This window comes from Ceratosolen solmsi, unplaced genomic scaffold (genome assembly GCF_000503995.2).
Source record: "Ceratosolen solmsi marchali unplaced genomic scaffold, CerSol_1.0 scaffold58, whole genome shotgun sequence".
Taxonomy (NCBI): domain Eukaryota; kingdom Metazoa; phylum Arthropoda; class Insecta; order Hymenoptera; family Agaonidae; genus Ceratosolen; species Ceratosolen solmsi.
Genome location: NW_011948447.1, coordinates 515,776 through 587,864, shown reverse-complemented (window position 1 = coordinate 587,864; position 72,089 = coordinate 515,776). Strand labels below are relative to the sequence as shown.

At 26.9% G+C, this 72,089-nt stretch overlaps 3 protein-coding genes across 5 annotated transcripts in view; 1 reads left to right on the top strand and 2 right to left on the bottom strand.

Annotated features, from left to right (window-relative positions):
- Positions 1–3,320, top strand: part of LOC105366276 (zinc finger CCCH domain-containing protein 28-like) — an 8,257-nt gene extending 4,937 nt beyond the window's left edge. The window contains exons 2-3 of the mRNA XM_011504659.1: positions 2,268–2,352; positions 3,032–3,320. Of these exons, the coding sequence (XP_011502961.1) occupies positions 2,268–2,352; positions 3,032–3,180 (234 nt within the window). The 3' untranslated portion in view covers positions 3,181–3,320. The remainder of the gene's footprint in view (positions 1–2,267; positions 2,353–3,031) is intronic.
- A 13,117-nt stretch (positions 3,321–16,437) lies between these two features.
- LOC105366309 (uncharacterized) lies at positions 16,438–17,994 on the bottom strand (the record flags this gene model as incomplete). The annotated part of the gene is given in 6 exon segments (XM_011504715.1): positions 16,438–16,543; positions 16,677–16,702; positions 16,775–16,806; positions 16,809–16,889; positions 17,519–17,646; positions 17,897–17,994. Coding segments are annotated over 6 exon segments (471 nt in total), but the record flags the coding sequence as incomplete, so codon positions are not given.
- LOC105366273 (calcium/calmodulin-dependent 3',5'-cyclic nucleotide phosphodiesterase 1B) lies at positions 17,902–44,391 on the bottom strand. 3 transcript variants are annotated; one of them, XM_011504656.1, is made up of 6 exons: positions 44,109–44,391; positions 42,757–42,926; positions 41,607–41,852; positions 40,522–40,748; positions 39,247–39,330; positions 17,902–18,056 (listed from the first exon to the last, which is right to left on the bottom strand). In XM_011504656.1, exons 1-6 carry the CDS (start codon positions 44,376–44,378, stop codon positions 18,019–18,021), a joined length of 1,035 nt encoding a protein of 344 aa, XP_011502958.1. In that variant the 5' UTR covers positions 44,379–44,391; the 3' UTR covers positions 17,902–18,018. The 3 variants fall into 3 exon arrangements, with proteins under 3 accessions (XP_011502958.1, XP_011502957.1, XP_011502959.1); XM_011504655.1 differs by lacking the exon at positions 17,902–18,056 and adding an exon at positions 38,913–39,032; XM_011504657.1 differs by lacking the exons at positions 17,902–18,056; positions 44,109–44,391 and adding exons at positions 38,913–39,032; positions 43,676–43,750.
- Positions 44,392–72,089: the final 27,698 nt, after the last annotated feature.

Genomic DNA, 72,089 nt, shown 5'->3' with positions numbered 1-72,089 from the left:
CAGATTGTTAATAGTATTAAAATTTTCAGTCAAGTTAGAGCTTAATGGCCCGTCGAGAATACAATATTCATAAGCATAAATTCACGTAAATCTTGCACAACATATACTTGTGTTTTCAAAATATTTCTTTGTACATCTTTTTCATTTAAATTATATTATAATAATATTTTTAATTCTAAATTTTACAAATTTATTAATATAGATATATTTTTTAAATATTATTGTCTCTCATATCTATAATAGATACATAAATTTTTCTTTTTCAGCTTCTTTATTTATACAAAAATATTTATTTAATAATTTAAAAGTTTTTGAACTTTTATGAATAATTTTAAACATAAAAAATAATTCAAAGCATTTAAAATTATTTTACGTTCTGATATCCCTTTCCCCTTTCATTTCTCTTTTTTCTAATTTTTTATCTTAAAAAAAGAAATTTTTGTCTCCATTTTATTTAATTTGTTTAATTACTTTTTATAACTTCATAACGCCAATAAAATTAGAAATAAGACATTGAATAAATAAAAATGTATATAGAGTAGGCGGTCATCACTCAAGCATTTCGCGGCATGAGAAAAACTGACGCTCACGTATGCGGATTATAACATTTTAACGAAAATGATTTTAATTGAATACAAAAAGCTGCAGGAGTTTCGAGATAACCGTCGGTAATTTATTCCAAGTTTTGAATGACACGTGCTTTTTCAAATTTTTGAACACAGATAACCAAAGTTACGAAACACTAGAATATTTGAAAAATGGAAAATAATCAACTTTTACAACACTATTTCAATTTATCATATAATTTAATTACGATAGAACTATACGGTAGAACTCAAAACAAATTTATTCATATTTTTCATATAAATATCAAGTATAGTTTGCTTTCTCGGGGATTTAACATAATTCTTCTTTTAATGAAATTATTCTTCAATGTATTTATACAATATGAAATACCTGCTAATTTTAACTTAATTTTATATTGTCTGATGAATTAAATTGTAATTATCTTTTTATCAAAATAGTGAAATGTACACAAAATTATAATTTTTTATATTTTCTTTATTTTCTTTATTTTAATTTTAATAAAAACATTATTAAGATATATTTATAAAAATAAAATATTACCATTATCAAAAAAAAATAGAAATTCAAATTTAAATATTTCATTTTTATAGTTATAATATTAATATTTGTATATTGATATTATACATTCGTTAATTATCTCTTCTGTTATTTTAAATTAAATGGATAGAGATATAATTTTTGCAAGTCATAATAATGTTCAAATATTTATGATTTAGTTAATTTATTATTGTATTAAATCATGTATATTTTGTTTTATTAAAAATATATTTTTAAAAATTGTAACAACTGAAAATACAAAAGTTTTAAAAATTTGATAATTAATCATTCTCGTAATTCGGAATTTTGGTTAGTTCTGCCACTTTTGATATAGTATTTGTGTGGGTGTACGTGTGTAACTTATTTCATAAATATTATATATTTTTTATTATAGTACATAATGATGCAGCATAACGCTATCTTATTTGATATTTAAACATCGATTTTTAATAATTTATTTTTCTATTAATTATTTGTATAATTAGAACTGAAGTGTACATTAATTTGTCATAAGTATTGTGATATTGTAAAATTTTGAAAAGACCTTATATCCTTGATCACCTTATTAAAAAAATACAAAAAGATAAATTTCCATAATGAAATTAAAGAAAAAATTTAATAATGAAAACGTTCTACTGCAAATTTTTATCTTGTTAATAAAGAAATGTACGAATATTCATTGATGTTTTTAATTATTGCAGAGCCTAATTATTAATAATAATTAGTAAAAAATAATAATAATAATATTTTCATTTCATTTTAAAATTAAGTTCGTGTTCCAGTACTTTAAATTAATAATTTCTAGTTGAATATTCGTACATATTTAATAATAATTATATGACTTTTCATTCGATGATGCAGATTCGACAGTATACGACTCGTAATTATGCTCTAATAAAATGGACCGCAAGAGATTAAAAGAATGAATGTAATAATATGAAAGATTTCTAGAGTGAACGTGTAAACGATAGAAATTCGAATGAAAGGAATGAAATAAACAGTGGATTGACAAATGTGTGATTGTAAAAGAGCTTATAATTCGTTATAGTTCTACTATTTTAATTTATTTTTAATTTTTTTTTTTTTTTTATTATAGTATATTAACAAATTATTTACTATGTTATTGCGATATTTTCTTACAGTTACTGGACACCCTCCAGGTGTGCCAAGATTTTAATCGACAACTCTGCAACCGTTCCGCCTGCAAGTTCATTCATCTCCACGACGGTGAGTACTAATGGTGATGACAAATGATTCCTTTAGTGTATGCATGATTAGAATAATAAAATTAAGTACTATTAACTCTTTTAATATTTTATATGTATTTCTTTTTAACTATTTTTATAATTGTCTATTATATTATTTCATGTACTATATATATATTCATTCTTGTTATTATTTTTAATCAGTAATTGAATTCCATAAAAGTTATAAGTATTAATACACTTGCCTTAAAAATTAAATACATTTTAGTATTTAAGAATTGAAGCAAATGAAAATTAAAATGTATTTAATATTTGATTAAAATTAAAAAATAATATAAAAATAATTTATCCATAGAGTATAATTTTTTAAATTCTTATTAATTATATTTAAATAATTATTTAAACTATAACCAGTTCTCATAGATAATGGGAAGAATTTTCTTTTACATTTTATATCATATATAATAAATATTAATCTTATGTATTATGTAGTAAAAATGTTATGTATTATAAAATATCTACATCTTATATTATATAAAAAAAATTACGTTATATAAGTACATTAATGAATGTAAGCATTACAGCTATAAAACGTAAAAGTATGGAAGAGTTATATTGTTAACATGAGGAAAACACGAGTTGGTTGTGCCCTAAAATAATACTAAATGTCATTGGATGATTTTGTTTTTTCTTTTTTGCAGGAAACGTAGAGGTGATAGAAAACCGCGTAACTGTATGCAGAGATGCAGTTAAGGGCACATGCACGCGGCCTCAATGTAAATATTATCATATACCGGTGGCATTGCCTCCGGCGCCCCTAATGGCTGTCAACAATTCCGCATCTCCTTAGCCGGTGCTTCCACAATAATGATTATATGATGTGCGATGCACAAAAAACACCTTGCAGAGAATTTCAATCTTTCGAACCTTTTCACAAGTTCGGTTTGGAAGATTAAGGACGAATAGATAGAGAGAAAAAGAGGCATAGAATGAATGAGAGTAAAGGAGAATAATAAATAGATCTTGATTGTAAAAAAGAGAGATAAAAAGAAAGAGAGAGATTATGGTTTTCTCTTTCAATTTTATCAATAATCGTAGTCAATAGCCCTTTTTCTTCCGTATGTACACATTCGAAATTTAAAAAAGAAAAACAAAAAATTCTTCGCCCATTGACGACTCCTTATTAATCACTCTGTTTCTGTAATGGAATGTCATCAATATTCAAGAAGCAGTAGTTTTTCTTTTAAAACTTTAAAAATTGAATGAAGTAAAATTAAAATTAAGTATCTGCAATGTGAGAGAACCGGCAGATTGGAGAACTGATGTATTTGTGATGTTTCTTTTAATTTTTTTTCGTACGTTGTTTTGTTAGTCTATAGGTATCTACTACGTTACAAAATTTTTATTACATTTATTATTAAATTATAATGGTTAAATTGTAAAATGTCATGATTAATACATTAAGTAAGATTATATTATGCTAAGTTTATGTTTCAGTTATTGTAAATCAATTGTTATTAGGGAAGATTAATCGGAATATGTAACTTAAATCATTTATACGATATCGACGGAGAACGAAATGGGGTAATCAAGCCGACAGTGTTTTTAAACGCATTTATCGGCGACCAAGTCGACTGTCGCAAATCTATATTTATATAAAGTTTGTGTCTTGAATTTTTTCCAAATATGTTCTTACATCGTACAATACAGATTTATAAACAATGTAAGAAAACATTTGTACAACTGCGTTGCTTCCCGTCATACTGTGATTATATTTTCCTACGTAAGAAGGAGACTTTGATTTTTTTATTTTTTTTATAACACGTTATTTGAACAATTAATTGCAATATATCGTTATATTATAATGATTCTTATTTGTATTAATATTTTATTTTTATTATTATAAAATAATATTAATATGTTATAACTGATTTCATTAAAGCCTTTCATCAATTTGTACTTCGTTTTCTTTATACATTCGGATCATTTTAAAGTCAATATTTAATAATCATCAGATAACTTTATTTCAAGTTCACTGCGCTAATTTCCGACTCATATTTTTTAATTGTTAACGAAATCATCATATAAAAGCATAAGAGATTTTCAACGATGATAGTCATTTCGAATATTAAATTTTTTAAACTTTTCTAAAGGATTAATTGAAACTAGTATTTATTATTAATTACTTTAAATTTATATTGAACAAACTTATAATATCGCTTGTATATATTTTCCAAACTTTAATTAAGAAAAATCATCGCACGGAGTAATAAGTATAATAATATTCTCTTTCATTTAAGAAATTCTTAACATATTTTAACCAACCTTATGTCTATGTAATGAGTATTTTTAATTGGAGATATATTTATACATGGTGTTACATGTTGATTCTAATTAATGAATGTAAGAGCGTCTGCCTCGATTATAAAATATGTATAGAATCAAATCTTTCGATTGATAAATCAAGTGAATAACAAATATAAAAATACGTATTATATTATATTAGATATAATGAGTTTGTACCAATTTTTGATCGTGCATTAAAATGAATTGATAAAAAAATACAAATGAAAAAGAATAACAATTGGTAAATTATGAAATTTTATTAAACATTGTACTGTATTACATAAGTAGAATAATTAGGGCACGTGGCCAACACGTTGAACGAATAATATTAGATATATATAATGAAATCAACTTGAAGTGTCGGATAAGAGTGAAAAAATTAATGATGAAATTTTTTACTCTTATTAACAAAGATTAAGCATAATTATATTTCGATTTTTATCATATACACGCGTATATGTATATAATGAAAAGGTATATATATAAATATACAAGTATTGGAGGCTTTGTAAGAAAATTAAGACGTATGGTATTTAAAGTTTGAAGATTAAACACTATAAGATAAGAAAAATGAATAAAGAAGGCCATTTATAATTAAATAAAAATAAACTACATATAATAACACCACAATTAGGAATGTAGGTATTTACGAAATATCTCGGAAAGAAATAATACATTTCTTCGAGAGCGTAAAGAACGCGTTTATGATTCTTAGTTTAGAGTTCGATATAAAAATTGGTGCAAGAGTCATGAATGAAGTATATCAAAATAAAAAGTACATAACAATACGAAATAATGTCGAATCTTCGACGGATAACGGTACTATTTAATTAATAATTTTAGTTAACTAAACAAGAAATTGTATATGTAATAAAAATTATATTTAATTAAATATAGATTTTTGAGGGACGATTATGATAAATGACAAATGATAAGAAACAAGAAATAAAGGTAGAAATGAATAATGTCGATATGTATACAGTTTTCATATAAACACAAAAAAACTTTTAAAACATGTATTAACGTGACAAACAAATCAGTATATAAAATCAAATAAAATAAGAGTTTTTTGTATGTAATGATATAAACAGAACACAAAGCTCGGTCAAATCGTGAAATACTCAATATATGTGAATTAAAGAGAAAATAAAGGCTATAAATAAGAGAAGATCCAATTTAAACAAAATAAAAAAATGCAAAAGAAATTATTTAAATGGACCCCACGTGTCCTCGCCACCTCTTTATAATATATGAAATGATTAATTTTTTACATCTTTTCAATAAAACGAGTTATTTTAAAATCAGTATAAAAAAATTATTAATTCTGAGGTGGAAAAAAAGATAGGCCTAAATTTGGAGGAGCAATTTAGAAACAAAGACAACGTTCTTTCTCAGCCACGTGAATTATATTTTGTAATAGATTCTTATGTTATAATGCGGGCACGCAGAAATAGGTGAGTTTAAGGCCATCAATTATAAACAATAAGACTCTCCTGTCTGTTGTATAAAACTGTGATTTGATCGTGATTTTAATTTGCTATAAGAAAATAACATAGAAAGAGAATAACAGTTGATAAAATTATAACAATAGACTCGTCGTTCGATCGCCTGGCGTCGAGAAACATGAAAAACGAAATGCTTGCTTTGCTGTAAAATAAAAAATAAGAATGTCAAATTTGACCTTGTCCTTTTTTCGTTCATGAGTAAAGTAAGCATCGGAGATATGTAAACTTGGACCGTCCACGTTCAAATAAAAAGAATAAAATAAAAGGAACAAATAATAACGAATAATTATTAGAGTAATATAACACGAAGGAAAAGCTTCTTCGGTGAATCCGAATCGTTCTGTGATGATAATTCAAAATTCCTTCACATTAACAAGCTGAAATAATACGAAAATATCGAATAATATCGGAAATGAATAAAAAATGAAAGAACAAATTTTTAACTAGTCATAAAGTGAATGTAAAAGCCTCTCTGTGTTTGACGAGAGGCCTTTATTTAAAACAGTAAATAATTATAAAGTAAAAAATAAAAGAAATAAATCAAGTCTCCTCTTCCTTTCTTGCAGAGAATAATTATTCTATAATAATCATCAATTGAACGAATACACTAAATGTAAGCGAGAGATATTCTAATTAAAGAACAAGATTCAACGAGTGAAGGAAGTAAATGTTCCTCTACAGCATTTAAGAATCAAACAACTCATTTTATTGACCGAACATTAAACACATAACTAACATAAACACACTAATATAAACAGATTTGGTATCGCAACAAAATAAAGCACGCAACTAAACACACAAATAGTCTTTGGTATTACAAGGGAAAGGTTACTGAGGCTGCCATATATTTTGTGACTAGCTGATAGTTGAATATTGTAAATTAAATCTTTGTACATAAAGTAGATAGTTCTATTGTAAGTAAATTAATTAAATTAATCGAATAGTATATATTATAAATTAATGTAAGTTGATTAAAATATTGGATTGTTTTGTTTCATTCATTTGTTTGTGCAAATACTAATATGTGTTTCTCATTAATAAGATTTAATGTTTACGACAGTTATTGCGCAAGATTGTTTTTTGTCTAAAACTAAGTTATCAATTATTCATTTGATGTTTAAATTGTCATTAACGTTCATCTGACATTTGAACTATCGCTAAATGGTTATTCAATGTTTTGATAGTCATGAACTGTTGATTTGACATTGTGATCATTAATTATGGTTTATAATCATAGTATTTCTTTAAGAAACTTAAACTGATCAAACTAGACGGAAAAGGCCATACGGACGAGCTCTTCCATGCTCGTATTAAGTGTATATATTAATTATATAAAATAAAATAATATTATATAAATATCAGAGAAATACTTTACCCACAAAATAATATACTTTTTACATAAGTCAAATTATATACAGTTTATAAAATAGAGATGATTTAAATACAATTGAATATAAATTTTGTTATTATTTATATTCATAATGAAAATTTTATTTAAGAAATAAATTAATAATACGTTAAAAATGATTTTCAATGATTTTATTATAAAATTTGAATAATCGTGAATTAAAAAAATAATTATTATTTTATACTTTAAGATTAAGTGAAATAAGTTCTATATTATTTTTAATTGCTAAAAAATCTATGTCTTTCCCTTTGAATACCAAAACTCTTAAGATTTTAATAAATACTGCGATTGGAGAACTAATATGAAAATGATAATGTTAATAAATAAAAATATTATAATACATCGTAAATATAGTGGAAAAAACAAAAACATTCATTTCAACCACCACATTATAAAATCATAAAATTCAAATACATAAAATACAATAAAAAGTAATAAAAATAAAGTAAAGAAAAGTAAAATTAATAAGAGAGTAAAACATTTACAAATTCACCGAAGATTTGAGCTTCCTCTATATGAACTTGAGTCAAGGGATTTTAGCCGCTATAATAAAGACAATTAATACAATAGGCAGTATTAATTTCTAATGGAATCGTATAATTTTCTACATTCCTATATATTCACCTATACTCTGAAACCTCTAACATTTGATTACATTTTTGCTCGAAAACATTGATCCAAATGCGTTTTCAGTATATCGGATGATCAAAGTGCAACTTTTACTTTATATACAGTCTAATATCGAATCAAAAAATTTGTTTGACTTCTTTTCGGTATAGTTTTGAGCATGTGGTTATCGAATTTACTATAAAACACTGCTCAAAAATTGATTAAAATTTTTACAAATATACTTTGTTTATTCAATGATAAATATTTTAAAATGTCAAAAAATTCCTTTATGGGCCAATTAAATCTTTTAGATGTATATTGTTCTTGTCATTGTTAGTATGGTACAAAGGCAATTATGTAGAAATAAATTTTCTCAACGGTTTGTATGTTTTATTATTAAATTATAGCATATACTTATATAACTCTGCAAAAATTAGTATTAAAAATAAATGAAAATATATTAGAATGAAAACTATAATCTTGCAATATAATAACTAAATATATAACACTCGTTTAAAAACATTTATCCTGAAAATCGATGTTTACCTTGCTTTTTCTCTTTTTATTTTTTCATTTCAATAACTATTTAACGCAATACCATGAAGAATTAAATAAAAAATACTATAAACATTTATAAATTATTTATACGAAAAATTCTATGGTTAAACAAAAGTATTTGAAACTACGATTTAAAAAAATTGTCTTAAAATTTTATTAAACCAAATATGATATACTTGCAATTTTTACAATAATGACTTATTATTGTTTATTATTAATATTTATTATTAAAATACAATTATAAAAATACTCGAAAGAATATTTGTGTACTTTTAATGTTGAATGAATAAGCATTAATTTTTTTAATGCTTTTGATTAACTTTTAATAAGCATGCACATACAATTAAGTAAAATAATATTTTTACTCAAATATGAGAATAGAGTCTAATGCTTAGGTTTAAGTGGTTTTGTGATTTTATTTCTGTATTTAATTATTTAAAAAATGCAACATTTTAACGGGTGTAGTATTTATAAATATATTTATCAATATAAATATTATAAAAAATAAAGAAAAACAAATATTTACTTGTATTAACAATTACTAATATTAGCAATTATTTACTTTTTAATATTAAATATAATAATTTTAAATAAAATGATAAGTTAGAATTTATTTAAGCATAACTTTTTAAAAATAGTTTTAAAGATAAATTTTAAACTTACGAATAAAAACCTAAGAGAAGAGAGAAAGAGAGAGAGATATATGAGATAAAGAAATAGTGATAATATTTTAATTATGTAGTACTGAAATATTTTAAACGATCAATTAAACTATTTAAAGTTTAATTATCCATAAAAAAAATCCTTCAATAAAAACAAGACGTAGATATAATTACAGTATATCAATTTCAATTATTGAAATTACTAAAATGAAATAAATAAATAAGCAAATAAAATGCATGTCAATGTTTTGAAAAATGTATAAACAAAAATTAAGCTCTTTACTGTATAATAAACTGTTAAGATAATTGAAAAAGAAATGTTTGAGGAATTGTTGTCAATTCAGTTATAAATATATTTGATCAGATTCCATATTATTAATTTTGCAGTTTAATGCAAATCGAATTCATAATGAAGTAGCAAACAATTAACGTGTAATTACTATTAAATGTATTAGGAATCCAATGTATTGAAAGTTTGAATAAAATAATTTTTTCGTATTAAAATATATTTAGGTGAAAATACATAAACATATACTTGTAAATTCCAACGCTTAAATATAAAAGTATGCATGCAGATATGCACACATGTATTGACAAAAGTATATGTTCAATTTTAGTTTTTTGTTCACGCTTCCGAAGGGGTATGCAAAAAAGAACATTTATCTTAATATTTTATATGGTTATTGATTAGTAAACAAAACTATGAAGAAGCAAACATAATTTTATTAGTCAAATACAATGTAATCAACATTAAAAATACATATAATATTGTTCCTAATTTGTTCAATCGCAGTGAATTGCAGAAAGTAATAAGTTATATTTATTATTATTACATTTTCTGAAATTAAATATATTATATTTATATTTTTATGGATATGATTATTTATACAAAGTGTGGGCATGAACATTGCTAATTCTCTAACATTTATTATGTGAACTATTGCGCACGCATTTTATGCTAATGTATACTCAAGCTTTGTAGCTTTACTTTTCGAAAAGCGTTTTAATATAAAATATTAGTCTATTTACGTAGTAAATCCATGCAGTGGTTTCTCAGAAAAAAAAATTGTATCACATTTTTTCTTATATACTTTCCAAATTTATTTAAATTTTCAATCCTTTTTGAACAAACGTATAGGATGCTTTAGAATTAGTAAATTGAATTCTTTCTACTAAAATGAGCTGTTTATTGTATTTAAAATTAAATTATCCTGATGAAATCTCAATCCCCTTGACTACAAGTTTTACATTTAAAAAGATAAATTATTGAATGATAAAGTAAAAATAAAAATATTGTAAAGAATATAAAGAAAGAAGCAAAATAGTTATCAGCCATTAAAAAATAAATAATAAAATACAATTAGAGAAAACAAATACAAAAAAGAGATAAATATAGAAATAAGTGGTGTAATTAAGTGGCAAGATTAAGCAAAAAAGTATATAAAATAACAAAAACTTTTTAAATCCTAATGCTATAATTAAGGTTATGAATAATTATTTATTAAGGATATACAAAGGAATTAAATAAAGGAGGAACTATTAATTCCATATTTAAATAAATAATTATATAATCTTACGTCGGTATATCATGCATATTATAAAGTGTATGGCTACCAGGGTATATTTGATTTGATTGACTTTTGACAGTAAAAAAATTAATGAATAGATTACTTATAAAGCTTTGATACCCGTGCAACTCCAAAAATTGCCGGCTTAACCGACAGTGATTTTATTATATTTTTCCGGTGGTAGCTTCGTACTCGACCTGAAATTTTTTTCAGATTATATAATAATAAAAATTATCGACAAGACAAACATAAACAATTACGAATTTTTTATTACATTATTTATTGTAAATATATATGTATAGGAATTCCAATCGAATTTAGATATGCAAGAGTTCATTAATATTAATTGGATCATAATATCTATTTAGAAATCTGTTTTTATAATTTAATTTTTTATTAGATTTCTTATTATAGAACATGTTAAATATAATAAACAGATTTTTTAATTATTAGAGGATACTTCAAATTTGTAAAAATTTTAAAGCATAAATTATGTACTTAATTTGTATCGAAAATTATATTGTGGGACTTAAATAAGTTATTGTTAAAACATCGAAAGATATTTTATATGGTTTATTATTAAAATTGAAAGTGCGATTATCGAACCAATTTAAAAACGAATAGAAATAGTTAAATGTAATATCATGTTTCTTATTTAAATGTAAACAGGATTGAACGTTGAGTTCCAGAAGCTGAAAAATCCACCGGCAGTTTGTGATATATTTAATAAAAAAGAATAAGAAAATGGTTGTGTTCAAATTAAAGAAAAGAAAAAATTTACATCCAAACTTATTTTCAGGCGATAAAGTATATTGTCTAAATTTAGTGGTTTTGAGTAGTTGTAAATGTATAATGATCGAAGGCCTACATATGTATATATAATATATATACATGTGTGAATGTATGCATGCAAGTATGTATTGTTTAAAAAAGAATAATCGAGATATGCAATAATAATTTCAATCTGTGAAGAACTAATGATTTATAATGTATATGTGAAATTTTTGTCTGCCTTCACAAAATATTATATATCTGAAATAGTGCGATAGGGAATTGCGATATCCTTTTCAGGATTAAAGTCAGTGGTTGAAAGCGCTGCTTAAGCGAATATAAAAATGATTGAGTAAGAAAATTGAATAAGAGAATTGAGTAAGAGTAAAAGAAATATTGAAATATTAAAAAGGTCGATAGTATATGAGACACATACATGTGAGAACGCGAATGCAAACAACACCTATATGCATTAAATTTAAATATACATATATATATATATATGTATGTATGTATGTATGTATGTTTGTGTGTATATGTATGTGTATATTATTATTTTTGAACTTAGGATTATAATGTAGAATATTATATATATAAATATTATATATATAATATAATATTGTAAACGATTATTTCATATAATATTGCACTAAAGACATGACGAGAAAGGCGCTTATATTTAAGATATTTATAAAAAAATTTAAGTAGGCGGTAGAAAGAAAAGCAGAAAGAATGGAAATTAAGAATGTTGAAAGAACTAAATGGCACAAGGATATTATATTTTTATTAAATTTGTTTGAGACATGTTCAATAACTTTATAGTATTTTCAAAAGTACATATTTTTAATAACTATGTCTTAAATATTAATTTTATGGAACATGTACTTTCAAAGTAACTTCATGTTTTACGCCCTAATAGCATGAATTTATCATATATTTATAATTGATAAAATAAATATTATATACATAATTCAATTGTTAAAGCGATTATTTTTATGCAATAATAATGGATATATATTTCAATTCACATGTGACTGTCATGTTACTTCACATGAATCAATGACTAAAATTCATAGCATTTGTTTAGAAACACTAAGTATTGCAATGGAATTGAGCAAACATTCAATCCAAAGGATAAATAGGGTTATTAAGAAATGATAATTAGTGTTCTATGAAAGCTATAAATATTTTATATTTATTGATTTTATCTTTGTTTTATGCATTATCATGGTTAGTAAGAATAGATTAACTTTCTAACTATCGCTATTATTTATTTTTAATAGTTTGAACAAAATTATCGTGATATTATATAATAGATTTAAATTCATAAAAAAATCATGAATCTAATGTAAAGATTTCTGACACTCTAGACAAAAAAATGTAAACATATAAAATAAAAGAATTAAATCTATATTTATATGTACACGAAATTAATTGATTAAGGCGGTTAAAGAATTTACATTGAATTATTAGTTTATATATTTTATAATTATATTACACGCTAAGACCTATTATATAATTTATTCTATTACCTTAGACAAATTAGATATACCTAATATATATGGAAGTTTCAGATAATGTATCTTTGGGTGCTTTTATAAATATTTGATCATATTTTTCTCAATTATTTAACTAATTGAATACAATCAGTATAAGTATTTTTCATATTATGAGAAAAATTATACTATCATTAAGATGATCTTAGATAACCTTGTGCCAGTTTTTATTTAATATTAAAAATTGATATTAAATGTTATGCTGCGATTATTCAATTATGACAGAGAAAAAATTTATTAAACGCAAATGACATATTTTCAAGGGAAAACAATGTCATTATAATACAATATATACAATTATACAATGTATATAATATTATTTGTTCTTATTGTGGCCTGTATTTATTTATATTTTGAATTGATCATTATTTTCTTTTTCCTTCTTTTTGTCCTTATGCTTTCTTCAATCATATTGGACTTTTTGACAACGAATATGTATATTAATGTATACATCGAATCAATATGGCTTTTTAAATATTTTTTGGGCGTTCTTTTTTTAATTGTACGTACTTCATGATCTTTAATTTATTTGCCGATTATTATTTTACATTACTTCAAACAAAATTAATCTTGAAACCATATATTTATTAAATTTATAGCTAAAAAACGAGACAAATTTTTGTTTTTATAATTATGAAAAAATATTACTTAATAAAATAAAATTATATATATATATATTATTATATATATATTATATATATATATATATATATATACTGATAAACGATTTAGAAAAATAGAAATAATAGTATGACTGCTTATTTAAAATTAAACTGAAATGGTTCAGTAATTTATTTGATATATTAGTGTTTAATTAATAGATATTTTATTCACAAATAAATTTTTACTAAAATATTAAATACTTTAATAAAATTACTTTTCATTTCTTATAAATTTTAATACAAATTGTTTTTAGTACATAAAACGATTTAAGGAAATTCCAAAAATATGCATAATTTTTATATAAAAATATTGGAATTATATTATATAAATACACATAATAAATTTGATTTTATACAAAAACCAAAATAAAAAGGATAATAATTGAACATACAAATTTGTAAGTAAAAAATTAATGAAACATTATGTACTTACATGATTTCAACATATATTTTTTAGTATCTATGCACTTACATACGTAATTCGTAAATGGCTCAAGATTCAGCAATTTTCAAACTGAATTGACTTATTGTAATAAAATTGTAATAACCTAGCAATTTATTTAATTTATTACACATATATCGTGTATGTCTTTAAATTATTTGAAATACCATATCGAAATACCAGTAAAATACCTGAAATACCAGTCGGTATCAAATTAGTATGATTAAGTTTGAAACCAGAATTGAATAGAATATACCTATTATAAGCTACGATAGTCAGAGGTACTATAATATAAATATGCATGCTGATAATTTTATTCAATTATGAGATTTAAAACTTCATTTCAGCTGAAAAAATATCAAAAATTATTTACGGTACAGTAAAATATTCAAAAATTAGAATATATGTATATATACGGAAAAAGTACGTTTTGACTTTGTATTATTTAATGTTATTTTTAAATACTCCTTCACCTTAACACTTTATAATAATTACAATATAATCAGAAAATTTTTAATATTAAAGCATAGTATCATTCGTCAGCCATTTTTAATGCGTATTTTAAAAAATAAAACTATTTGTTACCATTTTTCATTTGCAATTTTTTCTTTTTGTGTGTTAGGTCTAACGTGAAGGCAACGTTTATGCATGACATGATAACATAGAATGTTTCCATTTGTGGCGAATGATTATCTTTTTCATTTTTAGTTTATATATATAATATAATAAAAAAGGCAACATTACTATGAGATTGTATTTATTAAATATCTTGTTGATCAACATGTTATTAGTGACAATATAAAAAAAAACGTGCAAGTAGATCTATGTGATACATTTACATTATGTGACGCACATTTCCGAAAAGCGAAATATGAGTACTAATAATTGTTTATTTTTATTTCAACCATTATTAAACCTCTATATTATATTTTTAAGTTATAATTTTTATTTCATTGTAAGTGATATAATTTATAGTCGTTTACTGAACTTTCGTAACATCTAGAGTAAATAAAATAAAAAGGTGAAACCTGCATGTGGACTTTAAAAAATTGACGTTGTGACATTAACCAAACATGTTTAATACAGATGGTAAGACCCACTGGTTGAGGTCCCACTTATCTGAGTAAATTATGATTAATATATAGTATGTAAAATTTATACTTATGTACTTTATTCACCTACAATTAATTTTATACTCCTCTACCTGTCGACACTTTTGAATACTTTTATTGATCATAAGGAATATTTATTTTTAGAATCATTAATGTACGAAATTAGTTTTATTTAAGCTTCATAATTTTTCCAAGTAATTATTGATATTTAATACATTCGAATTAAAAAACATAAATATTTAAATTGCCAGCTCGTTTGTAGTATTCTTAGTGTTTCCATTCTAAAAATACAATTACATATCAAATCGCATTATTCTTCAATATACACGTGAAAAGTATTTGCAAATTTCCCCAATATTTTCATATTTTATCTTTTTTCATGGCCATGATATGATATATTACAATTCAATAATTTGTTTATTACAATCTCAACCATCTGCATTACATAAAACGATTTAAGGATATTCCAAAAATATGCATAATTTTTATATAAAAATATTGGAATTATATTATATAAATACACATAATAAATTTGATTTTATACAAAAACCAGAATAAAAAGGATAATAATTGAACATACAAATTTGTAAGTAAAAAATTAATGAAACATTATGTACTTACATGATTTCAACATATATTTTTTAGTATCTATACACTTATATACGTAATTCGCAAATGGCTCAAGGTTCAACAATTTTTAAACTGAATTGACTCATTGCAATAACATTGTAATAGACTTGAAATTTATTTAATTTATTACACATATATCGTGTATGTCTTTAAATTATTTGAAATACCATAAATATGAACTCTAAATACATTAGATTATTATTCTGACGATCATTAGTATCATATTAAAATTATAATTAGATTACGATTTTTTTTGTTAATATATACATACTTAATTATTAATAAATAGCTTTGGTTAAGTTTGCAATAACACATTGTTTTCTTGAAAATTCTAAACAAATATTTTTAGATAATCCAAAAGCATGCATATTACACATAAATATCCTACATATGAAATAGAATAATTATTTATCAATTTATTAATAAGGATTAAACTAATTTATTAATCCTTTTAAGGATTAAACTAATGTTTATTCGTTAGTTTAATTTTATTTTTAATTATTTTTACAACACTTACTCCAATTGCCCAAAAGCAACATTAGCCTGAAAAATTTATTCTCAGCTACAGCAACTTCTTGATTTTTTGACTTTGATCCTGGAGTTATATAGACTTACAGTTCGTTCACATTGTACTGCATCAAAAAATGCATTGATTTCCAAATAGGTTGTACTCGAAGATTCGTATATAAATATTCACGAATCAATCACGGCTCAATTCCAGGTGCTTCAACTGAAAATCAATGTATTTGACAATATAATAATCATGTTTTTTTGTAGAATATATATCATTTACAAAGTATTTAATCTTTACCGGTGTTTTAAAAATTTAATAGAATCTTATTAAATTAGATACATAAGTTTAAAATTTTTATTTTATTTTATTTTATTCAAATATTTATGTTCGATACAATTTGCTATAAGCAATAAATTATATATATTATGTTAATTGTATGAATTAACATCAAATTAATTGTGTACTTTAAATATCTACCATTTCTGTCATTTCATACAAAATAATGCGAGGAAAAAGTTTATCTAAAAAACGAGATTTAATAAACTCTCGATATTAGGAATTTGAAGGAGGAAAAATGACATAAGATAATATTAATATACTTTTTTTACGATATATAATAATTGAAAAGTAAATGTCTTTTTTCTGTCGAAGTATTGTGTATTTCCAATACAATCTGTAGGTATTAAATTATAGATATTAAAAAAGAATACTTCAACCATCATTTTAACTTTTGAATTGTATAAAATGATTTGTATTATATAATATTTCTATTTTGATTTTTAGAATACTTATTGATTTAGAATGAAATGTATAAAAAATTATACCTTAGTTATAAAAAGTTAAACACATTTTCATTAAAAAAAGTGTCACTGCTAAGTGTTGTGCCACTGAATAAAATATTTTTTTCGTAACACATGACCATACCCTTCTTGCATCTACAGATCTAGGAAACCATATTCTTCCCGATTATGTTTAAAAGGTATTATTGTAATTAGTTCGATGTAGAGTTAAAAAGGATAGTTTTAATTTTTTAATTTTTAATTTTATATGTAATAATTTTAATAATTTTGCAATAAATACTAAACAAATGGTAAATATTCGCTAATGAAACATAATTTACATTAATAAAAAATTAACACTCTATTGAAGTATATATAATTATTACTATAATTCACAATCAAAAGATCAAAAAAATTATGCACATACAATATTATTAACTTACCAGAACTATTTTACCAAAACTTGCTTTTTGCTCTTATTCTATTCTGCTAGGACATTCCAACAACATGGGCAGAAATATTTTCATATACTCTATAGCAGATTTTTTAAATTAAATGTTATTTGATTAACTAGATATAATTGTCAGTCTAGGAATTGATGAATCTATAAAATTTAAATGATATAATATAATATATAAAACTACGTAAATTAAAATTTATTTTATATGCCAGTATCAATCATCAAATTATAAAATAGTAGTTGTATACTAAATATTTAGTTCTTATGTATTTAAAGTAGATTAAAAATTATTTTTACGTTTCATAATAATTCATAATTTGATGCTCATAGAAGTAATAATAAGGTACATGATTCAATTATAGAGCCATACAAATAGTTTTAATATTACTAAAAAATCAGAAAATGTTTACTTTGTAGAAATTTATGCATTAAAAATATTCTTTCATAATATTAAAATAATGACTTTCGAGGTTAAAAATTATTATTTAAAAAAGGTCTTTTATGTTATTCAATTGCTAAGTATTTATTTTTAAATTAGATTTAATATATATTAATGTTTAAGAACGGTTGATACGTTGTTAACAATAATATATAATATGAAAAATACCGGATGGTTGCCAGTCCTTGCAGCTATCTATCAAAGTAGTGGGTATTCTGTAATCCACATTATCGGTCGGTATATCTAGAAAATAATTTTTTATTAAAAAATATGTCCTTTTTTCAATTTCACAAATTATTATTTAATAAATATGTAGAAACTATTGATGAAAATGAACGAATAAGGATAGACAATAGATTATATATAAGTTTGATGATGATCGGGATGAAATAGAATATGTAATAGTAAAATCACGCTATCGAAATATCAAATATGTTTTTGGGAACGTATCGTATTGTAAAATGTTGGCACACTTTTTTTATATTTTCTTCAGTATACGCTGTCGAAAACAATGTGGACGATCAAAAAATTTTTCCATTGATTATAAGCATTCACTTTCTTTTTTTTTACAAAGTAGTATTAGCTATGTTTCATACATTTTGAGTGGGTTTGTTCTTCTATTTGTTCTACTTCTATCCAGATAAATTACTATTTACCGATTTTCATAAAAAATAAATTTGTTTAATTTCTAAAGTTAATTATAAAGGTAATTATTTCTAAAGGTAATTATATCCTGTTTGTACTTTATATAATATTTACAATTATGTTTTATTATATTTATTTACTTACTACAAACTTATTTTTTATAATCTTATTGGATTTATTTTAAGATTTTTTTATATTATATATAAGTAAATTGTAAATAATTATTTAAAGGAAAATTTTTATATTGTATAACTTGTTCTGTTAAATTTTTTTATTGCCTTTATAAAAAATATATTCAGATAAATCAGATTTTAAAATCCAATAACGAAATAAAAGTTTTATAAATATTAAAGCGTATATTTAATCAAATCAAATGTAATTTAGAAGAATTTATTTATAATTACAATAATCATGAATTTAAGTAATATTATTATCAAATATTTTATATAGTTAGAACAATAGGTTAAACTTATCAACGAAATAAAAATGTTGATTAGAATGATTAGACAATACCATTATAATAATATAGACATCACTAAGTTTAAAAGACTGAAAGTACTAAAAGCTATTATATAAAATATTTTATTAAAAAAATATTTTTATAAAATTTTTTATAAATTATTTTAAGAATATAATAATAATTAATTATTTTATGGTATTATTATTGTACGAAATCTCCAAATATTTCTCTTATATCTATACAAGGTAAAAAAGAAAAATGTGTAACTAAAATATATTAATAAATTTTCTAGTTATGTAATTGTTGTTTAATATTAATATAAATGTTAATTTACTTATTACATAATTTCCATGCATTTTAATAATAAATTAGGTAATATATAAGATTTAAAATTAAATAATCTAAAACAAATATTTTATATTTCAGAATGAATATTCACATAAGAATGAATAAACACAAATAATAACTACGCGACTACATGAAACGTAAATAAGTCCAAGCTTATTAATGTTAATTTTCCTAAGTGAAAAAGTTAATTCGGTGCTGTCCATATCGGAAGTTATAATTTTTTTTAACTTTCTTTTAATATGGAAATAACATTATCTTGCTCAAATCAAATGTCAAGATGACAAAAATAATCAACAAAGTATTTTTATAGAAAAACTAAAGGTTGAATTGAATATGAAGTGGACAATTGGACTTGGATTTAAATACATTATTATACTTAATATTGTTATTCTTTTAAATGATTTTTTTCTTTAATTCTTAATGTTTTTAATAAGAAAATAATATAATAAAATCTTAGGAAGTACGAGATATGAAACATTGAAATTCATTAAATACAGCTTAGGCTCTTGGAGATGTATAAGTGTTCTAGCTCTCTAATTTTGTAGACATTTGACTCCGAGAATTCTCGAATATTCCAAAGCTAGACCTTCGAGTGTCCTATAATGTTTATCTGGTTTCAGCATAGCAATCGGTTAGAATTCTCCTACCTTCTAAAGCTTTGCTGCCCCAGAATTCTCGAAACTTTTAAAGCGTTAGACTCGAACGTTCTGCAATATTTTCCGCATAGCAACACAACGCAACAAGAGGTATCGAGAGATTTACGACCTCTCACATCTCTATAGTGCAAGCCAATAACAACAGAGAAATCTAGGAAAACATTCAGGAAAAAGACACAAGAATCCAGAAAAATCCGTACTCAGGAGTGCCGAACTAACATACTTTCTCTTTGACCTTGAGATTATGGCTAAAAATCAATGGACTCGCATATCAGTATTAAAGAACCTGGCTTAAGAATATAAGTTATCATTGCGCGACGACACTCCAGATGAAATTTCAGATGCAACTTCGCAACCCTCTAAGAGAGAAAACCACTAGATGTTGTGTGGAAGAATGCGTGAGCAAGTGGTAAGGTTAATGCACTGATTCAATCATTAACATATGTATTTCTTCTTGCTGTTGAATCCATTTACTTTCCAATTTAGGGATTATTATTCTTGAGGAGATTATGAATGAACCTTTATTATTCTCAATAATGAATGTGGCGTTGCGATATATTTCTATTGGAGAACGAGAAGGTCATAAATTCCTTATTCCCTGGACGTAACGGGTGAAATAGTGATTTACTGTGAAAAGAGATAGGTCATTGACACTTATTGAATATTGCCACTTGAGAGGTTATGATCGTTTGTTGTGCTCTGAACGAACGCTACAGTTCTTGTCTGCGTTGTGATATTGGCACATGTTGCTGTTGCCTCTAAATAGTGAGCCGTGTGAGTGAAAACGAGCCTGAGATAGAGGTTAGAGGGAGCCACTCAATGGCGCGTATTGCTGGTTTTGGGAAGTGAGCATGCGCGGAAAGCTTCTGGACACTAACTGCCTGTAGGTCCGTTTTCTGAATGGGCCGTGAAGCGAAGAATTAACACTAATGTAGACTTACTTGAAGTTGTGTGATATTTTCAGTTTCTCCTCACGGCTTGATGGGAAACTTCCATCCACGAACTGCTTGCACTTGAACTTTCCTTGACTCTCCTTCTTGGGATGACGGTAATCTCATTCCTTGGACTTTACTTGCTTGGCGAGATTATATGTATCTATGGTCAAGAATCACAGAATGAAAGCTATTTTTACAAGACTCAGCTGAACGACTTTTACCCTGTTCCTCCTTCTCGGGAATAGTTGTAACTTTTCGTTAGAATAAGTGGTGGTACATGGTAATTGTCCTTCTTAAATAGTTCACTGACCCGGTTCCACTCAGAGTGCGACTTTGATCTCCACTTCCATCCGTGTTTAGCCTTGAATATGCTAAAATCGGGAAAGTGTCAAAGGGTGGGGGGAGCGTCTTCAACTGGTCGTCTTGCTCTTTCTCTTGGACTTAGCGATATGGGAGGTCTCCTCAGAGGGCCGTCGATTGGCTAATGCAAGAGGCATCATTCGGTGTATTATAGAACAATGTGTGTATGTCTTATGTGAATGCCCGCGCGTACCGGTTATGATACGGCAGCTTACTTAGCTGGCAACAAAGCATCGTTGTTGCTGCAATGGAATATTACATGAGGCGCACAAAGAAAAATCTAGATGTTTCAAAAGTTCTAAGAAAAAACAAGGTGTAAGAAGTTTGGAGAATTCCAAGCGACATTACTGCTCGAAGACCATAAACATTGTAGGCCATTTGAAACCAAAACATATCAAGTACACGATAATTCGTCCAAAGTCTTTCCAGAAACCTGAGAACTAGAGAAACTGGCGATGTCGACAATCGATGGTCTTGGAAATTGCTTCAATCCCGAACAAAATGTCAATTAATATAATTATAAAATACTTATAGTTAATAGTTTATAGTTAAGAAGTAATAACTCATAATATATAGTTTAGATTTTATTGTGGGAATAAAAGAAGAAAATTTCATTAAGATCTGTATTATAACTAAAATCGAATATCTAGATGATTTAAATAATTTTTTTATGAAGTATTTCAATTATTTATTTCTTATTATAAAATTATTTATAATATACTACATGAGGTCTCTTTATTTTTTAACAATATAGACTCATGAAAACAACTTATATTAGTTAGTGTGCACTTCGTTTGGAGGTAGGAGGTTGCAAGGTTCCTGACCCTCGTGACGTCCTTGATGGGAGGTTACCCTGAGAAAGGGGAGAGGTTGTAAAGCTCTCTCCACTTCTTCGAGTAGTGCCACGTCGGGAAACTGTGACTGCGTCGTGCTCTTAGGTACACGCTGCAGTTCCTTGACTGTGAGTTGTACGCTTTGGCACAAGCTGCAAGTTCCTCTAAATAAGTGAGTCGTGTGAGTGAACACGAGCCTTAAAATATAAGTAAAAATGATGCAGTGTTATACTGAATGGCACGAAGATAATCATCATGCGAAAGCGCATGAGCGGAATATCTAAAAACAAGTGAGTCGTTCACGTGGACACGAGCCTTGAAATAGAGCGAAGATCTCCATAGGCACAGGCTGTGGGAATAACAGGAAATTGCAGCTTTTACCTTGAATTGGCCTTGAACTTTGAAGTATGCTGTGGAGTCTGGCATCTGGATATACCGTGAGAGATTGGTGGCGAAGCACCTTAATTGAGAAGATTCCTGACGAACTTCTCAAGCGGGAATTCTTAAATAATGAGTAGTGCGCTTTGGCGCGGATTATAAATTCGTCTAAATAAGTGAGTCGTGTGAGGGAACACGTGCGTTGAAATAAAGAAAGGATCCACACCGTAAATACACTAAGTGATACGAACTAGGCTTCATGCATGATGAGCATGAGCGAAAATCTCCTTGGGCACAAACTGGCGACTGGAGAGGCCGTGTGGGACTGGTAGCGCGAAACACCGTTAATTGAAAATACAAGCAATGAGACTATACTTCAAACTCAGCTGATTGACTCTTCTTTTTCTTTCTCCATGATAATGAGACACTTATGGCCTGACTGACGCGATGACAGGCATCGTGCGCGTGGGGCACGAGCGAGTTCTTCCTTTGGGTACAAGCATTAAAAATTAATTAGAATAATGTTGCGTTTACCTTTGAAACGGCTTTGGCCCTGACGTATGTTCACTGAACTGACTCCTGGAGACACATGGCACAGAGTTGACGAGATTACAAACGAAGACATGGCTTCGGACTGAGCTGAGGGGACTCCCCGCTCTTGGTGACTTCAATATGAATGAGTGACTGACTGACTGAGTGAGTGACTGAGTGACCGAGTGAGTTATTGAATATTGTGTTTTTCCCTCTTGAATAGTTCATTGACCCTGGTGTCCACTTGGGACCCCTTACCATTTCTTGTATCCAATCGGAAAGCTTACCGGTTCATGGGCAAGAGCAGTGCCTCTCGTAGCATAGTCTTCAGTCACAAAACTTATTCTTTTCGTTGCTCTCGAACTAAGAGCTCCTGATTCCATTGCTATCAGCGGCTCTGGCAGCCGCAAGGCAGACTCGAATAAAGGGTGAGGAGCAATACGTGCCGAAAAAGTCTTAATGTTGGGTGACACGACCGTCTCGGACATTACTCCAGTTGCTCATTGGGGATATGTTCTTGGCACATCAAACCCAGCGGATTGTGCTTCACGAGGCATAAATGCATCCCAACTCCAAGAACATCCACTATGATGGACTGGACTTCCATGGATAAAGTCACCTGAGTCATGGCAAACCGAGTCTACATTGAACGAAAGACAATGTGAACAGGAAGCACGTCCGGACACTGTACTATTAGCCACAGTACCTAAGCTGCAATATCAATGGAAGATGATCCACAGATACTCAATATTAAAAAAATTGTTGACAGCACTCTATCTCGTCTTTATTGCATGATTAAGGAAAGGATTTGGGATATCCTCCACTGTCCAGATTAATATAGAAACCTTGTAGAAAGCAAGGATATTCTCAATAAAGACAACTCAATCAGCACACTTTTCGAAAAACTTGAGAGTTCTCAATTCCAAGGTTCAGTTACTAGAGAATCAGGAATTCAGTTGACTGACAGCACACATCGATAATCTTGGAATAATAAGGGTTGGTGGAAGATTCGATAGAGAGTTACTCACCCAAGGAAACGAGCACTCAGCCATTGTCGACATTCACACTTCACGGCTCTCATCTTTGATCAAACACACTAATGCACTCTCCACGGAGGCACTCAACTTACATTGACGTACATTCGTCAACAATATTGGATTCTAGTTGAATGATTCCTTGTAAAAAAACATATATTGCGCTTAATTGCGTGCGCACGTTGAAGGAGAATGTGAGCTCAACAATTGATGGGACAACTACCAGTTTCTAGAGTCACGCCATCACGACCATTTACTCATACCGGAGTTGACTATGCCGGCCCCTTAACCATAAAAGGCTGGAAGGGGCGAAAAGCGAAAACTCATAAGGCATGGATTTACGTTTTCGTTTGCTTTGATACATCTGCGGTACATATCGAAGTCGTCAGTGACTACCCAACAAATAACTTCGTATACAGACGATTCACAGGTGGTCGAGGAATTGGTAACACGTTGTATTCGAATTCTGGTACGACCTTTACCGGGGCTAATACAGTGCTCAAAAGACTACTCACCCAAGGTACTCTCGAACATCAATAAATAGTAAAATCTTACAAGACAACACCCAATGGAAATTCAACCCTCCCGCAACGTCTCACATGGAAGGCAAGTGGGAAGCTATGGTAAAATCTATAGAATACCATCTGAGACGCACTATCGGAGAGACCTTTGCTTACTTAAATTAAGGCACTCCTCAACTCCAGACCTTTGGAGCCGATGAGTGACGACCCAGAAGATGGTCGGCACTCACCCAAGGACATTTCCTAATAACATGCTCGCTCTCAATTTGTCCATGTCAGGATTGTGTCGTTGGAAATTTATACAACAACGTATACAGAAGTTCTGGGTACAAGTAACAGCTCACTATTTACTCACTATATACTACAGCATACCACCGTAAAAGAGGTCAACAACTATAGTGAGGCCAATAGACAAAATTGCAGTGCTACGAATCCACGAGGAAAGGAATGATCGTTAACTAAATTGATGATGGCGGGCGGAATGTTCAAAATTAGAGCATTTTCCAAAAACTTATGTTGTCGGAGATATAATCCGAGAATTCTCGAATATTCCAAAGCTTTACTTTCGAGCGTCCTATAATGTTTATCTGGTCTCCGCATAGCAACGTCGGATGGAATTCTCCTACATTCTAAAGCTTTACTTTCCCAGAATTCTCGAAACTTCTATAACGAGAGACTCGGCCGTTCGGCAATGTTTTCCGCATATCAACACCTATGCATTGTTTACAGCTAAATAAACTGTCGTGTGGATATTTAAAGCAACCACGCTAAAAGATGAGGCTTATTATAGCTACTCAGCCAGTAAGCCAGTCAGTCATTATAGTCAATTTGCAAGCAATTCGCAATACTCTCTCAATGTAAGACCACCGTGGAAGGAAGACGCGTCTATTCTCCTGTGCTACAAGATAATGGAGTTGACACTATCCCCTTCTAATCAAGAAAGTGCCAGACTACATCCACAGTCAATTCATCCTCATGGAGCATCCGAAATCGTGAAACTAAACATCCACACAGAGTTTCGGGATGGTAAAACAATTCATCCACACGGAGCATCTGGGATGGTGGAAGGTTCAACACAGAACAGGTCAAGGCTACTGGTTCTCTGTGAGTAAACGATGTCTAAGGCACAAATCATTGCTAATCCACACAAGATTAGCATGATGCAATTATTAATATAGCACAAGTATACTCACTAATAACATCTTGTGTAGATAAACTATTCATTACAGAATCAGTTCTAGCAACTGAATCATCGTGATTGAACATAGTATATACTGTTTGAGATTGCGAGAACATTTTTACGTTGTTCAAACATCTTGCATACCTGAAAAGATTAACTATTTGGTCGACTTCTGAATATACCTACTAATAAAACATCTGGCATTGATATCATAAAACTTATTAGAGTTTTCCTATTAGATTAGATATTAGAGTTTTCCCGAGACGGTCGTGTCACCCAACATTAAGACTTTTTCGGCACGTATTGCTCCTCACCCTTTATTCGAGTCTGCCTTGCGGCTGCCAGAGCCGCTGATAGCAATGGAATCAGGAGCTCTTAGTTCGAGAGCAACGAAAAGAATAAGTTTTGTGACTGAAGACTATGCTACGAGAGGCACTGCTCTTGCCCATGAACCGGTAAGCTTTCCGATTGGATACAAGAAATGGTAAGGGGTCCCAAGTGGACACCAGGGTCAATGAACTATTCAAGAGGGAAAAACACAATATTCAATAACTCACTCGGTCACTCAGTCACTCACTCAGTCAGTCAGTCACTCATTCATATTGAAGTCACCAAGAGCGGGGAGTCCCCTCAGCTCAGTCCGAAGCCATGTCTTCGTTTGTAATCTCGTCAACTCTGTGCCATGTGTCTCCAGGAGTCAGTTCAGTGAACATACGTCAGGGCCAAAGCCGTTTCAAAGGTAAACGCAACATTATTCTAATTAATTTTTAATGCTTGTACCCAAAGGAAGAACTCGCTCGTGCCCCACGCGCACGATGCCTGTCATCGCGTCAGTCAGGCCATAAGTGTCTCATTATCATGGAGAAAGAAAAAGAAGAGTCAATCAGCTGAGTTTGAAGTATAGTCTCATTGCTTGTATTTTCAATTAACGGTGTTTCGCGCTACCAGTCCCACACGGCCTCTCCAGTCGCCAGTTTGTGCCCAAGGAGATTTTCGCTCATGCTCATCATGCATGAAGCCTAGTTCGTATCACTTAGTGTATTTACGGTGTGGATCCTTTCTTTATTTCAACGCACGTGTTCCCTCACACGACTCACTTATTTAGACGAATTTATAATCCGCGCCAAAGCGCACTACTCATTATTTAAGAATTCCCGCTTGAGAAGTTCGTCAGGAATCTTCTCAATTAAGGTGCTTCGCCACCAATCTCTCACGGTATATCCAGATGCCAGACTCCACAGCATACTTCAAAGTTCAAGGCCAATTCAAGGTAAAAGCTGCAATTTCCTGTTATTCCCACAGCCTGTGCCTATGGAGATCTTCGCTCTATTTCAAGGCTCGTGTCCACGTGAACGACTCACTTGTTTTTAGATATTCCGCTCATGCGCTTTCGCATGATGATTATCTTCGTGCCATTCAGTATAACACTGCATCATTTTTACTTATATTTTAAGGCTCGTGTTCACTCACACGACTCACTTATTTAGAGGAACTTGCAGCTTGTGCCAAAGCGTACAACTCACAGTCAAGGAACTGCAGCGTGTACCTAAGAGCACGACGCAGTCACAGTTTCCCGACGTGGCACTACTCGAAGAAGTGGCGAAAGCTTTACAACCTCTTACCTCCAAACGAAGTGCACACTAACTAATATAAGTTGTTTTCATGAGTCTATATTGTTAAAAAATAAAGAGACCTCATGTAGTATATTATAAATAATTTTATAATAAGAAATAAATAATTGAAATACTTCATAAAAAAATTATTTAAATCATCTAGATATTCGATTTTAGTTATAATACAGATCTTAATGAAATTTTCTTCTTTTATTCCCACAATAAAATCTAAACTATATATTATGAGTTATTACTTCTTAACTATAAACTATTAACTATAAGTATTTTATAATTATATTAATTGACATTTTGTTCGGGATTGAAGCAATTTCCAAGACCATCGATTGTCGACATCGCCAGTTTCTCTAGTTCTCAGGTTTCTGGAAAGACTTTGGACGAATTATCGTGTACTTGATATGTTTTGGTTTCAAATGGCCTACAATGTTTATGGTCTTCGAGCAGTAATGTCGCTTGGAATTCTCCAAACTTCTTACACCTTGTTTTTTCTTAGAACTTTTGAAACATCTAGATTTTTCTTTGTGCGCCTCATGTAATATTCCATTGCAGCAACAACGATGCTTTGTTGCCAGCTAAGTAAGCTGCCGTATCATAACCGGTACGCGCGGGCATTCACATAAGACATACACACATTGTTCTATAATACACCGAATGATGCCTCTTGCATTAGCCAATCGACGGCCCTCTGAGGAGACCTCCCATATCGCTAAGTCCAAGAGAAAGAGCAAGACGACCAGTTGAAGACGCTCCCCCCACCCTTTGACACTTTCCCGATTTTAGCATATTCAAGGCTAAACACGGATGGAAGTGGAGATCAAAGTCGCACTCTGAGTGGAACCGGGTCAGTGAACTATTTAAGAAGGACAATTACCATGTACCACCACTTATTCTAACGAAAAGTTACAACTATTCCCGAGAAGGAGGAACAGGGTAAAAGTCGTTCAGCTGAGTCTTGTAAAAATAGCTTTCATTCTGTGATTCTTGACCATAGATACATATAATCTCGCCAAGCAAGTAAAGTCCAAGGAATGAGATTACCGTCATCCCAAGAAGGAGAGTCAAGGAAAGTTCAAGTGCAAGCAGTTCGTGGATGGAAGTTTCCCATCAAGCCGTGAGGAGAAACTGAAAATATCACACAACTTCAAGTAAGTCTACATTAGTGTTAATTCTTCGCTTCACGGCCCATTCAGAAAACGGACCTACAGGCAGTTAGTGTCCAGAAGCTTTCCGCGCATGCTCACTTCCCAAAACCAGCAATACGCGCCATTGAGTGGCTCCCTCTAACCTCTATCTCAGGCTCGTTTTCACTCACACGGCTCACTATTTAGAGGCAACAGCAACATGTGCCAATATCACAACGCAGACAAGAACTGTAGCGTTCGTTCAGAGCACAACAAACGATCATAACCTCTCAAGTGGCAATATTCAATAAGTGTCAATGACCTATCTCTTTTCACAGTAAATCACTATTTCACCCGTTACGTCCAGGGAATAAGGAATTTATGACCTTCTCGTTCTCCAATAGAAATATATCGCAACGCCACATTCATTATTGAGAATAATAAAGGTTCATTCATAATCTCCTCAAGAATAATAATCCCTAAATTGGAAAGTAAATGGATTCAACAGCAAGAAGAAATACATATGTTAATGATTGAATCAGTGCATTAACCTTACCACTTGCTCACGCATTCTTCCACACAACATCTAGTGGTTTTTTTAGTTAATTCTATGCATTTTCATCCTTCGAGCCGGATGAGTGGATTTAATTTTTAAACAGTATTCGATTCTGTCCTTCACGGCCTAGTCATACACGGTCTCACATGGGTGGTTGACCGCGCATGCTCACTGTGCATGACAAGCAGTTCGCGCCATTCAATAGCACGCCATTTCTTCTAACCTCCAATTCAGGCACGTGCTCCTCACACGACTCACTTATTTAGAGGAAATTGCAGTACGTGCCAGAATCACGACTCGCAGACTAGAAACTGTAGTATTTGTCTAAGAGCACGAAGCAGTCATAATTTCTCACGTGGCACTATTGAAGAAGTGGTGAAAACTTTACAACCTCTTCCTTTTCTCAGAGTAATCTACCATCAAAGCCATTACGTCTCGAGGATAAGGAATTTGCAACGTTCTGGTTCTCCAACGAAAGTGCACTTCTACGCCACATTCCTCATTGAGAATAATAAAGGTTCATCTATAATCTTACCAAATAATAATAATCCCTATATTGGAAAGTAAATGGAATAAACAGCAATAAGAAACATATGTATTAATTATTGAATCAATGTATTAACCCTGCCACTCGCCCACGCATTCTCCCACACAACATCTAGTGGTTCTCTTAGTTAATTCTAAGCAGGATTTGATCTTGTAATATATAGTATTTAATTGAATTTTAACCCATTATTAATGTATTTTTTTTAACCAATTAATAATTTTAATAATTATGTGATGAATAATAATAATAATTATTATTATTATTATTAATAATAATAATTAATAATAATTAGGTATTTGCATATGAATTTTATAAAACCGTATGTAAGTAATTATATTGCGTTAAAGATCAAAGTATGTAACATTGCAAAACAATCCTTAATGCAGTTTTTAATAGCATAGTGGTTTTTTATGTTATGTAAAATAAAATAGTAGAATTTTCATTTATATCTCCTGATTTTATTTACCTTAGTTAATGTATAATATATAAACAAATATATAGATATCAATAATTAGAAAAAAAATTAACTTTTTTAAAAATGATATTCAGATATATTATATTTCAAAAAGTTTTTTAATCCCATAAAAACACATTATATTCTATATAATCAAAAAATAATTATATTTTTCAATAGATTGTTTTTATCTAACTATAAATGAAGTAGTAAAAAAATTTTTGAAAATTTTTGGAAATATTTAAATCTGGTTATTTGAAAAATATCCAAATTTAAAATCAGCGAATTGTATAAACGCCAATCATTGAATAAGAATATTTAAAACACCTATGTAATTTTTAATTACTTTACAAATGCCTATTTTTGATTCGGCTGCTTTATAATGCATAAAAATTACCGCTGAATAAGAAGTCATCAACATTTATTTTAATATGTCTTTATTATTTCTTATGACTTCAAATATTTTTCATAAAGAACAATCCCTATCAATTTATACATAAATTATAAACCCAAAATAGTATATTTCAAAATATTAAAAAATTTCCTATAATTTAATATATTAATACCTGTATTAAACTACCTGTAAAAATTAAATTAAAAAATGTCAGTAATAAAAATTTTAATTTTAAAAATGTTAAGGATAGGTTGAAAATGGTAAAAGAAATACGTTTGATAATAATTTACTTAATTTAATGTTTTTTTTGTTTATTATTAGACGGATACATAATACTTATTGTATAATTTATGTTAATGATTTTCTTATTTAATCTTAGACTAATTGCAATGCATTAAAAGTATGAAATGTACTATCAGCTTATGATAAAATTTACATATTTCTATGATCAAGTTTTGTGGCAAATAATTTTGTTGCAAAATTCTTTGCTTTTCTATTCTTTTTTATTTTTTGATTTATAATGCTTAGATATAAACATAATTTTTGTTTTTTGCTCAGTAATATTCAATTAGTATAAAGACAGTTTATACACATGAATGAATGTATACTTATAGCAGCCAAAATACGATAACAATTATTAAAATTGAATTTTTAATAAAAATGTTTTACGCTTTCTATTCATGATAAATATTTGTAATATTAAATATTCACATACAATGATTTATTCGATTTATATGGAAAATGAATCAATCTTTCATTCAATAAATAATTATTTTCGTATTTCGACCATGTATTGAAAAGTAAACATTTATGTACATAAATAGTATATAATAATGTGCACATTATAATTTCACGTACGCCATTGTGTAAATTGCTTCTATTTGTTATTTTATATTAAATAATTGAGCATTCATTTTTTGTTTCGAAAAATACTAATTCTACATAGATTTTACCTTTTCAATTTTTCCTTTCATAGTATTTCCAATAAGATACAAAATTGAAGTGATTACCTACAGTTTTCAAAATTTGACAAGATTTTCTACTATCCGAATTATTATATTCACGCTATTGTTTCTATGGACAGATATAATATGTGAACAGCAGAAAATGCTTCTCTCTTTGGCCATGTTATTTATAATATAAATTAAGAAAGTTATACTATTATTATTTTGATTATTTATTTTTTTAATAAATGATTGAATTATTGTTACAATTTTCTTAATTCAATTAGCAATATTATAATACAGGTCCCAAAGAGAATATGCAATTATACATATTCAATTTATTCGAATATATATTCAATTTAAAGTTATTTATAAAAATCAATTGTAGCACAAATTAATGTTTACAAAGGCTATTTTACGCATTTTGGCCCCTTGTTCTTTCACGAAAAATGCCTTAAGTAATTTCATTTAATCTTGTTACTAATTGTTTTTCATTTTTATTAGGTTACACAAAAAGTATGCATTATTATTTATAAAATTTTAAACACGATTTTCTTAAGCAGTATTTGGTCATTGTCACGTCTATCGAAATTTATTAATATGAATTTTTAATATAATTTCAGATTATTCTTAACTATGCTTTATTGTGCTATATTAATAAATTCCTTCAATTCTTTTAATTAAAATATAATAAATAGGAATAAATATTTTGAAAAGCGTATATTAATAGATTATGCTTATGAAATTTTTTAGATTCATACACAAAAACTTGCAATTAATTTGCAAAATTGTTAATATCCTCTACAACCATTTATTTTTAATAAAAATACAACATTATGAATTTAATATATATGTTCGATTTAATTTTTAATAGGCAAAAGTACCATTGAATATATATTAAATCATAGTAAATTAATGGTTTAACAAAAAATAAAAACGAATATTAAGCTTTGCCAATTATTTAATTTTTACACATTACTTAAAAATAATCCATTAATATTGATAGAAAATGGATTAATATAATTAAATATATTATTATAATATCGATTAAATATTTTCAAGAATTTAAAATCTGATTTACTAAAAAAACACCAGAAACAATTCTTTATATATTTATATATTCTTTGAAGAAAAGATAAAAAAAGTTATAATATACTATAGATTGATATGGCATTTGGACTATGATGTTTAAAAGTTATGTATAATATAAACAAAATTGGTTTTGTCTATTACTTTTTCTAAGTTCTATTTATTTTATTTGTAGAAATCTTATTAAGATTATGTAAATATGATGTTAATTATATTTCCTATTAATCTTATTACTATCTCTTGTATAAAGTTTGTATAATGTATTTACACTGATAATTGTATCATTGAATATTTTTGATTCAACAATTAAAATCGTTTAACAAACATACTTCAGATGAAGATTATTATTTAGTTCAAATATATATCATATATTTTATTATTTTTTATAAGTTATAGAAAGAATGTAAAAAGTAGACAAATTAAGACAAACAATGTATAAACTTTAGATGTATTCAATTAAATTTGTATTGGATAATATTTAATTTAAATATCTTATAAATGTTTATGTTATGAATATATGATATTTGAAATTTAACCATAACTAATGACGTTATGTAAAAATTAACTTCATATTCGAAATCTATTTATTGTATTTATGGGTCATACTAATAGATATATTTTTTTATAAAATAACATAAAATTTTTTTATTCACCAGAATTTTAAATCAAATACTTATATATACGTCTTTTCTATTATATCATATTTTTAGGCACATATAAAAAATTTACTTTTATAAAATTTAAAATTAAATTGACAAATAAAATAAGATAATCAATAATTAAGTATTACGTTCATTATCGACTTTTATTATTTCTCTTAAAATTTTACATTTAATAATAATTTAAAATTAATTGATAAATATAACATTTATTTAAATTTTCTGTTATAAATTTAACGATTAATTTTTATTTTAATCACAATCAGTCATGCAATACAACACTTTAAATTTTGCTAAAGGAGTATTAATAGTTACTCATACTTTCATTGCTCTTTTCTGAAAATGATTTTTCTTTGTAAGAAATTAATATAAATTAATTTGTATATTTTTTATTATATATTATTATATTTAATTATAATTAATTTAATAATTTATATTATAATTAATTTAATTGATTTATTTTCTGATATATTTGTGAAATATTATAAATTTGTATTACTAAATAGTTTATTAATTATTTATAGTTTTTAAAGACATTTGAATTCCGAATTTTATTAATTTGAAGCATTATCATTACGATGTAATTAGTAAATATTAAACTGTAAAATATGGTTTTACTTATAATTATTTTTGTTAAGAGTAATACTCATATTTTACATTCAATATGTGACCTTAAATCATATTCTATGTACCGAAATTAATAATTATTAAATAGAATTTTAGACGTTGGAAATCCATTTAAAAGAAATGTACAGAAATACTTCGTTACATAATTTATGCAACTTGTCTGTATTAATTTTACATGAAAAATATATAAGTTTTCATCAAAAACTTAAGTTTTGTAAATATAAACATTGATAAAAATATAAATACATTCAATCATAAATAGAAAATGAAATTTAACACAACTTTTTGATTTCGGGAGACAATTGATTATTAAATTTGTATATATCTCAATATATATACAGTATGATAATTACAAGCTACTTAATTTCAAATTTAAACAACGCAAAGTAATTTAATAAATTTGTATAATGAAAAAGGACTAGATGTTTCAATATTAAAATAAATATATTCAAAAAAACAAATTAAAACATAATGCAGAATATCAATTTTAGAAAAAATATATACTTTATTTATTCTTAAATGATAAATATTATTATTCAAGAATATAACCATTGCAAGAATTATTAAAATTTCGAAGAAAATGTATCGTTTGAATTATTCACATAGGAAACATAATTAACATATATAGTTATATACTTTATGTTCAAAGTAGAATATTAATATAATTTATTTAACACAATTTAAGAAAACTAATTTACTGTTTTAATTATATTTGTAATTTAAGAATAAATTTATTACCATTTATTATTATTTATCTCTAATATTGAGAACTTACGCTGTTCAAAAAATGTTATGCAGTTCAAAATTTATATTTCCAAAATATTTATTTGTTCAGATTTAAGCATTTCTTTAAAATTTAATATATGTTAATATTTGTATTCACATTCGTTAGAATGTTTTTTTCTATTAATAAAAGGGTTATCGAGCTTTTAACATCCATATCTTTAGAATCGATATACACTATATTATTACCTTTTTATGCGCTATTAAAAATTTTTGTGGCTTAAGCGTATCAATATGAAATAGTGTAGTATAATTTAGTCGAATTAATGATTAGTGCTTTGTTATATACTATATAATAATCAACATTATCGTACATTTTCGTATTCTACTTAAGTGTTAGATATTTCAACTATTAAATAACCACAAATATTTAAATAATATTTCATCTGATTATATAGCATTCTGCCAAAGTTATTTTATGCACGAAAAGTTTATATCAGCATAATGACTTAATTATATTCAATAGATTTAAATTATACAAAAATTAATAATGTTTAATTTATTTTATGTAGCAAAAATTGTCGTAATTTCTTGTATATTTCGTGTTTATTTTGACAAAAGCAACTATTTCTTTTATGTGCATATAGAGATGCACTGATATAATTATTTCAAAGTTCAAATATATATGCAATTAATTTGTTCAATTATTATAAAAATAATTTTATTTAATTCTTGAATATTTGTATTTTTTCTTAATGTAATTTTGTATTAAATTTTAATTAAGCCAAATATTATATACTGTCAACGCTTGCTAAACTGAAATAATAAAGGCACTTTTATAAAATATTTATTTAAATATCAAATTTATATTACAGATTATTTTTGTTTATTGTAATATAATAAAAATATTAAGTATTCTATAAAATTTGAAATTAATTTTATGTAAAATATGTGTTATGTGTAAATAGAAAGTTAAAATTGAATATAAATTGAACTAATAATAGCGTTAACTGATTCATTATGTTTATCATGGTAATTATTTAAATACTTTATTAAGAATTTTACTTTACTTACTTTAATAACAGAATAATTAAAGTAATGGATGCATTTATAAAAGATATTTAATGAAAAAGGAATACAATTGATAAAATGTTTAATTTTTCAAAAATATTTTTCTTTTTCATGGTAACATTAATTCAATTAGAACAATTTATTATTATTTGCCTATGTCAAAATAAATACAAATTATTAATTGGATTTACATCAAATAAATGAAAAACTATATTAAACATTTTAGAATTATGAAAATCTGAAAATATTAAATTAAATAATAAACGATAAATATAAATTACTATATATATGCGTTAGTGTGCGAGCCCGCGTGCGCGCGCGCATGTGGAGGTGGTGTGATTGTTTGTAGGAATTATAAGATATGTATATAATGTTTGTGGTATTTTTTACTTGAATAACATGTAATGTCTGAAATTGAACTCTCATTTGATCATTTTATCATTCTCTTCAATTGTATAATCAACAGTATAAATTAATTTTTTATAATTATAATTTACAATACAATGCAATTTTTAATAGAATAATTCAATTCTACATATTTTGAATATTATAAATGAAAGTTAGAATATATTAAAATTAAAAATGATATGTTATCATTAAATAATTTCTATGACTACATTTGTCATTCTTAAAATGTGTACATCGACTATTTCAGAATTTCAACTATTTTATGGCAGAGTATTATAATCATCTCTCATAATATTAATTCAGTGTAACATTTTTCTTACCAACGAACACAGAATTTATACGAACCTGCACGTAAAAAACTTTCCCACCTCATATTATTATTTTTCTTACTCTCTTAAATTTAACAATTATACTTGGAGTTTATTATTTATTTGTTAAGCGTAAATTATGTTATTCAATTTATACTCATATGAAATAAAATTATAAATATTGATAAAGTTTATCTCTATCCAAAGATTAGAAAATACATCTAATTCTCATTATCTACTACATTGTGTAAGTTAAATATATATCGCTATAGATGTCATAAAACTAAAAAATATGAACTAATTAATACATAATATATTGTGTCCGTATAATTAAATGGACAAGCAATTTAAAACGTAATCATATCAAACAGCAACTAAGCATTGTATGAACAAGTCAATTTCATTTTGCGTATATAAATTTACTACTATTATTTGAAAATTGAGTATCATTTGTATATTTGCATATCTTTTAGCTTCTGCTTAATTATTTTTCAATTTCATTCGAATTTCATCGTTTTAAATGGTTCTATTATTTTGTGAAATGTGGTAAAATATACTAATAACTGTATCAATTTTTATTTATGTAATAATAATAAAGTATATTCAAATTTAGTTTTATAAAGTTACGTTTTACTATAAATAATAACAAAAATAAAAAATAAATATATTGATTTATTAATATTTCAAATAAATTAATAATAATATAAAAAGTTAATAATAATTTTTTTAATTATTATGACATACCAATGAAAATTAATAGATTTTTAGACTTTTTCTTCTGATAGTTTATAAATCATTAAAACATGAATTATAATATCAATTAATCATGAATTTTCTCGAAGTACGTAATATAAAATTTTGAATATAAAAATGATTCATTCTATATTAATATCGAAATAATTATTTTTGTGATTAACTGTTTCATAAAAGCTGTGTAAGAATGTATAGAGTAATAAAATTATGTATCATGCGCATTTAAAAGAAAAAAATTTGTATTTGGTTATAAAAACATACTTTTCTATATAACATATATATCGTATATAACAGTATATTTTGTAATCGTATATTGTATTTAAGAGTATGTTCTTACAACAAAATTCATGTTTTAGATTCATCAATGATGCTTTTATACGTAAATATATAATCATCATCATGACTAAAAATACAGTTTTATAACATACATAATGTATGGTTATAAATTTAGATTGCATACTACGTTTTATTGTTGTTGTTTACAAATAAATGACAATCATTCTTCGAAAATAATTTTTCTCTTTCCTCTTTTAATCTTTTATGAAGTTGGTTATCTTTTTGAATAATAGCTATGATTAAAAGATTACTTTATTAACCGAGGCACCGAAGGCTTTTTAAATCACTTTAAATTATTAACATTCTTGAAAATCGGGTAAATAATTTTCTTTTATTTTATTTAAATATATATCTTGGTAATGTGATCAAACCATTAATAAAATTTTTAACAGCGTGACAAACAAATCAGTTTATCTTTTTGAAAATTTTCTTGAAATATATTTAAATCTAATTTCAGTAATTCTATCTTAAAAGGGTTCGATTAAAGTAAGGTCAATTAAGTATTTCGATTTTTAATAATTATCAAGATAATTTGAATATTCTTATGAAATAGATAGCTTTTAAAGAAATTCCATTAAATAATATTAAAATATATAATCACATCATAAAATTAAGTAAATTGCTTATGACTAACGTTTACAATAAAAACTTAAACAAGTATTTATCTTTGCTAATAGTTGTACAAAATATGACAAAACGGAATTTTTATAGATATTAATTTATAATATGTATATGTATAAATTTATAACTATAAATTACAAATTATAAATTCTATACTTTCAATATCTTAAAATATTAATGGTAATATATCTTATTTTAAAAATAGAATCTAACGTGCCTTTTATTTATCACTCAATTATTCGGAATTGTTTCGAAAATAATAATTTTAATTCTAATATATTATAAAAAATTAATTTCTATACATTAATTTGTAATATAATTTCTATTTTTACACGCATGTAAATAATTTTATCATATATAGATATTCGGATTTTTTCATCAAAAGCGATAATTACTTTCTCATCGTTAACATATTTTAATACTGAGTTTTTAGTCATGTATTTAGAAAAAAGTATTTTTTATTTTACATTAATCACTCATTCGTACCTTGCGCATTATTGCTGATTTCATTATCTTCCTTTTTGTGATCTTGCTCCTTTTGTGCCCTAATTTCATCATCTTGAAAGAAATCAAAAAGCCAATTTTATTATATTCGCATTAATTTCCATAACATACTTTTTCATTTAAATTGTATGAACAAAATATTTAATAAATTAATATAACGATTCTCTTATAAACAAATTTTCCATTCAATAAATTTGTTTCTATATGTAATAAAATAAGTAATTTTTTAAATCAGAACAATAGAATTTCTAGTGGATTTATGATTTACCTTTGATGGCTTGCTCCTTCCAAATTTTTTTATTTTCTACCAGACAAGCTATCCAAGGTTTTATGATTTGGAACGTCCTATCCACTGCAGGTAATAATAATGAATAATATTATTCTTCCTACAGATATTTCTTCAAATTTTACACATTTAACAGTTATTTATTAATAGAATAATATGATACTATTATGTAAATAATCAGAAATTTATTATAGTAAATAAATAATTATAATTTAAGAGAAATATAATATTACAAATTTTAGTCTAAGTTTTACCTATTAAATAAATAAAGGAAATATGACTTTTACAACAAATTATACGATATCAAAAATATAATAAATGAAATTCTTAAAAGAGAATTGATAAATAATAATTATGTATACTTATAACAATTTAAAATAATAAGACTTGTTAAAGTTATGCAGTGTTTGTTTATTCTGAATTTTAATCGGGCCTTAAGGACTTCTATTTTCATTTCTATTTTTATTTCTATTTCATCTATTTTTTTTCTAATCTATTTTTATATTTTATTATTTTAATATATATTAATTAATAATATATCTTAATTCAGTACTGTAAAATAAATTAAATGAAAATTGGTTTATATTATATTGTATTTATTTTAAGATACCAAAAAATATAAATTAGTATTTTTATAATATAAAAATATATAAATTAAATAAAGAAATAAAGCTTAAAATAGTTCAATGGACAAAAATAATCAATAAAAACAATTTTTTTTAGAAAAATAATTAAAGCTTTATGTAATATTTCTTTTTACTTTTTAAAAATGTAGTTATTAAGTTTCAATTGAAATTTAAATACAAATTGTACTCTTTTTATTACTAATGTATATAGTAAAAATATTTGGATAATTATATAATTAAATAACATTCGTTAAATGTTTCGATGGAAAAAATCCTTCCATAATTAGAATTATATTTGTATATTTTAGATAGCGCAACATTTAATTGATATAATATCTTTTTTATAATATCTTTTTTATAATTCAATTAGGGAAGCATTTAAAAATAAAATATTACTTATTTTAAAAAAATTATTACTTTTCTAACAATAAAAAAATTTTAATATTTAATAATATGTAAAAATAGCTATTGTTTAATGAATATTTTTCAGATAACTAAACAATTATAATTTTGATGATAAATAATAATTGTATTATATTGTTTTATTATATTTTGATTATATTTTATTATATGCTTATCAATGAACAGTTTTGTACATTAATATAAATATTCAAATAAAATGAAATTTTACCTGGGCCAGATTCTTCATTATTTTCTTTTACGTTTAATGGAGTAAGAATTGTTTCTAACATATCACTGCACACTTGCATACTAGGTTCAACAATGAATTCAATAAATCCTATTTGAGACTCGGCTACTAAAGTATTATTTCGATCGCAAAGTGGAGAGAAAGGTAAGCCAAGTTCTCTCTCTTTGTCACCTTGGCGAAAAAATTCTTCTAAAAGCTGTGTTGTCCAGCTAATATAAAAAAAGAAAATATATTATGTTATATTTAACATATTTTAATTGTATCTTGAATATTACATATGCTTTATTAATAATATATTCAATTGACATTGTTAACATTTAATTGGAATTCAGTCATCGTCAAATTAAACTACGTTATATTAAAAATGTAATTAAATAGTATTTAAAAAAAATTTTAAAAAATACATACATATAAAATTAATTTAATAATTTTTAATTAAATAATTAATACAATTACTCAACAATCAACGTTTACTTTCAAATTATACATAACCGCTTTGCAAGGAATTTAGTGAATAAATATGTTGTATATATATACATATACATACTTAATTTATTTATTTGTTAACGTTCATATATATATACATACATATATACATATATATATATATATATATATATTCATTGAACACACAAGCACACACATATGTATTCATTTATTTGAAATTGAAATAAATTTTTTAAATTATTTATATAAAAATAGTAAGGTAATGAAACTTGAAATATTCAATTTTAATACTTGTAATTTAACTATTAGCTAATAATTTATATCTCATCAAATGTTGCAATTTTTAAAATTTGTTTTCATTTTTATTTAATTAATTTTTTTAATATAAATTTTTATTATTATGAATTTTGTATTAATTATAGGTAATGAAAAAATAATTTGAAATAGTTTGAAATTAGTTTTTACATTTGTTACGTAGCGGTATCCATTGTTTTATTTGTAAACTTTTATACTTTGAATTTATTGCAAATTTAATGAAAATATTAATAATGAACATTCAACTTTTCGTTTAATATATTATCAATTGATAAATCGGGTGCAATTTATGGTTAATAATTTACCGGTGATGTAAATCCCACCGTTTAGCAGGATGTGAAATATCACAACAGTGAAGCACGAGGCTAACAGCTTTGCTTTTGTCAACTTTCGGCTCAGCTAGACTTAATATATTCTTCATATTCTTCAGTTGCTGGAAGTGAAAGCTCATATCGGTTGCTAAGACCATATCGATTACTAGAGTTCTAAACTCACGAAACTCTTCTATCGAGAGATTTTGTACAATATTACACTCATCTTCACGTAATATTCTGTAGTAATAATAAGATAACAAGAAAACATTTATATAAAAAAATTCCAATAAAAGAAACATTTATTAATATAAATAATTTATGTAACTAATTATGCTAATTATTTCAATTCTAGTGAACATGAGATTAATACGTAAATATTGATCAGAATATTTTAAATTTTATTTAAAATTATGGATAAAATTGTAATTTGACAATCATGTTGACTTGTACGCATCCCTCAGATTACATGTTAGGGTGGTTTAAATTATATGACAATATAATAAAGTGGACACTTTATTAAATGGAAATAAAAGAATGTTTGCAAATGGTAATTGTATGATTTGATCGGTACAAATATAAACATATATCTGCGAACAGAAATCTGTTGTCTAATGAAATAGATTTAATTCATATGAATTTAAATTTATTTTATAGATAATATTTATTAAATAAAATATATTGAAATAGAAATATTTTTAGTACTTAATTATTAGTAATAATATATGATAACATTACGTTCTCCAAATTATGATAGCTACTTCAAAAACTTTTTAACTTATATTTGATATATAATTTAATATTAAATATACAGAATTACTATATTAAAAAAAACCGATTTAGGTGAAGAAAGAAAATTTAAATTATTATATATATTGAATTTTTTTATATTACAATACAGATAATTTATTATAATAGAATATAATTGAGTGATAGCACTCGATAATTTTTTGATTTTTTAAATAAATGTTATTTGCAATTTGAAATATTCAATGTAAAGTTATTTTTACTGCATACAAAAAACTTTTTTCAGTGAAATTGATTATTTATAAATGTCTATGAATTATGATAGAGGTAACATTATATGACTTTTGAGAAACAATGATTAATATTATATAACGGTAGACATTTATTTTATATATACCGGAAACTTGCTGAGATGTGATGATTTTCTAGTACGGCTCGGTCATTATAAAGTAAGGCTGCTTCGCTCCCAGACATAACATGAAAGTTGTTAGTCGTACCCGTGTGTTCGTAATCATGAATCAGAGCTGCCACAAGAGTTGCAAAGATCTCCAAATCTGTCAGCCAATTCTAAAGTACCAATGTTCTTCATATTTATATGTGTATATTTATCAATACCCTTTTCAATATTGAGGAGTTATTTAACGTATGCGTGTATGGAAGCATACTACATTCATACATACACACATAACTGCATACATTCATATAAACGCATTCATACAAACCCACCTATATATATATATATATATATATATATATATTCATATTTTAATGATGTTAATGCCGAACAAGCTTCGTTTATATATATTTTACTTTACAATATAATTAAAAAATGAACTCTTAATAATTATAGTTAAAAATGATATAATTCACCTTACATAATTTAATAATACAACATTTAATACACACACACACACACATATATATAAGTATATATATAATATATATTTATTATATATTATATCTTTTAATATCAATTAAACGAAAATGAATATACCTTTCTTTAAAGTGATTAAACAATATCAAATAACCAATAAATAAATGAAGTAAAAAATATTTTTAATCATTAATAAATTTATCAAATTAATAATCGATAAATTTGTTTTATTCGGAAATATTATTACTTATTAACTTAATTAATTATTATTCAGAGAAAATATAAAAACGTCATATATTCCATTATTCTACATGAATATCTAATTAGAATGATATAAAACTAATCAAGCATTTGTTTAATTGTTATGTTTAATTAGTTCTCTTGTTAAGACTTAACATTTTTAAAATTATTTTATACATAAATTTTATTAAGAATTTCTTACCAGGTATGAAATGATAGGCGATATTTCATACAACTCTATTTACATGATCAAAATATGTAAAATAGTAAATTTTTTGTTAAAATCAGTTTATTTCATATTGCTTATTATTTCCGGGGTAATAGATATTTTAATTAATGATTTGAAAACTTTCCACATAGAATTTTCAAGATTATAGTTTATTCCATGTATTGTAGAGCATGTCTAAAACGACTAGATGTTTTCACTAATCTCCCATATATTATACAAATCTATAAGTGTTCAAAATAAATGATAATTAGTAACAAGAATAAATGTAAGTAAATTTAATTAAAGAAATGTTTATGCTGATTTTAGTTTTTTTATTCAATAGTTTAAATAATAATCGAAATTAATAATAAAATTTGTATTTAAAATTCTATATCTTGTTCACACAATATACAATGACATATCTTACCATTAACCCAGTGCGACAAAGTATGTAATGCATTGTCTGTGCGACGTCGGCTGCGTGGAGATTATTGTGATATGGATTGCGATATCTACAATAACCTTCTTCAACTTTACCGAGAAAGTTCTCAAGTATAGCTGTGGGTACTTTAAACTTATGAATCATTCCGTAACGGCTGAGAAGGTCGTATCCTAGGTATTTGACCGGTGTGCCTTGTGCTGCTTCACTTAACGAAAATACATCGAAGGACCACTCATCCAGTGTCTGTAATTTCATTATATTTTTTTATTGACTTCAATTTCAGCTTTTATTTTTTTTATTCCTTTCATTTTATGGATTTTTGAATACTAGTAAATTTTAATTAATCTTTACAGTGACAGAACATCAAAGTCAAATGGTTATTTACATTTCATAGTATTATTAATAAAAAATATAAATATGAATTATTACTATAGAAATTTCAATTGAAATAAGAAACTAATAAATGAATAATATATAAGATAAATAATGTTTGTAAAATTTATATGTGCATAGACGAATATTCGAATTAGGAAATTGATAAATATTTTGTTAGATTTAAATTATTTTATTGTGTTAATAATATTTTTAGATATAATTATATTCTGTTATTAGTTATATTGAATTTTTAATTAAATTAATACTCAGTTTAATAAGTTTACAAACCCATAAATATTACTGTAATATGTATTAAATATAACTGCATTCATAGGTTTATTAAATGAATTGATTTTTATATTTTTAAAAGTTAATATGTAATATTAATATTAATATTAATATTAATATTACATTATTATCGTGCATTTTAGAGCATTTTAAATATTAAGTTAATCAAAATAGTATTAATATTATATAGCCAGTGATATTATATATACTACGATGCTAGATAATATTAGCTCCACTTGCTTTGACAGAGATAAACAACGGATCTAAATTTTTAAAGTCTCAATTCCCAGAATCAAATATAATTTCATATTTTATATTTAATATCAAGTGTAATTAGACTTTAATGATTAATTAAACAAATATCTTAAAATTATATTATCGTTTTATTATATCTGTAAAAATGCATAGAAATTAGCAATGTAGTAATGAAATGGCAACGGATAAATGATATCAAATAACTTTACAGTTGAAATAATTTACCTTAAGAACTTTAACAATGTTAGTAGGGAATTGCATTAGGGCTGCATTAGCAACCCGCCTATATATGCGATCGACAAAGATACCAGCTCGGATAGCGTTAGCAACTGAACGGAATTTAGGTTTTTCATCTACGCGTCGTTTCGTTGTTGCCAGCTGACGGGTAAATGTCGAGGCGAGCCATTCTCGCACCTCGGGCGGCACTGCGTCTGGCTCAACTTCAGATAGTTCGTCATCCTCGTCAGCTAGTCGCCTATGAGACAGTTAATTTTGCGCATTCATGTTATTATTTATATTTAGTTTCTGCCTCCATTTATTACTGTTTATATTAATACATTTATTATTATTATTATTTTTTTTTTTTATTCTATTTGAACTAAAAGGTATAGTTTTCGTGTGATGACTTCTAGCGTATTCGCATATGAAAAAATTATACAGTGGGAGATTACAATAGTTACAAATATAAGAAAAATGATAGACCATCCATTCATTATCACAAAAAATATATTTTACTTTCTTTTATGATTAATCTTATGTATTTTGTTTATCATCAGAATACTATTGATTTTCATCTAATTTTGGCTTGAGCATAGTTTTGTACAGTTCAGTTAATGATTACGTATTTACACACATGCATATATATATATATATATATATATATATATTCTTATATAAAAAATTATAACCTTTTGAGATACTCGAGTTGAGATCAGTATAAACATTCATTTTCGCTTATCATCATTTACAAAATTACTTGTAGATTGAATATCTGAGGCAGTTTATAATTAGGTTCTTACTTTATTAATTAAAATTTATTTATTCCAGATAATTCAATTTTTTACTTATAAATAAAAGTAAATGAAATTTAATACAAACAAATTTTAACTGATAAAATTAAAATCACAATAGAATTATAAAATTTTGAGGTATAAAAAGATTTAACTCTGCTATTACTAAAAATGCAATTCATTTGTGTAGAGATTATTTTAATATTAATATTTTTATTGTTTATATAATTAAATAATGTATAAAATCACATAATTATCTGAACTGTATTTGCATACTAAACCGATAAATATTAAGGTTTAGTTCGATATTGAATATTAATATCATAATCTGTTCTTCTTATTTATTATTCATTAATCAAAACATCTTATAAAAAAATATTAATATATATAATTGAAGAGCTATTTTCAATGTTACAAATTACATAAGTCAACCATGTATTGTTAAACTATCACAAAAAAAGAGAATAATGTTTAAGAATGATCTTTCTTATTTATTTACAGTAAAATTGACAGTATTGATAATAATAACTTTTTATATTATTTCTGAATCAAATAATTCAGAAAATAAATGTTATTAAAAAATAAAATATATTTTGATAAATATTTTATTTGAAATTTTATCGATGTAATTTCATCAATATAAACTTCATTAATATTGTATGTATGTTTTTTTAAAACTCTTACTATTTTATGAAAGATGATAATAATTAGTAATAATTATTAGTACCATAATAATTAACACTATGATATTCCCACTACAATAATAATTTATTTATATTATTATATACTGAAATATTTATCATGTTTAAATATAGAATTTTTTCTTATTGATTAAAAAATATATATTTATAATTTTAATATACAAGAATATTATATAATAATGCAACAATTCATGAATTGGCAGTAAAAATGAATGCTTTTCTTGCATCGTTTCAGTAAAAAAATATTTTGATTGCTTTATAATTCTAGTGCAATATATTTAAAAAGATAAATATTATTAAAAAATTTAATGAAATTAAAAATATCAAGTAATTTTTATATAAAGCAATAACTATTTTTAAATATACGTCACTAGTAATAACATGAATATCTTTATTTTCATTATTCGTGAAATTTAGATTAATTCGAATTATTATAAATTAAAATATATTTAGTAAATCCTAATTAAATGTAAACTGTATAAAAATGAATAAGAATATGATTTAAAACAAAGAAAATTACTTAAACATATAGATAAGACCTTTTATTTTATATGTTGAAACCAACATATAGTATAGGTATGTATTTAATGCACTATTAAATAAGATACGGAAGATAAAATACAGAAAAGAAATAATCAAAATGAATGAATGAGAAAGAGAAAAATTAAAAATTCAATTCCAATAATAAACAAACCTACGACATATGTCCTGTTGACCGATGATTTTCCTGTCCAGTAGTTCTGCATCTCTATAAAGTAAAACAGCGAAACAAATAACAACTATAACATTGAATATAAAAAATGAAGACTTAGAATATGTTAATTGACTTGTATGCCTCTATATTTCTCAAGTAATTAATACACGTCTGTCCATTTTAGTCCTTTGGCTACAGGCTTCATAACAAAAATTTAATTAATAGTCATTATTTATAAAGAACACGCCTAAAACTTCTATTACATGATTCCCATATATATTATATATGTGATTATCATTCCATTCTATATAATAAAATTTTTTTATCCTTTTTTATTTGATTTTATAAAAGATTAGATTATGAAGTTTCAAGACCGCCGATTGTCGGCATCGCCGGCCTTTTAGATATCAGATTTCTGTAAACACTTGGATGAGAATTTTTCGTCTACTTGTTATGTTTTGGTTTCAAGTGACCCGTAATGTTTATATGGTCATCGGGTAATAACATCGCCCGGATTTTATAAGGCAAGCACGCGGCGTGCCTCGCTCTCTTGCTAAATATCTCTTGCCTCAGTGATTTAGTATATACTGTGACAACGACACGTGGCCACATATTCGGCAACCAACTTAAAAATACACGTGCATTATTAAAAAGAAATCAGCAGATTAGGTAGTGATTTTACACTGAAGCCAATTGGAATAGTAATGAAAAGGGACACATCAGCTACGCAGTAAATCAACACACCTTGTCGGCAGTTTACAAGGTACATCTTTTTATATTATTAAATAAGCTAGTCACACGGGTAAACTGACGCTCTCTCGAACTAACACTTCGACCCTGTACAAGCCCATAAGAGTCGACACAAGTGACGCAATTCGTCAAGCACATTGTCAAGGCCAGACAACAATATATCGAATAACCGACTATAAATACATTTCATCAAGTCCTTCAAAGCTCGAAGGCTTATCATTTATGACACTTGCCTGTGACTAGTCTTTTTTACTGTTCCCATCATATTTAAAACCATAATTTCCATCAAAACGTCTTACACTCTATCAAGTATAGTTATTCCGGCTATCAAGCATACTTGATTCAAACACCATCTTCTCATGCTACCTCATGAGCATGATTGACTACATCGGCTGATATTTACAACATCAGCATAATATCAATTACAAGATACACAGTAATATCCATAGAATCTACGATAATCAAGAAAGCAAGGAAACACCCTCATTACTACAATAGAATAATGTTCTCTCTCAACAACAGTGCAATATTATTATAATATTATTAGTATTATTACAATATTATAATAATATTAATTTTACCAGATAATAAACATTGATTTTACTAAAATTACATGATATATAATATTTTTCAGCCCTTCCTCTTATTATTTCCTTTTAAGTTATCATGACGAGAGATTAATCCACTGAACTATTGAATTGGCAGTCTGTTCGAGAATGCGAGAACATTTTCTTGCCACGACTTCCCACGGTCGCTGACACTCGAGACGGTCAATACATCTGGAAAACTCCAGTGAATAATAAGATTATTTATTCTTGCTTATCTAAAAACGTGCTCATGCTTTCCAGTGCAGTAAAACCTTATGTGTTTGTTGCCAAGAAAACTCCAACGTAGATTCTGAACAAATATCAGATGTGCATAAAGTATCGAGTACAAACATTTCCTAAATTTCACTGCAACCCAAAAACCCCGGACGTGCGACAACATGCAATAGCCGTACGTGCGCACTCGGCCTTTAAGACAATGCTTGCATTGTTCTTGACTACGCCGCATCTGGTCGATCGCATTGGAAGATCGACCACGCCCAAGCGGACCCTTCGTCTAGCCAAGTCCCAGAGAAGAGAGAGGCGACCAAGGAGAGGTGACCAATAGTAAAGGCTCCCCACTTTTCGACACTTTTCCGATTAGCATATTCGGGACTGAGCCCGGAAGGAAGTGGAAATGAAGGCGGCATAATCTATTGTGCTGCCCACCATCAACCTCTGATTGGTTAATTGAAAATAGAAGGGGTTCCAAGTGGATCTGGATTAGTGAACTATTTAAGAAGGACAATGTAATGTACCACAGCTTATTCTTATTCCTATTCTTCTCATGCTTGAAAGGATAAGTCACGACTTACTCTCACTGAGGAGGAACGGAGACAAAGTCGTTCAGCTGAGTCTAGTATAAGTTCGTTCTACGACTGTGAATCAATATACAGTTAAAATTGATCTCATCAAGATTAGATTGCATAGGACCAGACCACTTGTAATCTCATTTGGAGACAAGGAAGGAATTTAAGAGCTGCAATTATTGAAGGGGAACTTCACATCAAGCCAACGAAGAGAGACTGGAAGAATCCCGCTACACTGCAAGTAAGTCCTTATCGCTAGTACTGATTCTTCGTCTCTCGGCTTTACTCTGAAAACGGGCGGCTAAAATTCCGACTAGTGAATCTTCCCAAGCATGCTCTAAATGCAAGACCAGCTGTTGACGCCACACAGTGGCTTTTCATTTCCTCCAACAATCAGCGATTCGCGCCACAATGGTAGCGTACACTTCCGCAACGATCATCTGTTGACGCCACACAGTGGCTATTTCATTTCCTTCAACGATCAGCTGTTCGCGCCACACTGGTAAAGCACATCGCAGCAACGATCAGTTGTTGACACCACAGGTGGCGCACAGCTCCGCATAATCTCTATTTTAAGCTCGTACACGGCCCATTATTTAGAGGTAACTGCAACATGTGTTGAGTTGAAACACGGCAAGATTGTAGTATTCGACCAGAAGACTCACAATAACCATAACCTCAAAAGTGATAATATTCAATAGATTATTTCTTTTCCTATTTCTTTTCACAGTAAATCATAATCTCATCAGTTACACGCAGAGAATAAGAAATTGATCATCTTCTAGTTCTCCAATAAAAAGGTATATCTCAACGCCACAAGATTATTAAGAAATATAAAAGTCATTTGTAATCTTATCACGGTTAATGTCCCAACTTGGAAATAAAATGAAATAAATGGAATTTACCAGCAGTAATAATTATATGTATTAATTATTGAATCAATGCATTAATCCACATTTTCCACACAACAACTAGTGGTTTTATTGTTCTAAGTTGATTTTACACGTTTGGCTGACAGGTGAGATTAGTGGAATTATTTTTTGAACACAGTTCGAGCCATAAACTAAACCCTTAAAATCGAACATGCACTGTATATAATATTAGAAAATATTTATACATTTCTTTTATATCATTTATACCATTATTTTATATATACTTTAACAAAGTTGTATGCATTAATAGGTAATTATCAGAAATTTTCCAGAATATGTAGGAAATTCTGGGTATTTTTTATCTCATAATATAGAAGCTGTATTCATATTATACCAATATCAGTTTTAGTTTAAAACTCTAATATCATGAGTATCTAATAAAAACTATTCTACGAAAAATGAACGCTTTAAGCTGTTCCACTGAAATCCACTGAAATATTGAATTGGCAGTTCGAACCATAAACTAAACCCTTAAAAACGAACAATAGGTAAATACATATACTGTATTATCTTTCATATAAGTAAAATAAATTATTTTTAATTTTTTTCGTTATTTTCCTAATAGAATTTATTCAATATTATAATATAAAATATTCTGAACTTTAAATATGAAAATATACCTTTTCAAAAACATGAAGATAAATCTTGTTTTACCTTTGTTTTACAGAAAATATTTTATAGACACTTTGATGCGATTAAATAATTCTTATAATTTGTTTAAAATATAATTTGAATATTTAGTAATTAAACGAAATTTATGAACAATTATTTTATAGTTAATAAATATACTTTACATGAAATACATCAATTACTAAAATACAATACATGTACTCTTCTCTAAACATCTTAAAAATAAAATTTTTTTAAAATCTAGTATTTAAATATCTTTAACGAAAAAAAGGATACGAAGATTCTCTATAAAAATGGAGAATGGGCAAATAATATAATAATTAGTTTATAACTAGAATTGTAATGAAATCAAATGCTGTACCCTCACGATCAATTATGTTTAATCATATTAAAATACTTTTGATTGAAATCAAAATGATAAAATTGAATTATGAGTTTTAAATAACACTAAAGTTATAGAATTGTGTTATAAATTTTAATGAATTTAGAAGATAGTATTAACCGTAATAAAATAAAGAACTTATTCACAATAAAATTATATTTAAAATATTATCTGCTACGAAAAATTTCTATTTTAAAAATATTTATAAATATTTTTTATTTTAATTTCACTTTAATTATTTTTTGTGTATATATTAAAATTAATATATCTGAATAAAATAGAATATATTTAATATAATCTAATTACATGGATATTAATAAATCAAAATGGATTCTATTAAAAAATAATAGTATTTAATAATTTCATTTTAATTATTTTTACACTATTTGTTATATATAATACTATATGTATAATAATTTTATATATTCACTCTATATTATATATATTCACTCGAGAATAAATTAATGGTAAAAGTGTTGAATTATTTCTTTCTTTTAAGTTGTTTTCTTCCTTCATGTTAATCTAAAAAGGTTTGTGAAACGATGTATAATAAAATGTGTGTGTATATGGCAAGAAAAATTTTTAAAATGTAGGTTTCCTACTTTTGCTTTTATTGTTTTTAATTTATATTTTTCTATAAAAGATATTTTGTTAGAAAACTGATGTTATGCATATTATTTAGTTATGGTATATTAATTGTAATTTAAAAAATAATGAAATATATTTTATATTTCATTCGAATTAATTTACATTATTTATTATTATTTACAATTGTTAACTTATAACTTATTGTATTATTTTTTAAGTATATATATACCATGTGAAATATTATATATTTTTTATATTACAAATTTATTAAATACATATTTATTTTTTAGAATATATTAAAAAAGGCATCATAAATAAATTAAAATTTATATAAAAAAATTACATATTGTTGATTTTCATATAATTTTTTATATTAATATTATGATTAGAGTAAAATATTTATTTTTACTTTTAAATATGTATAATTATATAAATTTGCATTGAAATAAATTATAAAAAATATAACAATTCATTAGCTTTTAACCATACAAAATGTACCTTTAATATTACTTTCTAATATTCGTATAAAACTTATCTTTGAAGAATTTTATTTACACAGTAAGTGATGATTCTTGCTGAAGGCTGGAATAAAATTTGAACACTTTTTATTAATTCTATTCAATTTAAATTTAATATTTTTAATTCTTGGAGAATTTGAATATTAAGTTACATAAAACATACGCTACTGAGGGAAAAAGTAAAAAATCAATATTATCGTGCAATACATAGTACATATACATAAAATTTTTAGAAAGGATGTTAATTAAAAAAGTATAGTCGAGGGCTTGCATATAAAAATATTGTACTTTTTAGTAGGAGAAGAAAGGGAAATAAAAAATGTGAATATTTATCGTAACCTGGACCAAACAGGAGTTCGAAGCATCCGCTTCTGAATGGCTACAGCATCGCTCTGTAGTTCATCGGAATCGACATCGCTGGTCAATTGTGCTGATATTGTCGAAGGTCTTGACGGCAGTTCTTTCACTCTACACGATGTACGTAAGGTCGCCCTAAGGTAGTGCTTGTTAGTCTTACATAAATGTTATTACAAATAGTTAGTCATTTGATTTCAATAAAGGAAGGCATAGTGTCGTACGAAGAAATAAGAGAAATACAGAAGAGATTAGAAAGGGCGGGAGAGTTGTGTAGATATCTGTGTGTGAGTATACCTGACATTGACAGAGCAAGGTAGAGAGAGAGAGAGAGAGAGAGAGAGAGAGAAATAAAGTTCATTTTGTAAAATGAATTAAAAACAGCTCGGTATTTAAATAACAATTTTTTCAAGTCCATTATATATATTTTAAATATTAATAAGTTCTACGACCCTATACATTGAATGGTAAGTAAAATTCGAAATCCAAATAGCCAAACATTTTGTGTTAATGGCTTTTAAAGTATAAATTAATAAATAGGTTCTCAAAAATTAAAAATCGATTAATAAGCTGACTTTTTAAGTGTACAACAAATATTATACTCATAAATTGAATAAAGAATGAATATAGAAATAATTTAGAAACTGTAAAACAAATAATTAAATAATTAAGAATGAGCTAATTCCTAGTTATCAAATATATTAATACTAATTAATGCAAACAATAAAGTAAAGTTTAAACATTTTTATTTTAATTAAACCTTTAAACATTTTTTATTTTAGAAAAAATTAAATCTTTTCTTTTTATCTTATAAAATCTCATGCTATATCTTTCTCTTCCCCCCTCTCTCTCACTCGCTCTCTTTCTCTCTCTGCATATATAGATGAATATCCCTCTCTTCCTCTTTCTCTTTTTCAAAACTTATTCGGTCAAAGTCTATTTTGACTGTAGATTTGCAAACAGTAGAAGAAAAACAGATTATTTAATTCATTATTATAATTGTAGTGAATTCTGTAGCTCAAATTATTATTGTCAGATCTCTATGTGATCTTATTATTTTAATAATTATTCTTATAATTGTACTATCTATTAATATACTATAGTAAATCATATTCTTTCTTATTAATAAATAATTTTCAAATAAAATTCCTATTCGGGATTGGAGCAACTTCGAAGAATTTTAAAATCGGAAAAGTACAAGCTTTCGGACGCTTATGTTTATAAACATTGATTCTGCGAATTCTTAAATAGTCTACACCTTATTGTCTAGCATTCTACAATATTTCCGCATAGCAACGACGATTGACAATTCTCGACGTCATCGATCGTCATTCGCACATGACAGTTCTGACGTCATCAAGACTTTCGGCCTAGCAACAAGCCCGAGCACTGTTGCCAGCGTTGCAAGCTAACACGCTAATATTTAAGAGCAACTCGCCACGCACCGGGGCTCACTGTAAATTTACCAATCGTTCACTCATCTGTTTTCGCTCACAGTATTTATTAATCCATCAACTACCAGTTATTAACCACACAGCCACTAAACTCCGCCTATCTAAGCAATCACGAGTGCTAATTGTAATTCAATAGTGCATATTAAACTAGAAGCGCACCACCTACACACTCGTCACAGAATTAGGTAAGATTTGAATTTCTGTGAATTTAATTAAAGGAAAACCATATATTGAAGGCGCAAGAGCGCCAGCCTTGCATCTCGATAAGTATAAAACAGTTCGCAATGCTCCCGCGAACAAACGCACTTGAGCTATTAATCACCAGCGACGACTTAGAACGTTTCTAGAAAGGCATAAACCAGTTCGCAAACCACCGCGAACGGCCACACCAGAACTATTAAACACCGGCTAACAGGGCATAACCACAAGGAAGCTTCACGACAGCCGCAGATGAAAATACTCATCTCGGCTTCAAGGAGCAATTGTTCGAACGTCACCTACACGTTGGCACTACTCAAGGAAGTAGAGAGACTTACAGTTCATACTGCTGGGAGTAGTAAATTCCGTCATCACGTGAAAATTACTGAAGGAGTTTCACAGATACCAACATTATTATGTAATTTATGTAACATTATTGTGTAATAAGTAAAATAAATAGAAAACCCAAGATACGCTGTGTGTTGAATTGAATTAATTGCGTCTGCCTTCCCCACTTGGCAGCAATTTCTCCCACCTTACATCACTGGGAGGCTTTTTTAGTCTGATCCAAGACGATTCCTGAATTTTATTTGTGATAAAATTTAATTATATTTATATATTTTTTATGAAAATATAAAATATTATTATAAGGTAACACATTGTTTCATTTGAATAAATTCTCAATAATTTATCGTTGTTTGAATATCTTAAAAATTTTAAGTTAAAATAATTTTAAAATATAAATGAATATTTTAAAATAATATTAGTGATAAGAATGGTAAAGGTTGCTGTTCGGGATTGAAACATTTTCCAAGACCGTTGACTCTCAGGATTGTCGGTTTCTCTAGTTCTCAAGCTTCTGTAAACATTTTCCCCGATGCTCTATCATAACAAAACTCACTACTATCTGCCTCATCACGGTGTATTTAAATCAGATAGCAATACTACAAAATTAAGAGCGGTATTCAACGACTCCAGCACATCAACATCAGGATACTCGATCAATGATCTTATGCACACGGGTGCCAATTTGAACACAGAAATTTCAGACGTGGTAATCTGGATAGGTCGACATCGACATCTGTTCGCTACAAAATTAAAAAAAAATGTATAGACAGATAAAAGTTCACAAGAATAATTGGGACCTACAAAGAATTCTTTTGAATTGACGAACAAACCAAGGAAGTGCCATATCACCTAACAACAGTTACCTATGAGGGAAGTAGATATCCTCTTGCCATGCCTTCCGTCACTCATGGAAGATAGATCGATGACATTTTCGGAAGTACAGACACTTCAGAACAACTAACTGTAGTCGGAGTACAATTATGAGACTTCTGCATGGCGGGCGATTTTCCATTGGCAAAATGGTATGCAACTCACCAAGATTTTATCACCGAAATCAACGCAGATAATAATCGGATCACCTCAATTACGTCCGACAATTGCTCTAACAAAATTCTTGGATTACGGTGGTCTCCTTAACAGGACACGTTTACGTTCACGACAGGAAGGGCGTCGGTTCAAGTTGGTAACCTCACAAAAATCTCATGTTATCTGAAGTGGATCAGATATTTGACCCGGATTTTGTATTACCTTTCGTGATAAAGGAAAAAATATTCATGCAGAAGCTGTGGCGGTACAGGCTCAAATGGGACGAGACACTGCCATCATAACTTTCTGCACGATGGCTGATAATCAGAAAAAATCTCGCCAACCGGACTGACTCTGACCCCCACGTATGGTACTAGAGCATACTATGGTAGCAGGGAAAGCCTTTCACATCCATATGAAGGATTCAACGCGGTATATCAAGATTCTCGGCTCGCAGAGGTATTCCGCATACATAATATTCAGATTGTGGTACGATCGTCATCGGGTTGATGCAGCGCTCTAAGACTATGAGTTCAGGCAATCTCTCAACCAGCTCACCATCCCAAGGATGGAGCTGGCAGCGGCCCGTTGTTTCTAAAGTCATACAGTACGACCAGACTACATGGAACGTAAATTCAATCGAATAAAATTAGAAAAATTCAATTTACTATTTATACTTATTTACAAATATATTTTTCATGCAGTTATTGTATTCGGGATTGAAGTAATTTCCACGACCGTTGGCTCTCGGCATCGCTAGTCTCTCTAGTTATCAAGTTTCTGTAAACACTTGGGTTCGAGAATTTTCGTGTACTTATTATGTTTTTGATTCAAATGGCCTACAATATTTATATGGTCTTTGAGTAGTAACGTTGCTTAGAATTCTCGAAACTTCTAGAGTTCTCTTTCTGCGCCTCGTGTAAAATTTCAGTATAGCAACAACGATGTTCGGTTGCCAGCTAAGTAAGCTGCCGAGCGGATATGTAAGGAAAGCACACTACGCCTGGAAGCTCATTGTAAATTATTCAGTCAAACAGCTACTCAGTTATGAGCCAGTCAGCCAAAAATCATTCAGCCAAACACAGACAAGGTAGCAGTTGCAAGCCTTTACAATGCTAGTGCAGCCATGCACACATTCTCAGTAGAGCCGCCGGAGAGGAGGCGTTCCTTAAGTGGACGCCGTGGTCCGTGGAATGCTTTTAAGAAGATAATCACAAGACACACTGCTGGGTCGTTCAGGATGGAAGAAGTTCTTTCTCTTACAAGAAATGCCATGGAGGATGGTGCTCTCTCTCTCTCTCTCTCTCTCTCTCTCTGACGAGAGACGCCGTGGAGGACAAACGTACACTCAAGCTGAAGTCCTGAAGGAAGAAGGAAGAAGAAGCAAGAAAACTCCCTCAGCAGAGTCCGAAGCCAAATCTCCGTGTGACACCGCATAGCAGCTCAAGGTGTCGTAAGTCAATTTTGTCTAAATAAAGTTCCCAAGGATCCAGTAACCAATATCCTTCAAGGATCAGAGACACTACGTAAGGTCCCTCTTATACTAATAAAGCTATCGCATACTAAGCAGAGACTCTACGCTAGGTCCTCCTCATACTTCAACACCATGAACAGATTGGAGAAAATCAATAACAAGTTATCACCGCGTGGCACTACAGGAAGAAGTGTCAAGAGATTTACGACCTTTTACCTCTCAGTGTAGTAATCTACAACAAGCACGTTACATTAAGAGGATCCGGAGATATACAACCTCCTCTCCATGCATATAGTGCATACTGATGCTACGTGGCAACCGACAAGGAATTCTCCCAATAATTCTCATCACCAACTTAGAATCATTATAGTGTAGTTTGTAAAGTAAAACCCAATAAACAGCTCGAAACACAGATGTGGTAAATATTCAATTAATGCACTACACCTTCCACTTGCCCGCCATTTTTCTCCCACCATTACATCTGGTGGTCTTAGTGTAATTCTAAACGGTTGCTTGTGATTAAATACATTTGTAATGAGCAAATTAATAAAATGATAACATTCAATAAACTATATTGTTATATATATTATATAAATATTAAATAATTAGATTTTAAATTCTTATATAATCTATGTAATTAAAATTATGATTGTTCCGTTGATATTTAAAACATAAAGGTGAATTATTTAATAACGATTATTTAATAATAATTTAAAGATTATTTATTAATAACAATTATTGAATATTAATCTGCGTAATGTTTAATGTTTCTATTGTCTATTTCATAAAAATTCAGTTGTTATTGCTGCTTATTCTTCAGATTTACAAATTTTTTTGCTGTTTTTCCTGAATTTCACTTCATACATAGATCAGATTTTTAAAGATGTTGTGGCTTAGTATCACTATTTTTCTATATAATAACTATTATGTTGATTAAAAATTGAATCTATTTATTAAAAAATAGTTGTTTGTTTCTTTATAATTCACAAATAACTTAGTTAAAACTGTATACGCTTCTACTAGGAATAAAATTGGTTAATGTGGTTGCCAAAGAATATCTTCGACGCTTTACTATTGACATTGATGATAAGAAAGTTTCGAAATAAAAAAGATCGTAGTAAATAAATATAAAAAAGGTAATAGTGAAATAATACACGCGTATATGCACACGCCGCGCGCACACAGACACTAAGAACATACACAAGCACGAATGTAAATAATTTGTAAATATTAACTAAAACTAAGATAATTTTAAATCAACTCAGGTAAGCTGAAAATAAAATAAGTATCATAAACAAGGAGGTTATTGTTGCGTTAAAAACTTGTTCTTTATGCTTCAGCTTTATCAAGTAATTATATATATATCAAATTATATTCTTTTATTATTGTATGTTTAAATTTATTATTTAAATATTTAATTATGTTATTCCATAAATTCTATAAATTTGAATAATACTTTGCAATTCCAAACTTAAATAGTTTCATTAATTTATAAATATATAATTTGCCATTTTAATTAACATAGAATAATTAGAATAATTTTAATGAATGTCGTATTTTACTTAGGACCGCCCAGTTGCAGAACACAATAATATCTTTCAATCCATATTATAGGTAATTTATTGTCAAAATTGGCATATTATAGCAATAAAATAGAATATAATTTATATAAAATTAGATTCCTTTACCTAAATTAAAAGGTGGTTACTCAAAAAATAGAATCTATTATTAAAAAAAAAATTATTTATCGCATATCAGACTCAAATTATATTAATATATATATTTGATATAAATAATAATAATTTTAGATAAACATTTTAGATTTAATAAAAAAGTTTGAGGCTTTATTTAAGATTATATTTTTAGTAAACTAATAATTTTATTTGTATATAAATAAGTTTTTTAATACAAAATTGCTCAATGTAACAGTGAACTGTTAGAAAGTAACTACTAACGAAATCGAATGTCATATTAGTGCAATTCGCATACATCCAAATCTTATTATAGTCAATGAAGTTTTTAAATTCGTTTCATACGTACAAAGAATTTTTCTTATTATTTACTGATTGATGATCATTCACACTCATGAATATATGCCGCATGCACAGCCAAATGTACACATACGCGCGCATACAGACGCATGTAAGTATAATAATTTTCATACGTACTGTTACACTATTTTTATATTACATATATATCATTTTAGATGAAGTATAATTACAATTGTTTTAAGTATTATTCTATAAACATAAAATATTATTCATAAACATACAATGCCAATGAAAATATATTATAATAAATATTATCGTTTAAAAATAATATATTAAGTACTATATTCTTAATATATTAAATATAAATTATAAATTATAAAAAAAAGTATTGAATATGATTTTTTACATATTTGATAAATTTCGTAAAATTAGTAAAACATATTTTCAGAATTACCTACAAAACAGAATTACTATGTTTTATTTTGTTAATATAATTCTTTTTTATTTGCAATACAATCTTAAACAAATTTAAAGTTTAATAATTTGAAATACATGATAGGATATTTTAATTATTTAACTTAATATTAAAATAAACAAAATTTTATATTATATATTTGGACGTTTTTTTACTTCTATATGGGTACTTACTTGGACTCTTCGCTGAAAATTGCTTCAAGTACTCGAGCAGCATAGTGTAAATTTTTTTGTAAAAGATCCACAGAAATTTGACCGTGTTGTAATTTATGCAAAAGGCATCTCAATCTATAAACAATATGTACACATTTCTAACTTTCAACGAATATCAGTTGTTTTTTAAAGGTGTTATATATGAAATGAAAACATTATTTAATCATATGTACATGTATGCATATTCATTATTTATATAATTCAGATATAATAATTGTATAATTAAATTATATTTTATAGTTACATTATATAATATTTATAAGTAAAGACGAATTCTTTTATAGAGAGTACAGTAGTCCACCTTGGTAGGTTACTTTTATATACCATGATACTTTCTAATAAATCAATAATACTTACAGAAATCTGTTAATATTATTACACATAACTAATAGTTATATCAAATTCATATTTTCTTGCAAATGTTTAAAATTGTTAGTAAAATGTTTGTTTTTGTGATTACAAATTTTTAAATTATATCTATAAAATTAATATTGTCAATATTTTACTTTGCCAAAAATTATTTAAGTTGCAAAAAATTATAATAATATAATAACTGTTAATTCAAAACATTAATTTATAGTTTCTGTTAACAAAAGATAAAATTTCAAATAAAATCTAAACTAATCTTTTTATATACATTTTTAAATTTAGTGTAAATAAAATAAAATTTTCCATTTACCTATCATATATTAAATATATTGCATAATGAACAATATGCAATTTTTAATTTATTTTATGACAAATATTTAACGAAGTTAGTTTGACTTTAGTGTACACACAACTTTTGAAATTTTATGAATAATTGCAATATATCCTTATAGTATATAGAAAGATGTATATAAATTTATATTTTAAATGAAAATATCTATTCCTAAAAATTCGATTTACTAATTATACTTATTTACACAAAGCGCCACTATATTTTTCTTGCAGTTATTGTATTCGGGATTGAAGCAATTTCCAAGACCGTGGGCTCTCGGCATCGCTAGTCCCTCTAGCTTTCAAGTTTCTGTAAACACTTGGGTACGAGAATTTTTGTGTACTTATTATGTTTTTGATTCAAATGGCCTACAATGTTTATATGGTCTTTGAGTAGTAAAGTCGCTTAGAATTCTCGAAACTTCTAGAGTTCTCTTTCTGCGCCTCGTGTAAAATTTCAGTATAGCAACAACGATGTTCGGTTGCCAGCTAAGTAAGCTGCCGAGCGGATATGTAAGGAAAGCACACTACGCCTGGAAGCTCATTGTAAATTATTCAGTCAATCAGTTATAACTCATTACTATATTTAGCCAGTGTCTTTCACTATACACCAATCATTCAGTTACATTCATTGTACTTACATAATTCAATCAGACTTCACAGCTATAAGCTAGTTATGTCAATACAGTGAAGCCATTATATCTAATATCAGTTCAATCCTAAACTACGAAATAATTTTAAAGCAGTCAAAAATGATAACAAGAACGGACACGACTATAAGAAGTGCAATATCTAGGCACTCATCACAGGATCCGGCAAGGCAACTGAATGGTTGTGAGTAAAAATACTACTTCGCAAAGGGTACCACTTTAATTGTGAGATAAGCACCAAGCCGCTAAGGGCACCTCTCTAATATGTTACTATTACGTGGCATTACACGAAGAAGTATCAGAGATTTAGGACCTCTTACTTTCAGAATAATAATTTGCCACCAAGCACACTATGTCAAGAGGATCCGATGATTTACGACCTCCTACTTGTGCATATATTGCATGCTAACGCTACGTGGCAACTGCCACCGAATTGCAAGATCTCACAGATTCTCAACACCATCTTAGACTCATTATTATTGTGTAATTTTTTGTAAAATAAAAGACAATAAACAGCACGACAGCAAATGTATGTGATTATTGAATAAATGCGCTATCCCTTTCACTTGCCCGCAATCCCGCAATACAAGGAAATAATTGACCACATAAAGCATGGTATCGGACCCTCCTTCACACGAAGGTATACCAGCAGCCTTTATTGAGAATAACTACAACATAAATAATCCCATACTCCCTTTATGAGTATGGTCGGCTCTCCCTGTTAATCTTTACAACGTTAGCACATGTCAAAAATAATCCCATACTCTCCTTTATGAATATGGTCGGCTCTCCGTGCTAATCCTTACAATCTTCCTTACGTGCTTCCCCTTCAAGGAATATACAAAATCCATTGCTGATCCCCATAAAATCATCGACGACATCGTCACCATCACCAAGGAGCAACTATATCATTGTGATAGAACATAATTCATTGTCTCCCACAAGGAGTAAATTCAGAACAAAAATAGTGTAATTGTCAATAAAACCAAATAAATGATGTTCTAACGAAGTTAACACATACTGTACATATTTACAGCCTTTCGAAACACTTATGTTCTTTTCTAAGCATCCTAAGGCGAGCGGTGAATAAACTAAACTATTCAACATTTTCAAATTTAGAAATTATTTATTGATAGTTATAAATATTGAGAAAACAAATGTTATACAACTTTTTTTTTAAATTTTCAAAAATAATACATTGTTATAATAAAAATTGATAATATGAAATAGTAATAAAAATATTATGAAAAATAACGACAAAATAGCAATTATAAATTTTATAAAATTACAAACGTTCTATTAATCAGTAACGAATATAAATGTAATATATACATTTTTGTTTATTTTTGATAATTAAATACGTTATTACGAATTATATTATTAATTAGATTTTTTACAAAGTTTCAGCTTTTCATAACATGTGAGCAAATATTATAATAGTTTTTACTATTTCTCAAAACATTTTTGAGCAAATTTAATAAATCAAAAACTTTATTTTTTTGTATTTTTCTGTAATTACCAAAATAACTAAGATTACAATCTCTTATATAGTAAGTATTTTAACAGCTTAAAGGATATTTAATTAATAATACATTTAAGAAAATTTTAAGAACAGTGAATCATTATTTAAATTTAAATAAAATCAATAAAATGAAGAGAAACAATAAAATTAAAAATATTTTTAAATTAAAAATATTTAAAAATTAAAAATATTTTAAAATTAAAAATATTATTAAATTACATTCATAAAAAATTAATTATTGCAATTTTTATAAATTAAACAAAAGTTTTTTATCCCAATTATACTTCAAATATATAAAAAATTAAAAAAATTTGATTATATTTTTAATATATTTTGAATTATTATTAATGAATTGCATTTAATATTATTAAATCAATGTCTTTTTCTTTAATTTTAAGAATTTAACAATTATCATTTACTATTGTACCTGAGGGCTGCCTTATCGCAGGCATCTAGAGTATCGACAGCAGGTAGAGATTCTGTTGTTAGATCTGTGGTGTCAAGATCTATGGATTGTCCTTGCGAATAGGCATTAAAGTTGACAGAGTGACTCGAGCTTTCGAAACTATCGCTTGTACTATTTCGATTTTTAGCAGAGCTCCGTCGTGTTATCGTCAATGTACCTTGTTCTGTAAATTAAATTAAAAAGTTTAGTATTTTAAGTTAGTATTTTAGTTTAGGAGTTATGTCATATTAAATTATATTATATTCCCTCTTATTTAAAACCATTCTATTTATTTAAATTAATAAAAGTGATTCTCACCAACAGAAACATATCTACAACTTTTTGGAATATTATATTTGAGAATATTTAAGCATCATAAAAAGAAAATTAAAAATAATTTCAAATCAAATGAAATGTTTTAAAAAGCCTGTTCTAGTTGTATATTTCCTTACATATGCATATTTTTATAAGAAAAACACAGTAAATTATTCGTATGACTTTTTGTAATTATAAACACCAAAATAATTCTAGAAAAAAATAAACACATACTTTGTTTCCGAAAAAGAAGAACTAACTTATTGCGATGTAAACAAATAATATAATGCAATTATTATTTTATAATTTCGACTATACTATAGGTTTAATAATGAATTTTAAAACAGAGATAAAAATAATTATTCTTGTATATAATATATTTATGAGATAATAACAATTATAAAATGATATAATATACCACAATATATTATAATATTATATAGTGCACTATTCGAGATTGAAGCCAGTTTAAAGACCGCCGATTGTCGACATCGCCGGCCTTTTAGATCTCAGATTTCTGTAAACACTTGGACGAGAATTTTTCGTATACTTGTTATGTTTTGGTTTCAAATGGCCCGTAATGTTTATATGGTCTTCGAGTAATAACATCGCCCGGAAGTTTCTATCGGTATTACGCCCTACCTTTCCTTTCGTCGAATTCTCGAAAGTTCTAGATTTTTCTTTCTACGCCTCGTGTAAGATTCCAGTGAAACAACGACGATGCTTTGTTGTCAGCTAAGTGATTTTACACTGAAGCCAATTGGAATAGCAATGAAAAGGGACACATCAGCTACGCAGTAAATCAACACACCTTGTCGGCAGTTTACAAGGTACATCTTTTTATATTATTAAATAAGCTAGTCACACGGGTAAACTTATGCTCTTTCGAACTAATACTTCGAAACCGTACAGGGTCGCAAGAATAGATCGGGCGAACTTTGCATTCCCTAAAATAGTCAGCACAATTGACGCAACAAGTCTTGGTCATTGTCAAGGCCAGGCTACAGTATATCGATTGATCGACCATTAATACATATCAAGAAATCCTTCAGAGTTCTAAGGCTTATAATTAATGACACTTGTGTGTGACTAGTTCTTTTACTGCCCAAATAAATAATTGAAGACACAATTGATTACTTAAAAAATTCCATTAAACATCTTACACCATATCAAGTATAGTTATTCATACATTAAGCATACTTGATTCAAACACCATCTTCTCATGCTACCTCATGAGCATGATTGACTACACCGGCTGATATTTACAACATCAGCATAACATCAATTACAAGATACACAGTAATATCCATAGAATCTACGATAATCAAAAAAGCAAAGAAACACCCTTGTTCGTTTTTAAAGGTTTAGTTTATGGCTTGAACTACAATTTCAATAGTTCAGTGGATTAGTCTCTCGGCAGGATAACTTCAAAGGACATAATAAGTGATAAGGCTGAAAAATATCATGTATTTAGTAAAACAAGGTTTATTATTTGTAAATGATTATAATAATATTGCACTGTTGTGTAGAGAGATAATTCTATTGAAGTAATGAGGGTGTGTTCTTTGGATATGACTGAGTATCTTGAAGTTGAAGTAATGCTGATGTTATAAATATCAGCTGGTGTAGTCAATTAATCATGCTTGTGAGGTAGCATGAGAAGATGGTGTTTGAATCAAGTATGCTTAATGTATGAATAACTATACTTGATATGGTGTAAGATGTTTAATGGAATTTTTTAAGTAATCAATTGTGTCTTCAATTATTTATTTGGGCAGTAAAAGAACTAGTCACACACAAGTGTCATTAATTATAAGCCTTAGAACTCTGAAGGATTTCTTGATATGTATTAATGGTCGATCAATCGATATACTGTAGCCTGGCCTTGACAATGACCAAGACTTGTTGCGTCAATTGTGCTGACTATTTTAGGGAATGCACGACGACGTGCTCATCACCTGTCGACTGTTTGGGCTTTTGTGAGGTCAAAGCGTTGGTTCGACCGAGCGAATGTGAAATTGCCTGTTTTATTCTTGTGCGAAGTGTGACTAGCTTATTTATTAGTATAAAAGAGGTAGCTTGTAAACTGCTGACAAGGTGTGTTGATTGCTGCGTAATTAATGTCCCCTTTAATTACTATTCCATTGGCTTCACTGTAATCACTATCTAATCTGCCGATTTCTTATTCTTATGCACACGTGTATTCTTACCTATGCTGCCGAATATATGGCCACGTGTCGTCTTCACGGTATACTAAAAACACTGAGGGGCAATTGCACTTGAGTCAGCGCGAAGTGATGATACAAATGAGTGTATGAGCCTTTTGAATACGCGCACGAACCGAAGGCTTGATCGTTCCGTGGCGGCTCTGCTGAAAATACCGACTGTTCCATGGCGGTCCTGCTGAGGGCAGATTGAGACCCGTGTGCCATGGCTTATACTGGTAGATGATTAAATCGGTTCACTATGGTCGGTCACTGCGGTCGAGTCACGGCAAGATGTTAGCCGCGAGCGCAATTGATCGAGGGTGGTTCGGCAAGAAAGCCGGTCAGGAAGCAAGAAGCTTTCAGCAAGAGAGATTTTCAGCGAGAGGGCAAGGTGCGCCGCGTGCGTCCCTTATATAGCCACGCGGTGGCTCACTTAGCTTTTTCTTAAATTCATGGAACTGCATCAATCTCGAACAACCCTCATTACTACAATAGAATAATCTTCTTTCTCAGTGCAATATTATTATAATATTTACCAGATAATAAACATTGATTTTACTAAAATATTTTATTAATTTATTTTATTAAAATATTAAACTATAATATTTTTCAGCCCTTCCTCTTATTATTTCCTTTGAAGTTATCATGACGAGAGACTAATCCACTGAACTATTGAATTGGCAGTTCGAGCAATAAACTAAACCCTTAAAATCGAACATGCGCTGTATATAATATTAGAAAATATTTATACATTTCTTTTATATCATTTATACCATTATTTTATATATACTTTAACAAAGTTGTATGTATTAATAAATAATCATCAGAATTTTTCCAGAATATATAGGAATTTCGGGATATTTTTTCTCTCATATTATAGAAACTGTATTCATTTTATACCAATATCAGTTTTAGTTTAACCACAGAAGTAGAAAGATATTTTACAAGACTTAGCTGATCGACTTTTCTTTGTTCCCCCTTCTTGAGAATGAGTCATGACTTTTCGTGAGAATAAGTGATAGTACATGGTAATTATCCTTCTTGAATAGTTCGCTGACCCGGTTCCACTAGGAACCCTTTCTTCTTTCTTGTATCCAATCAGAGTTCGACTTTGGGCAGCATAATGGATCATGCACGCTTTCACTTCCACTTCCTGCTGGGTTTACTCTTGAATATGCTAAAACCGGGAAAGTGTCTGAAAGGAGGTGGGGGCTTCTACTATTGGTCGTCTCTCCCTTGTCTGGGACTTAGCGATATGAGGGGTCCTCTAGAGCGTGGTCGATTGGCTAGCGCGACAGCTAGATCGACAAGATTCGGCGGAGTTGAGAACAATGTAAACATTGTCTTAAGATGCTGAATGTGCACGTACGCCGACTGCCCGATGTCGCACGTGCTGGAGTTTTGGGTTGCAGTGAAAAGTAGGAAATATTTTGTATCCGATAGTTTACGTATATCTGATACTCTTTCAGAATCTCCGTCTTCTTGGCAGTAAACAACAAGATCGTTTAACCGCACCGGAAAATCATGAGCACGGTTTTGATATGCGACAATAAATAAAATAGCTATCCACGAGTGTTTTCCAGATGTACTGACCTTCTAGAGTCTCTAATAACCGTGAGAAATTGTGGCAAGAAAAATGTTCTCGCAACCTCGAACAATATAATATAATATAATATATACATTTTTACTTTAATTGCAATACAAAAAAATTTACACGATATATACTTTTCCAAATTTAAATATGATGAAATTAAATATGTAAAAATGAACTAATTTCAATTCAAAATAATTATACTATCATTAACATTTTCACTTACTAATAAATTTAACCTTCAAATTATATTTTGTTATATATGATATAAGTTCGATCACAAATAAACAGGAATAATTGCAAGTTCATTACTGAAAGGTATATTCAATAAGCCTTTAAAAATATATTATTTTTGATTGGTTACTAAAGAGAAGGAAAAAGTAGAATAAGTTTTGATTATAATGATGTATATAAATAATAATAGAAACTGCGTAAAATATTGAAAATAATAATTTTTTTATAATTTAGAATAAAATAATGTTATTTTCAGTAATTCAGACATTGACAATAAATATAAATTTTTATAATTATATTTTATATAATTGTTAAATATTTATGCGTAAGTTAAAATTAGGTTTATAAATTAGATATATAATATAATTTTATTCTCCTATGAAATTTTTAAATGTTGATTATCTATGAAAAGAGATCAAATTCATTTTAATTTTTATAAGAATACTGTACATTTATATGAATAACATACATTTATAAGAATACATATACATCTTTTTATGTAATTTTTTAAATTGCCACATCTTGTTTTCGAATTAAATATTTTAATCAATACACTTCATTCTATATCGGAATATATATATTAAATAATGTTTTTATTCATACGTATTTTCATTAATCATTGTGTAAATTTTGAAAAATATTTATTTATATAAACAATTTTTATATTTCATATAATAAAAATTAGTTTTATGTTATTATATATTAAAGGAATCGCTTAATTATAAATTAATTATAACTATTTTAATTGTCTATTCCTCATAATATTAAATTAAAATCATTAACCTAATGAATAATAATAGCGCAAGTAATAATCTATAAAAATATTCTTAATATTAAGCAATTATTTAATTTAATGTCTATTTTGTTTTCTTATTATATGATAAATTTAAATAAACAAACTAAACAGAATAATGTATCATAAGCATTATAACTTTTTATTATTATACTAGCTAAATCTTTTCAATATTATAGCTACTTAATTATAATTAAAGTTATTATTGTAAATGAAATAAAGCTGAAACATGTGAGACAAAATATATGACACTTACGCAAAAGTTAATTACAAATGAAATTAAAAATCAGTTAAAATTATATATTCGTATTTTAAGTTATTGTAAATTATATATTTTGTATTGTATAAAATTTATTTTTATGTTTTAAGAAATTCTTATTAATTTAACATTCACAGTAAACATTAATATAGTATGCGGGAAATTAGTAATAAAATATTCATTAAATTTCTAAATAGTGCTAAACTTACTGGGTAGATGATCATTGCGTTCAGGTGAGCAGGACGATGAATGTTGATAAAGATACGCTGTAGTATTATCAATGGACTGGGAAATATTAGGATAAGTAACATTAGTGAAGCTGGTACCCCTATTGCTATTCCCACTGTCCGTTGATCCACCGCTCACGTTCCCAGGTGATGTGAACCCAATATTGTCTCTAGTATCTTGTTCTGGTGGAGATGCGACTGCAACGGTAGAAAATATAGTTCATTCGCAATTTTCGAAATATTTTCTTGTTTAATAATCATTAAAAAATATTTCAAGAAAAAAGATATCTTAATTATTATTAACCATTTCTCTAAATTATTGACCAAATTGTTAATTACTATTATTAAAATGATATAAGGTATCATACCTATGTATTATCCTATATAATATATTGTGTATTTATATATAATTGTAAATATACTAATTTAATTATAACATTGTATATTCATGTATGTGTGATTATTCGAATGAAAATATGTCCAAACTTTAATCGTGTGTCAGAGTTGTAGTCAAAATAACCTTAGGATTGGACAAATATATATATTAAAATAATTTTATAAATATTTAAATAATAAAAATAAATATAACATTAATATAAAAGCTACGTGAATATAATATATTACAAATTTACACTATATGATTAATGTATCATATACAGTATTTTATTTTTTAAATTATTTTTAATTATTGAAAATAGATATTGATATATTTAACAAAAATTTTTTGTTAAAAATTGATTAATATATTATAATAGAAATAAGTACGCGAAATTAAAAATTCACTGAATAATTTTTATCTTAAAACATTATTATTCTCCAAAAGATCCAACATTATTATAAAAATTACAATTTCTATCTAAATAAGTATTTTTATAAAATTAAAGTTCATATATTAGAATCAATTGTATTTTATACATACATTCTATATTTTAAAAATTATTGACTGTAAATATATTTAAAATTAATAATAATTATTTAATGATTAATTTTTCCTAATAAGAGTACTATATTTTTAACTTCATCATATCAGCAACATTTTTTTTTATTTATGCATCTTTTTGATTTATAAATATATACAATGTATTATATATATAATATTATATTATAATGCACTATATCACATTTTATTATAATGTATTATATCATATTATATTATACATATAATTGTATATAATTAATAATATATATAATCTATATAATTATTGTAATTAAAAAAATTACTCTTTTTTATTTATTAAGAATCATTGTATAAACTTTGTAAATATTATTTGTGTTAGCTTTCGAAATTAATCTAATATTTACGTTGCCACTACACACACACACACACACACACACATTATATAAATGAATATTTTAAATGATGATAAATTTATAAAAATAATAATTATTATTAATAAGCTGTCCACAAAATGTAGGCTGTTTGATACTGTAAATCAAATATATATGTTTATTAAAAAATTATTTTATCATCTAATATTAAAAAAATTTTAATAAAATTTGAAATAAAAATATTATTTTTCCAGTATTTTAAATAATGAAGTGAGCGAATAAATATTTAATATAAATGTATGTTATAATGTTTTTTAAAAAAAATCTTATTTCTAAATCTATAATTGATTTTTTGTGTGTTTCTTTATTTTCAACGATTTCATTTTTATATACTTATTTTTTATATTTATCATAAAATTATCAATAAAGTTTATTGTTCTTGTATTTTTGAGTATTAGATTATAATAGTATATATATATATATATATATATATATACGCAATTATATTATAATAATTTGTAATTATTATTCTGTCACTGATATTAAATTTCATTAAATATTATTTTTACTTTAATAATAAGTTTAACTTTTATTTTCTTATTCTTTGTTGAATTAAAATTTGTTATTTAATTCATTGCTATTATAATTTTGAAAAAATCGGATGGTTAAGCATAATATTTATATTGAATAACAATTTTAATTTGGAATTTGATAGACCGAATAATATAAATAGCTATAAAAATGAAAACTACATGCAAATACCAGATAAATACTGAACGTTGTAATTATTTAATTTTTAATTGAATATATCACATATAAGAAAAATTAAATAGACAATTCTACCAAATTTTCAATTTTTAATATAAAATAAAGGCTGCATAATTCTTTACCTAATTGTTTGATTAATTTTTGTTGACTATGGAATAAAAAATTAAGATAACTATACTAAATATAATATAATACATACTAGTTATCTCTTTTTTTAAACATAGTATTTATATATTTGATAACATTGTCATTTTAAAGTAGAGTTATTTTAGAATTTAAAATTTTATAATAAAATTAAGAATCTAAATATAAAATAACTTTTGGGATTAAATACAAAAACTGCATTTTATACGTAATAAATTAATGTGTAATATTATAAATAATAAAAGAAACAGATAATAATAAATGTCAATATAATACTTTGTAAAAGAAAAAAGTTATGAAATATATTTCTAGAGTAAACGGAGTGCATTTATTTGTTCGATTTGAACTATATTTATTTCTTTGCGAATAATATTATGAATAGAATCATTGGGGTTATTAATTATAGTTAATTTGTGTTTACATTACTGTATTTAAATTACTGAAAAATTCATAAGCTATTTGATTAATTACTGTGCATGTATTATTGGTGCGAAAATAGCATTCATTTTTATATTAGTAGTCAAATATAATATAAAAGTATTTTCCGATGAAAATTGTATTCACTTTTTTTGTATTTATTCGTAATTATAAAGATTTTTTTATCACAATAATTACCCGTGATGAATATTGAAATATATTTCTTGCAATCAATGAATTTATTTCTGAAATTCATTTCTCATTATCATAAAAATCTGTCGAAAATAATACTATTTTCAGTAGTAATATATTTACAAAATTCAAATAAATGTGAGGTGTAAAAATTTATTGTATTCATGAGAGGAACAATAATATTGT

Bases quoted from the DNA above. Each gene is read 5' to 3' on its own strand.
- LOC105366273 (XM_011504655.1), bottom strand. From the start codon at position 44,378: ATGAAATTACAGACACTGGATGAGTGGTCCTTCGATGTATTTTCGTTA. The intron at 40,749-41,606 runs GTAAATTATTAA...TTTTTATATTAG, and splicing joins CGGTGGGATTTACATCACCG to CTGGACAACACAGCTTTTAG. The intron at 39,331-40,521 runs GTAAAATTTCAT...TATTACCTGCAG, and splicing joins TAATGAAGAATCTGGCCCAG to TGGATAGGACGTTCCAAATC.